Genomic DNA, 72,089 nt, shown 5'->3' with positions numbered 1-72,089 from the left:
GTTAGATTGTCAAACAGGTAAAGATTTGTATAACATGAAGAAGGAGATCTTAGAAAATTATAAAACCAATTGGGCTCGTAACAGCGTGTCCAGAATTTGTATAAGAAATCATGATAATGCCCGATCATCAGAGCCTCCATGTAGAGATAATGCCTTGCAAAATTGCAGTAAAGGTTTTAAATGGCCTGAAATTGGAACGGGAGCAGATGGTATTATCCTCCCTGAATTGCCACCAGTCAAGTGCCTGGAGGGATTAATTGGAAAATGTAGCAAGCCTTTTGAGAAGCAATTGACAAAAACTGACCTGAAGAAGAGTCAAAACAGACTAAAATTGTGCACAGATTATGTAAAATCTGCCTTGATTCCGATGCTGAATCCTGAAGACAATCTTCTTGAGGGGATATCTGTGACTGTATATGACTCGGATGGCAAAGAATACGCAATGAAGTTCAAGTGCTGGAAAAATGCTCATGTTCTAACTGAAAAGTGGAATGATTTTGTCAAGAATTATCCTATTGGTTTGCGTGAAAATACAGATTGGATAACCGTATGGATATTTAGGTATAGCGTAAAGGACAAACTTGGTTTTGCTATTACTTCACGAAGATTACCTACTGATGATTTACTCAGGAAAAGTAGGACAAAATCGAGACAGGGAAAAAGGGAAAAAAAAGTCCAGTAAATCGTCCAGAAATGAAGGAGATAATACTAAAGGAAGAAGAAAATGCAGGCTGAATTATATTTCTGATGGAAGTATTTAAGTTTTTGACTTGATTTACCTTTTTTTTTTTTAATAATGTTGGCTTGATTTACTTATATTGTTAGATTTTTCTTATGCAAAAGTTTTCTTGGTTTATACGTTTGAGAGCATCAGTAAATGTGACAAAGACAACTTACATGAAGAATTTAACACTGATATAATTTATAAAAGATTTATCCCAGGTTATATAAGAAGTTGATTAACATTACTTGCACCTTTGATTTTCCTTCATTTCGGCCGTATGTCTGAGTTGTCTGATTTCCTTTACTGGTTGATGTTTCTTTCACATAAAGGAGATAAAAAAGACTGCTAGTTAATTTTTCTCTCTCGTATTTCATCAAGAATACTTTTTTGTGTTATGTATATGCCTGTTCGGAAAGAATGACTACCATGATGAACATGAATGATATCCTTCAACAGCTGTTAACCAATCATTTATTTCAATTTTATCTCCAGAGAGTAGAGATTAGATATCCTGATCCAATCTTTTAATATTATCTCTCTCGCCTGAGTACTCTTCATTGATTTGTTGAAGTTGTATAATGTGGGAAACATTTAATTTATTTTGATCGTTGGTTTCTCTTTAGTACTTTAGATTTCTCTCATCTCATAATAAATCCATCATTACTCATCCCAATGATGTATCTATTTGGAAGAATTTGTTTAGAATAATATTATAGAATTTTTGTGTATACGAGATAAAAAGTAAGCCTTTTTTTATTTTTCATTTTTTTCAGCAGGAGAAGTGTGTGATTTAAGAAGTGAGAAGGAAAAGGGAGATTAAAAAAAAAATGACTGGCAAAAACGAATAAGATAATTGGGACACATGTTCATAATGCAACCAAAAAAATTATGCCCAAATAACTTGCTATTCAAACACTAGTTCTTTCTTCGTTTGTTGAAAAAAAAAAAAACACTAGTTCTTTCTTGACTTGGCCTAATAGTTGAAAAGAACTTATTAGATTCTAAAAAATTTCTTGAAATTGTGTTCCCTTTGAAGGACCAAAATATTTGTATGCCAGCAAAGAGGAGAGAAGTCATCCGATCCTTAATTTGCGGACTTTTCTTTCATCCATCCCCTACTCTGTCTCGGTAAAAGCTTTGACAAGGGGACGCGGTGGTTCCGAGTGGCCCCACACTGTCCGTACCATGCTTTTACGGACCTCTTTAAGGCATAAGGCTCCTTAATTCAAGAGAGATAAAAGATGGAACTTTTGGTCATTATTCAACACCAGGCTAATAACCCTTCAAAATAATTGTTCGAGGTATACAAATAATTAATCTCCTATAAAGCAAGAATATCCTCTGGAAAAATTTTTATATTTCTTTGTCAAGAACTTGCTCTGGAGTAAGTTGACTTGTCTTCTCAGCCATAACCAATTCGTACTATGATTGGCCTTGCAAACTGCAATCAAACCCATGAGCAAGGATTCTCAGCATACAATTGATTGGGAGTGGTTCCCTGTGGTCTTTCATCCTTTGCTGCAGTGTATGGTTTTTGTGTGGAATCTGAAGCCCAAGTCTCATTTTCCTTCCTTTGCTCCTTAGTCTTTCCCCATAGCACACAGTAAAGCCCAAGAACCAGCAATAATCCTCCAAGAACACTGGAAAAAATGTATATTTTACTTGCAAGTTAATAAAAATGATTAGCAAGAGGTCATCATTTTGCTGGAATATGCAAAAATACGATCCTGAAATATTTAGACATTCATCCCTCAGCCACAGGAATTTCATCAAATTCAGAGAAATGTGACCATTGAATTTCATAAGAAAAAAAAAACTAAGAAATTTAAATTCATATTAAAAACCAGAGCAGTTCAAGTAAAATACCTTCCTAAGCTGATAATCTCCCCCAGGAGGACTGCTGAGGAACAAATTGTAAATACCAGCACCAGTGGAGTTGTAACGGCCAGAAATACTGGCCCTTTCTTCTCAATCACCCAAGCTTGTAAGTAAAAGGTTACCCCAGTAACCACAATTCCCTGTTCACATGTTCTTGTTAATTAAACTTATAATCATCTAATATATTTTGTGTTAAATTTTTTTTATATTGACAGTATGAATATGTGCTTATTTGGGCACGTTTTAGATGTGTAACACATGTAACGAAAGAGAGTTTCAAGATTGAATAAAGATTATCTGTCGTGTATCTAAATCAACTCATATAAAGAACTTTTTATACTGATTGTGTAAAAAAAAAAAGATCCAAACATTTCTAATTGTTGAGGCTTACACAGTATGCAACGGATATCAGTCTGACATTCCATCCAAGCTTCCATTCATTTGGATCTCTTACCAAAGCGATAGCGATAATGAATGACTGAATGGTGCTGAGGAAGCATTGAAGGGCTGTGCAGAGAAGCTTTGAAGGGTAGCTTTTCAGAATTAGGCCCTGTTTCCAATCAAAGATATGACATGATATATACATCCATACCGGCTGCAATCTCGCAATAAATAAACAATGAATGTGCATATGACATTCTGCGAACTTTTCTGTCTATGAGTGCTGAATAATTGGACCATACTCCTGCTAATCTTGATGATGCTAAAGCATTTCCCCTTCTATATACATGGTCTTTCATGGAGTTAGATTTTCAAGGATTCATAACGATTTCCAAGGACCGGTGTTATGTGACGACCGTAATTGGTTATTTTAGAGTACAAAATGTCTAAAATTAACATTAATTATGCGAAGTAAGAATCATTGAAAACATTAAAGGGTGAATGATTTATGAGGGATATTACTTTTTACCTGAAATACAAGCCACATGCTCCAAAATACATTGGAAAGAACCATCAGAAATACGCCCTTTATCCAGGTGGTGCTAGAAGGGACTTGTTCCTGGTTTTCCTGGCTGTGGCTATTGAACAAGTGATGGTGGACCAATAATCTCAAGTAAGGGCCCTTAAAGAAGGCAATGGTTGCTGCTCCTCCTAAGCAAATTGCTATTCCAGCAACTTTAACAATTCCAGGAATAGTCTTCAGCTTTACGCTTTCCATTCTGCACGAGTTTAAAACTATGAACTGTAATCCATATTCTATTTGAAACCAAATTATTTCACATCAGAGATTTATCTAGTGTATTGAATTTAGGGCTAAGCACCAGGAATCTTAACTTTATGTTTGCGTTCATCCCACTATATGAACACCTATATGAATGGAGGGAATTGTTTCTATGGTGCGAACCTCTACACGTTAAATAGATAAGCATATGACATATGTTTTGAATAAGATTAGGACCCTCCCTCAATTTGATTAGCATGATTAAGTAGTTCTGAATTTGACAGTCCGCATGAATATCATGTCAAGGGCCTACTATAAATTATTGAACACAATTTCATTGATTCGTTAGTTACCGAAATCAATGTTAGGCGATAATTTCAAAAGGATGATATTTCTGGTATCTCTATCCAACTCGTGCCCTACTTTGATTTGATTGAGTGAAATACTTTTTGAACTGAATACCTATAATGAATTCCACTTCGCTTTTTCCATGTAAAAGGAGGTTGAGTAATTTATTTCACATCAGAGATGAAAGAAAATAAAGAAAGGTAGAGCGAAAAGAAAGTAGAAATATCTAGATGGATGTGCTTATGAAAATAGTGCCTTCTATTTCAAAATTTCAGTAATTTTTACTTGTATCTGATAGTTATTTGGTCACTCCAATTTTCAAAAAAAAAAAAAACACATGAGGGTAAATTTGTTATGTACTCAAACATAGTACCTCAGCATCTTGAGGGAAAAAAAGATTTAAAAATTGTCAAAAGGATCAAGGGTACCAACTGTTGAATTTGTGGGGTTTAATCATTAAATATAAACATGCAGGAATATGCTATATAACTTTCCACTTTTATTTTTTCAGGGGGCAATTAATGGAGAAGATAATGGAGATTGTCCATGCAGGAATATGCTATTTAACTTTTTGTACTTAATTTTTTGGTTATTTGGCGATTGTCCTCTCCAATTGAATTCGGTTTGGGAAGCATCTTTTTCATAAATTTCTCATGTCTTAAATCATGCTATATGTCTTATCTTTCTAAAGTAGGATTACATTTGTGGGCCTGAAGTGAAAAGAAGAAACCACAGTGAGAAGTTGAATTGTCAATAAAGAAAGTACTGTGATTTTTCTTTTTCCCAATGTTCAAGTTTCTATTTCACATGGCTGACCATGCTATGCATTTACAAAATTTAAGGCACAGGGTAAAACATTAGCATCCTTCAGAATCAAGATGTGGAAAGATTTTTCATAAAAAAAATTCTAATATTTACCTATCCCATTTATCAGTTCTGATAAGCCACAGACTAGCCTGAAAAGTTTTGTGATTGCAAAATCCTTAGCCTGTTCGCTGCCTTTAGGCAAAAGTTTGGCAAGAACACTAGAGGTAGCAGGGATCAGGGATGCTGTCGCCATCATTGATGACGATACGGTACAATGTAGACACTAATACAATCAGCGTAGATATTAACATAACGAATGTAGATATTAATACAAAACACAACAAATTTTTTGATACCTTAAAATTGGAGGTATCAAAAATTTATTGTGTTTTATATCAGTATCTAGATTTGCTATGTTAGCATCTATATCTGTTATACTATTCTCCACACTGTATTGCGCTGTCACCAGAAGCCTTGATCCGGGTAGCACAACAAATAACTAAAAGGCCTATTATTCAAAAGTCTTAAATTAAAATTTTTTTTTTTCAACGCAGCTGTATTAGAATTGTCAAGCACATAGTAGTATCTGTCAATAACTTTAAGCATGCATATTTTGAAAGACTTAAGGTGGGCTATATTTCTTACGCTTTCCGGCATTCACAATTCCATCCAAATAATAAAATGAAGCATTACGCATAATTCCATCATGGGATCACTTTTTAGTGCATAAAATACTAAGGGTATTTATTCTACCTTATTTTAGTTTATTTTCATAGATCAGGAATCAACCATTTAGTCAGACCTAATGATACTACTTATAATTCCTAGGATTAAGCCATGACCATGAATTTCCAATCATGCTTAATTGCTACATGAATCTTTCAAACAACAAACCCCTTTAAAGCAATGAGATCATCAAATACTTTTTTGTTCATGTTGTTGCAATCTTTTACCTGCATAGAAGTGCAAGGAAAAAAGTAATAACTGGAAGTGTATTCGTAGTTGCAGCAGCCAGTGATGCAGATGTGTACTTAAGAGCCAGAGTATTGACATCCAAGCTCATTGTGATCCTGAGTTATACAGCAGATCGACATGAATTTCATCAATTAATGTACGTTAAGAATCGAGGAAATCATTAAAAAAAAACGAAAAAAAAAAAGAGAAACTCAGGGTTCTTGACTAGTAAGAAGAATCAAATGGCCTTCACAAAATGGACTTACCCAAATAGGGAAAGCATAAAAATCTTGATAAATGTCCCAAAAGATAGTGGTGGTGCAGTTTTCCTACAGGTTCATCAAAGCAAAAAATGGACATGAAAGTTGCAATGGTTATTTCAAATTTCTTTAAACTTCGAAAGTAAAGAGGGCTAGTTTATAAAGATGGAGAATTTAGATCATACCATTCGAGGAAGAAAGCTATGGGAGCTAAGAAGATTGTTGCAGCAGCTTGTCTGTAGAAGACGAACACATATGTACTGATACCACCATCTAATGCAGCCTTGGAAAGCAAGAACATGCCAGTGTACAATATGTGTATGATCACAACAGCTAAATAAGGTTTCTTGCCTTCCATTATTTAAGGGCTTATAGTATGATGGTTTGAGAGTTGAAATCAATGATTGGTTTCTTCTTCTGTTGATTTTTCACTCAATTCTTTTGCTGTGATCTTTTGATGAATCATGTTCCATTTGCAGGTGAAATAAGAGGCTTATATAGAAGTGGAGAGGGGCTTGTGGCCTTACTATTGGTAGGCCTGTGGTGAGTAAGCAGCTTTGCTTGGACTCCGAGGGGCCACCCAAAAAGTCTAAAAAGTAGTAAAAATGCCTTTGCTAATGCTTCTATTTTAAATTACCTTAATCGACAATGATTTCCATAATTAGTAGTTACGAGGTAAACTTGACAGCCCTTTTCCAAGGGTCCCAAAAGAAGGATTCATGACCCTGTTTTTATAAGATCAATTATAATGTTTGCTTACTCGAACACAATGAACTTTTGCATATCTTTCACAATTGGTACATGACTAAAATTTGCTGGTTAACCTGAGTTTACCAGGAATGGGTCATCATACCTGCTTGATGTCTAGTCTTTTCTTTTTCAAATTTATTGGATAAGTTCTTCAAGTTCAGCACTAACATCACAATATTTTGCAACTCAAGAGCTGTTTTTGTGCGTGAATCATGTTTAAGCTGAAATGTACTATGAACAAACGAGAATTTTACAACTGCATTCCCATGCTAGACTTACATTTCCTGCTAAGAAATATATAATCTTTCATTGTTGCTTTAATTCACCTATTCCACACGCATACTCATATATAGATGCTTCTTGTTTGTTTAATTGGATTCCAAGGAACAAATATTCTATAATTCCAACATATTTTCAGGTGGTTCTCCTTTATCAAATATTTTATGCAATGAACATGATGCATGATCTACAAAAAGTAAAGGTTAAATTGCCTGAATCCTCTTTTTACACTGTGCATGTCCCATTTCTCCAAGCTACTGCCTCATTAAAGGACTCTTCCAACATGACATGATCAGTTTTTTAATCGACAGACATGTCAATCAAATTAAAGAAACAAATCTCATGTTAACATTAAGACACTGTTGCATATTATATATATTTCATACTGCTATTGTTGGACATGCTTCATTAGTAAGAAAAATCTTCTGCAGGATATATGGTGATGAAATTGATTCAAAACAAAATGGGGTGACCATGTATTGGGAACTTGACAAGATAGCCCCACTGGTCCCAAGCTTATATCATGATGATGCAAGTCGGAAAAGCAAAAATTATTTACTACTTGCTACGTGTTCACGTAAGCCCTCCTGCTGTAGTTACAATTGACTGGATTTGTTTTTTCTTGTTGATCACTTTTATTCCTAAATCTTTATCCTGATCTTTTGATTCGAAATAATTACACTTTTCTCAATACTCTTAGGTTTGAGTAGGGGATTGAGTTAGCGGGGGAAGAGAGAGGAAGTGAACTAAGTTTTTTTTGTAATTAAATTTTTTTCAATGGAAAAGAGATGAGACTAAAGAAGCGGGAAGGGGGGGGGGGGGTTTGAACCGATAATTAACCTCTAATTGTTGGGTCTCAAACTTAGTTATTAGATCAAAACTTCTTCGGCAAGGATGTGGACAAAGTTCTAAATTATGTTCAAATTTTATAGTAACTCATAATAACTTGAATATGGTTAGCTTGATTATTCATATGAAGTGCTATACACGTAGAGGGGGCAGTAACTATGATATTAAAGTTACAATCAGCTGAAAAGTGAATAAGCCTTTGATCTTATTCATGTTGCTGTTAATTAGCTTGTATAGGGGATATGAAGTTTTCTCCTTTTTTCTCTTATTTATTTATTCCTTTTTTGGAGTAAAGAATTTCCTCCAAGGAAAAGGACGCACTTATTGGATTTTGGATTTGGGCGTCTCCAGTTGAGTTCTGTCCAATTGTATAAACTGATACAATTTCAATGTATACTAATATATTTATTGAGTAATCATGAATTTTACACCAACTCAGTTATAACTCATATTTATACCAAAATTATATCAATTTATAGTGAAATTCGATCAGTTTACACAATTGAATAGAATTGGAACTAAAAAGGCCCCATTTTCCTGGATTTTCTACTCCATCTTTTTTTTGAAATTTAAATAAGATCCTTTTAATTACATAAATCAAGCAAGAGCACACTAGGGAGGGGCATAAAGCCTTAGCCTCTAATTTAAGTAAAGGCAGAGAAGATGTTGTACCTTAAATACTTAAAATTCTAAGTGGACGGTTTTCCACTAAAAAGTTTTGTTTTATAATACAATCTGAAAAATGTGGAGCAGAAATCATTGTCAAATGACTCTCTTTTTTCCCCTCTCTTGAAATCAATTTGCATTGCTAGATGCAGTCAAAGCTTCTTGCTGAATTTTTGCTTCTGCTGGTCGTAGATATTCCTCCATTTTGGAACGTAGTAGAGTAGTGTTTGAGACTAAAGTTATCTCCAATTGCGATTACTTACATCACAAAGATTTGGCACAATTACCTTTTAATCATATGCATTGACTAGATATATCAAATTCTGTCATTTAAAATCATTGATTCATGAAAAGTTCTATGGCACTGAATCTTAATCTCGAACGACGGTTCACCACTTTCAACCTGCTTTGTTAATGGAGGAGAATAATCCAATTAGTATTAATAGACCTCTAAATTAATCTCGTACTACTCTTTTATAGAAGCATAGGGTCGAATTTGATTTTTGCAGTAAATAAATTATAAGCATCGTACAAACTTAAACCCGATTATATATTAAGATTAAAATCCCAAGTACCAAGTAATTGGACTCTAATTAATCTTTTGTAAAAGAGTAAAACATGCAGTGATGGAATCTGACTAACTGGCAGCACTAGAAATTATCTTGCACGGATGCTTCATCTGCAAAAGTGTCCTTGGAAAAGATAAATTAAAAAGCCAAGGAAAGTTGGAGCAATGAGCCTTGCACACCCAATATTAATGGTGTGTGTGTGTGTATATATGTATGTATCGATAGTTCTCTCTCTCTCTCCTTTTGTTTTCTTCTTTTTTTTTTAACTTAATAGATTAAATGATGTGGAAATTTTTAAATATTAATAGGGTTGTCACTTTTTTTTTTTTTGACTCATGAACACGCTTTTTTTTTTTTTTTTTTTTTTTTTTTTTGATATAAGGTGTTAGGCATGTGATTAACATTAATGGAGATGGGCATAGGTGCATGGAGGACCTCAGCGGGCATCCTCCTTGGAGGCAAATGGGGCGGGGAATATGGGGCGGGGAGGGGGAAAAGGGAAACATATCTTCCCCCACACATCTATTCCTTTAGATAAAATGCTTTCTTTGATGATTGTTGTTGTTTTTCAGCTCCAAAATGAAGAAGTTTGTTGGATTTTGGTAAAGAAAACTTCGCTATTTCTTGAATTACAAAGTATTAAGGATGCTTAATTAGTACTTAGTGACATTGTAGGTAAGTATATGCAAGTGGGCCATTGCTACATATTTATATAACAATATGTTTTAAATTTAATGAGCTTTTTTGTGAAAAGAAAGAAGTTAATGAAAAGTAGGCACCTAAAGCCCTCTCAGAGAAGGAGGTGAGGCCTCACAAGTTCCATTTTTGGGGTGAAATGGTAGTTTAACATTATTTTACATCATGATTGAAAATATTTATGCCAAATGATGACAACATAGCTGTACCTGATTTACAATCGAATCCAATTTATTTATTCGCAAACCCAATTTATTTGCACCAAACTTTAACTTTCAAATATCTAAGTCCCTGTTTGGTTAGTGAGTTTTTTGGATATTTGTCTAAAATTTTACTGTAACTTATTGTAGAAGTTGTAGAGAAATTTTTTGAAGTGTGTAAATTTTTGGATATTTTGAAGTGTATAAATTTTTGGATATTTTGAAGTGTATAATTTAAAATTTTTGAGAAATTTTTTGAGATTATTGTAGTTAAAATTGTTTAAAAACTTGTAACAAACAAATTTGACAAAAAAACTTGCTTGCGAAACAAGGCCTAAAATATGATTTACACCGAAATTCTACTCATTTACATGAGGGACAAATTTGTGCGAAATTGTATGAGACACAACTTGTGAGACCTCGAGTTCCTCGCGAAATTAGTGTGGGCCGTAGTGCAACTTGAGAGGGGAAACGGGACTTTGCTCAGACTGCCCCATTTCTAGTCAACAAGACCTTAAAAATTCCATTTCTCACAAGTTTGTTCTTGGATGTAATTGAGTTGGATAATTAGGCAATAAAAGTTTAGATATTATATAACTAAGTTAGAATATGGTATAACAAAAGTTGAAATAATCATTTTACTCCGAAATCAAACAAAATGAAAATTGTGAGGTCCCAAATGCCCATCTCTATTCCTAATCAACGGGTTTATATTTAATCAAACAATAAGCTGACTATAATTTGGATTAAACCACTAACGCAGTGACAAAAACAACTCTTATCAATGGGACAATAATTAGGTTGGTTTATTGCCGTAGTAACAAAAATATGGAAGCTTATTCACATGTTATTGATATATAGCATCAAGCAGCTTGTTTGAAATATGAATTTTCTAGCTAAGGGCACTCGTTAATAAGCTTGCTCTAAATTTTCTTTCTTACCAAAGCCTTCTTGTATGATAAACAAGAAATAGTGACCTCAAACTCTCAGGAAGAGAAAATGAGAAAGAAATAAATACAAATTGACCCCTAAAACTCTCATTGAAAAAATTTAGAAAAAAGAATCTCTCACTAGAAAACTCTAGAAGACAATACATTCAGACAAAAAAAATAATAATAAAACTAGAAAGAGAGCTCCCTCCTATGAGAAAAGACCAAATTGTGTGGTCTTTCACCCATGGGAGAGTTGATTTAACAAAAAAAAAAGTTGATGAAGTTTTGGTTGGATGGGCTTTAGAGAGGAGGAGGAGAGAAACTTTTCCAGCAAATAAAATTGATATGGCATTCTCCAAAGAGTTTAAATGACAGAATATAACTGTTGATGAGAGAAAAACCATAAACTAAATATGGTATCATAGGTAATTTTGCGAAGTAGGTTGCGACCACGTCACGAAATGAGGGAGAGGGAGGTTGTAAGGAAGGGGTAGGGACCTGCGACTAGATCGAGAAAGTAGGGGGGAGGACTTGTGGGGAAAGGGGGACGGGAAAAAGAGGAAGAAGGAGAGGGAGGAGAGAGGAGGGTGTTGTGGCAGCGGAGGAGGGGAAGGGATGGTGCCAGTGGAGGAGGGAAAAGGGGAGGAGTGGTGCGTGGCAGGAAATTTTTTATAAACTTTAAAAAAAGGGATAACTTTTTAATATGCTATTAATGTATATATATATTTTTACACTAATAAATTTAGATCATATCACATAATATGAATTAAAATTTAAATTTTAAATCATGCGCATGTAACATACATCCCAAGCTATAAGTGTAAAATAAATAACTACACTGTCAGTACATAAAAAGTTAATTCTTAAAAAATACTCCACTAAAATTTTTAAATTTAAAAACACTCCAAAATACATCCCCAAGAACCATCTGCAGTAGAAAGTTTTTAATATACATCATTATAGTAAAATTTGTAAAAAAAATCTCCAAAAATATCTAATCCATACAGAGTCTTTGTTTTTATTGGGCAAAATTGAAAGCTTTATTGATCAATCAGTATGGCTTTACACAGGAGTTCAAAGCTGACTAAATTGGAACCGAAAGCAATCGAACTTCGAGATCAAATTAAACTGAAGCACGACAATTCCTCTTTATTGTTGATGGTGAAGCATCAATCTTTTGCATGGTCATTGAAAGCTATTAAACGCAGAACATTGCTACGAAAACAACCTTGCGTCCCAAAAGAAGATGGTGCCGTCCATCTGGAAATGAATATCAGCATATTAATGCGAACTTCATGATTTTTACGTACATTACAAAACGAAATTTCAGTTGAATGGAACTGCAATGGATTCGTTAAATTGCCTTAGTTCCTTCAGAATAAGCTTGGTCTTCCATCTTTCTTTATTACCAAAATATTCTCGCATGATAAAGAAGACATAGTGACCTAAAAAGAAGAAAAAATGAAAAAGGAACAAAGGAGATGGTTACATATCATAAATTGAATATGGTACGTATTAACTATCAACGTTTTTTTTTTTTTTTTTGGATAGGAACTATCAAATCTCTTTTGTATTAGGCGAAATTGAAAACTTATTGACCAATCAGTAAAGCGTTACACTTGGGTTCAAACATGGACTAATTATGCATCAAAAGTAATGAAAATTTGTGTTCAGCTTAAACTGAAACACAAGATCTTCTCTTGATTTTTGATGGAGACGGCATCAATAATTTGCATGATGATTCGTAAGCTGTTAAATGGAAACCAACACTGAGAAAACTACTCTTCATCCCAAAAGAAAATTGCGCGTCTGTTCTGACAATGAAATTCAGTATTTTCCAATGTGCATTTCATTTCTTTTATTTTTTATTTTTGCTTACATTACAAAATGAAATTCAATTGAATGCTTTTTCAAGAAACTTCCATGAGGCCTTAGCTGGATAGTTATGTTACAGCTTTAAAGGCAATAGATGTTGATAACTCTCATATACTTTCAAACATGTCCCCGTCAATTATTATCACTAGAAGGCCAGGCAGGTTTATTGATGTTCAATATAAAGCAAAGAAATATGCCATTCGCGGAAATTATGGCAAACTTTCACATGCTCTAATTAAATTGACATGAAGTACGATCTTCCCAGAAAGTGATTTGGGACAATCATGATAAATGTGTTTTGTGGCAACAAATTTATTTGGATCAGTTAGTGAAAGATACCATTTGAAGGGTAAAAAAAAAAAAAAAGTGAATTCAACCTTTTCCTAATGATATCAAAGGTTAGGGTCCTACTTTCAAGTACAAACTTGGCAGTCTCCGAATGTGTAAAAACAAACCTATTATGCCCTAAAATTGATGTCCCACAAATTTTATTGCTACGTGAGTGAAATAAGTGGAACCTTTTATGACATCAAACTATCACGAAATTTGCCAAACTGATAGAAGAAAGAAAGCTAAAAGCATATCTTAGTTGGATATGATTTTAACATCAGAATTGCCTGCGTCCACTTGAACAAAATAGTGGGCCTAAAAACATGCATGTGGCCATGCAGTATCATCAATCATTCATGAAGGATTGTTGCCGGCAACTGCAGTGGTCGGAAACGATAACCATATCTCCTACTTTATTGGATTCTCAATTTCCCAGCTGATTCCAAGGGTTCAGTTTTCAACATAACTTTTTTTTTTCGTAAAGATACAATTTATGTAATAATGCTACAATGCTTTTCTCTTGTCTTGACAAATACAAAGCAAGGAAGCTGCACGCTTTGTACCGACGAGGAAAAACCATATTTGTGACAAGTGTTACATCGTTTTTGTAGTCTTAAAGATTTCATAAGGCAGTGACAAGCCTCAAAGTTTAAGCTATATGGTCCTTCTAAGAAGCCAAATTGTGTTATGTACTAAGGGGAAAGGTAAGTAAGGCTTGCCCTCCGTAGAACCAAAAAAATAAAAAGACATTTCATGCTTCAAGTCTTAATATATATATATATGTGTGTGTATGTATGTGTGTGTGCACGCGCGGGTGTATATATATATATATATATATACTCTGTGTGTGTGTGTGTTAGGAAAGAAAGACTTGATGGTTGTTCTCTCAATGTTTCAGTCTCCATAAGCAAAATTTTTTATTTTGAAAAAAAATTGAAAATTAACATGAAACTTCATTAAGCCGATGGAATTAATATTTTGCAATTGAATAGTTTCTTCAATTTTCACTTTTCACCTCTCAAATTCCAACTTTCAGCAGCTTTATGAATCCTCTTAACTTGAAGTCACTTAGCCCCAAATGATGCATGCCCTAAAGTAAAACGAGCTGGATTTCTTAGCAAAAGATAGAATTGAAAGAAAGGTTAATTATCTAAACAGATACATTTAGTGAAGATTATAATGTGTAAAGTAAAATTATTTCTTCCACCTTTTTTAAAGTGGCATCTATAGTGGAATGATGTTGGTCTTAATAGACAGAAAACAAACAACAAATGAAGTCAAACCGTACTTTAAAACTATAGAAAGAGTTGTGGAAATTCTAAGTTTTACTTCTGATAAAGTTATAATATCATTGCAGAATCATATTTGGAATAAAGTTTTCAACTCTTTATCAGAAATGGAATTAAAAGGCAAGGAAAAAAAGGGGATCAGAAGAATAAGCAGAAAACAAAAAATGACCACTACAAGTGATGCCATCTTGGAATATTCTTTATTTTATTGTTGTCTAAACCAGAATATCTTGTGCATTTTTATTTTCACATAAAATATTAGTTCTTTTTAAATATAAGTTTTATAGACACCACCGCTTGTTTGATTCTATGGGCCTGAAAGGCCACGTAACCGGCTTGATAAATCTTAGTTTATCGTTCTGGGCTCGATAGTTTAGTTCTGGGCTCAAAAGTTGGTCGGGTAACGAGAAATTTTTAGGCCTCCTGGAGGAGTAGTCCTCGACATAAGTTTTGAGAATTGGCCCAGTCACAGGCTCAATGGTCCACTAGTCATCTTATTATTCCTGTGATATTAGAACTACAGCTTATATACTGTAGATTTGTTATGGGAAAATGAAGTACGTGGTCATTAAGGGGCTTTCCTGCCCTTAAAATGAGGAGAGGAGCAGCAACAATTGTCCTATTCCGACTAAATAAAGACGTTGTATTCGATTATCATTTATATGGCATTTACATATTTATTATGTCGAGATTACATGACATACTTTGATTCATATGATATTTTGTTTGTGACGGTCGTAATTGACAACTATCCTAACTTCATCTTTAAAATGGGGTGAACATTATCTCATTCTAAATCTTTATTTACCAAAGAAAAGATTTGTTGTGAAAAAAATGTAAAACCAAAGTGACATTAACATCATTTAAATTAAATTTTCAATCATGTGAATACATAATATTTTTGGACCCATCATTTTATTCTCGAAAACTATCTACACCCTTCAAGAACTTGAAAAACTAACCAAAGCGTCCTCAAAACCTATTTTATAACTATCTTTTTATTTCACATATCAAAAGCTATTACAATGTCATTTTCTCCAAAAACTCTAAAAAATGCAATCCAAACAGGATTGATAGTAGTTTCTATAAGTCTCTAGATAGCTAACATATTTCAGACAAAGTTAACAAACGCTTGCTTGAGCTTGATCACGCCTTGGATTCAAACAGAGGAGCAAGAATTCTCAGTTAATGATTGCTTTGTTGTTCTTCCCACTGGTATTTCATCCTGCCGTGCGGAGTCTGATTTTTGTGTGTGAATAGTAGTTGAAGAGCAATTCCCTTCTGCCTTGCTTTGCTCTTTACTCATGCCCGATAGTACACAGTAGAGGCCCATAATCAGCAATAGTGCTCCTAAAACACTGGTTTTAAACGGCAAAATTTTCTTCATGAGTAAATATTTATAACTTTAGAAATTGTTTATGGGAATTGGGTAGTTTCCTAAAAGTTATCAATTTGTGGACATTCGACCTTTTGACGTTGAAATCCACATTTTTCATTTTATATGTCTAATAGAAGGTTTTTTTTTTTCCAATTATCAATGTAATTTATGCTTTTTCATAATTGAAGTTATTGAAAAATATAATGAAAACTGAATTCTCCAAAACTAAAAAAAAAAATTAACTAGAGTATAACGGTCACAAAAAAATTAAAAGAAAAAAAAAAACAAGTGACTTACGTTCCTAGGCTGATTATCTCCCCAAAAAGGACAGCTGAAACACAGATTGTGAACACCAGAACAAGTGGAGTCCATATGGCTACAAACACTGGCCCTTTCTGCTCAATAACCCAAACTTGCAAGTAAAATGTAATACCACTAATTACAATTCCCTGTCAATTATTATCTTTGTTGTAAATGATCATATAAAGAAGCGTTAAATGTTGTGACAAAATTTACTGATTATTTAAACTTACACAGTATGCAACGGATAAGAGTCTAACATTCCATCCAAGCTTCCATTCATTAGGATCTCTTTCCAGAGAAATGGCAACAACAAATGAGTCAATTGTGCTCATGAAGTTTTGAAGAGTTGTGGAAATGAGTTTTGATGGATAGCTTTTCAATAGGTCGCCCTGTTTTCAATCCAGTGTCAGTACTTAGCTATTAATTCACTTTCTTCTAGTTAATTAGAAGGACAAGAAAGGTAAAACTGTCACTACAAGTAGTAAACAAATAGGTAAGCTTATCCCACAAATACTATGTCTGGATTCAGGTATTTCCACTGATAAATTCTCATTCTTGTGTAGGGTTGTAAATGAATCGAACAATTTATAAAACAATTCATGAAGAATGAAGTAATTTATATGTGTGGAAGTATAGGAAAATACACGCAAGAGTTGATCAAATCAATGCTGATTTATAGTCATTCATTTTCTTGTGCATTAAGCAGGAAACTAAAAGAACGAACAGAGGAAAATTGCTTTCATCAAAGTCATTAAGCTTTACCTGGAATACAATCCACGAACTCCACAATATGTAGGCAAGAAACATTAGAAATACACCCTTGATCCATGTGGTGCTAGCAGGAGCATGACCCGGATTTTCTAGGCTGTGACTGTTGAGCAAGTGATGGTGAACCAATAGTCTTAAATTGGGGCCATGGAAGAAGGCAATGGTTGCTGCTCCTCCTAAGCATAGTGCTATTCCTGCAACCTTTGAAATTCCAGGTATGGTCTTCAGGTTGAAACTTTCCATTCTGTAATGATTAAACAATGAGTGTATTTGGATAATTTTTTTTTAAAAAAATATTGTAGTGCTTTTTTGATGTGATGTATATAGGATCAAAAGGTGATAAGAAAATGTGTTTATGATATAAGCAGATAAATTCGTATCAATAATTTACTAGTATTGGGCATGTTAAATTCGACACCAGTTTATTCATATAATTTTATTTCCTTGATCATAAATTTAAATTGCTTATTCTTTTTTAGTTTTATTATTCTATTAAAGTGTGCCGACTGTCATTGAACTTTTCTAAAGTCTCATTTACTCAAATATAATATATTTTGTGTATGAAGTGTTGAAATGCCCCAACAAATGTATTTTGCACCCAGTTGCTATAAATTCTATCTATTTTAACCGAGTAAATAGACCCAAAAAAGATGAAAATTAGATATGAAAAAAATAGACGGAATGACCCAATTGATAACATTAAAAGAATAATTTGATTAATTGACACGAAAACAAATAGTGTAATCAACTAAATGAGATTTTAGACAAAATTGGAGATGGTGATGCACTTTATCCTTTTATTTATCTTGTGAAAAATGGGTTAAAAGTAAAAGGGATAATTTCAGAAACCTCCCTTGAGGTTTCTAACAATTTCACTTAGCTCCCCCCAATTTTAGAAAATTACACTGACCTCCCTTGCTTTTACTATTTAAATAACATTATAGACCCATTAGGCTACAATTATATAAGTATTCTAAAATACCGTTATGCAATATCACAACATCAAAGAAAGTGAAAAAAAGGTTTAGTGATCAATTTAACCAAAAAAAAAAGTAACAAACACTTTTATCCAAATTTGCTACGCTTTCACGGTAATTGTAAACCCAAAATCTCATCAACCGTTTAATCAAACTCCAATTTAACTCCCAAATTCTATCAATTTTGGTATCATCAAAATCCCAAACTCTACCTGAATCAGTTTACAAATAAATCATAACCACCACCACCAACTAAAATGCCCTCAAATGCTTCCTGTCCTAAATCAACACTATATTTTGTCTATTGGCTAATCTCACACCTCAAATTATAAACCCAGCATCTATCGCATATCACCTTCCTTGAACAGAAGACTTGACCAACCACTATTGATGTCTATGCCAAGAGCAACCCCATACTCCAATGGCGTTAGGAACAGAGAAACTAATCTTTATAACAAACCACCACCAATACTTATAAATCAAACAAAAATGAAACTAAATGAGGATATTAGATTCTAGTACGTAATAAACATAATAGCATAACCCAGAGTCATCCCTTTTTCTCTTCCAGTCATAGCCCATTAATTTCATTTTTTTCCTCTCTATCACAACCATCTTCATCATCTCCATCTAATTTGACCATGAAATTTTCATTTGCTCCCTCAATTTGTAATTTTGGAAAATTTGATTCTTTAATATATGCAAATTATAATACGAGAAGAAATGAACAAGAAGGCTGATTGTTAAGTACCATTAAAAGAGAGAAATAGACAAGAAATAAACACTTCGAGTTGGTTTGTATGGAGGTGTAGTTGATGGGTGGAAGAGACTGTGGGATTATAGGCAGGAAGGAGAGAATAATAAGAGATAGAAAAAAAAGGGAGGGAAAGAGAAAAGAAACTGTTGTTAATTAAAGTAGAATTGGGAATAATGACGAATTGTTGCAGATTTTTATATTTTCTTTTACTTTTGGTTTGGTTTTTGTATCCCACACATGTAGTAAATTATCTATTAAGTAGAGGGTATTGTAGTCATTTTATTGAACCGAGAAAGATTAGTGTAATTTTTTAAAATTGGCTCAAGGGAGGTTTCTGAAAGTATCCCAAAGTAAAAACCACATGAGAACGACACCTAGTAGCACTCAATTCTTTTTTCCCCGAGAACCATACCATGATTGTGCTAATGTATCTCAGTTATCCTTTGTTGTATGCTATGCCATGGCACTTGCGACCCCAAACTCTAAAGTTTAGACTAATTTCATTCAAACGTGAACTCAATTATTTCTTGTGGCTAGTCTAAACTGCATGAATCTTAGGCGGCTGGGGGCTGCTCTAAATGTTCGACCCCTCCCGGCCAATCGACATTGTGAAGACAGTATTGAGCTACGTTTAGAAAATGCATTTCACATCAATCTTTTGTTCATTAAAGTAGAAGACAAAAGAAAACTGTATCCAGAGGAACTGAGTCAATTATAGTCGTGTTAAAAACTAATTAAAATGCTGAATACCAGAAGTAAAAGTTTGAGATGCAAAATGGGATATTGTGGAAAATCTTAAAAGGTGCTAGTAGATATATAACACTGTTATTTGAACTTCTCACTTTGTCCTGCCGTGCTCGTATTCGACTCTTCATTTTATACTAAATTAGCTGCGTCGACAAAAACTTGATAACCGAGTCCGAGTAATATAGATGTAACAACCATTTAGTAATGTTCTAATCATTAAACCCTTTCGTTAGTGCGATTACTTTACAAAAAGAACTTTAGTCAGTGGATCCAACAAGCACTGATGTATAATGACTTTATCAAGAATTTGCATCAAGGAATCAGTTTTATTCATAACTATCATGGGTACTTGATTCTATTTGATTTGGTGTTAATAAATTAATGAACTAAAAGTAACCTGTAGTGCCTAGCGACTCAATTTAACTGGTCACTGTAATAATGCCTTTTTAATTACTCTATGGCTGGAAATTCTAAAGGAATTAGAAGCCCTTTTTAGGTAAGGAGCAAGGACAATATAAAGGGATAAAACACCTTTATTTTTTTAAGCTTCCATTCCTCCTCACATTCTCTTGAAAATTCGAATCTTTAATGTGACAGTGAGGACAAAACACTTCTAGATATAGACACAGATTGAACTATGAATCTTATTTTACCTCAATAGCACTGCGAGGAAGAAAGTAATCACTGGAATTGTATTACCAATGGCAGCAGCCAACGGTGCAGATGTGTATCCAAGAGCCAAATTGTTCAAATTCCAGCTCAATGTGATCCTGAAAATATAAGTACATCTGACCTCAAATTTAGAAAAACGTCAATAAAATTCAAGGATTTTAAAGGGGAAAAGATTAATTAGTTAAACAAAAGGAAGTCAATGAAAACACGTTCAAGGCAAGAAATACATAATATATGTCGCTAAGAGATTACTACTAACATCTTACCCAAAGAGTGAAAGCATAAAAATCTTGATGAATGCTGTTACGGTTAGAGGTGGCGCAGTTTTCCTGAAAATTCACCAAGATATACATATTTGAGTATTGAGAAAGAGATTGATTTCATGAAAAAAAAGGCAGAAAAAAGATTGATATTCTAAGATTCAGCAGATTAATACCACTCAAGAAAGATGGTTATAGGCGCTAAGAACACTGCTGCAATAGCTTGCCTGTAGAAGACAAGTATGTAAGTCTTCATACCATCATTTATTGCAGCCTTGGAAACCATATGCATGCCTGCATAGAATGCCGATATAAGCACTGCAACTAAGCAAGGTTTGTAGCCCTCCATTTTTTCACTTGGTTGTGTCATGTACTGAGCTGCACTGGCCTCTTGTTCTTGTTTGGGACTCAACTATTATTGCTCAATTTGGTTTTCTCGACAAGCCAGATTCCCATTTTACAGAAATCAGATCTTTATATAGAAGTTTATGAATTTAAAGCTCCAAATGTGCTTTCACACGTGATAGAAGAAAAGTATAAAGAAGTATGGATTGGAAAGGTTGTGCAAACTTGTCTACAGAAAACCAATGTTTTGAAATTCGGACTGACCATCGACTCGGTAGAGGTCAGGGGTCAAAGGACTCGATTGCGGTCGAACCCATCCAAAATCCGATGACATCATCATGATGTCATAAATATATATTTAATTTTAAAAATTAATATATAATGTAAAATTTCTAAAAACATATTAATATTAAGAAATGAGGTTCAATGCATGTTTGAAGTTTTTAAGATACATTACAAGAAAATACAAATAAGGTAGTATAATTAAGTAGCAATTTATGCAATTTACAATTTAATGCATATTCAACAAGTTAAGAACCAAATTAGAGGGCTTATTTGAAAAGTAATACAAGAATTTAAGGGTATAGCTATAAGTTCTAAAATGTTTCTAGGTGTAATAATAGTTTTCTAGTACTCTAGGGGTCAAATCATAAAATTGATAAAATATTTCTAGGTGAATTTTTTACTTTCTTTTTTTAATGTTTTATCCCTTTTTTTAACTTAGATCTTCCATTGGAGTTGTTTGAGAGAGATTTATGATAGGATATATGAAGAGATTTAAGAGTAGTTAAAAAAAACAATCGAAAAAGGAAAATAGAAAAGGCAAAAAAGGAAAAGATAGAAAAAAAAACCCGATTCAAAGTGGTTCTTCTAGTTTCCAATCACACCTGATTTTGACTTGATTTGTCTGAGTTTTTATTTCACGATTTTTTAAGACAACTCGGATCGAATGACTACCCAATTTCCGATTCAACCGGTTGAACCTGCCAGTCCGATTTGAGTTTCAAAACATAGCAGAAAACTTGCATATAATGTTGAGCCATGATATGATAGACACTGTTGGCTGCAACTATCGTTAAAAGGGACTTGGTGCAGGTGTGGTTGGGGTTTCCATACGATTGTATAGTGGTTGGATTTATTATTTTAATGAATTTATTGCTAATTCTTTACAATTGTATGGTTGTGCGATTGTTGTATGGTTGAGATTTCCTTATGATTGTATGGTTGTTGACGTTATTATTTTTCTTACAGTTATATAGTTTTTCCTTCCAGTCTTGTTATTTTATTAATTAATAATATAAAATAAAATAGGAGGAGGACATAAACCTTACCTCTTCCTGAACAAGTACGATGAATATACCAAACTAAAGTAGAAGTGCTATTCGTTTACAAGAATTTGCAAGATTTTGAACTCGAAGCCTACATCTATGCAAGGAAGAGAATCCATGATGATCCATATTGAGCTCTCCACGGGCTTGTCTTTGGAGACTAGCAAATGATGTATATGGTTAGTCAATGAATTCCTACAAGCACACGGGGTCGATCGCAGTAATAAATTATCCAGAGTATTTCAGGGTCAAATTCACAGAGATGAGTTAATTTTCTACTTTAATTATTCTAACAAAAATAACAAAATTTAACCTCAAAGAATGTTTTAATCACTACTTGAGAAATTAAATAAATACTCAAATCAAATAAGATATAGGTGAGAAACCGATTGGCGAAAGACTAGGGTTTTAGATTTTGATCCAGGGTTTGAGTTAATTATCTAGTTAATTTCTTAACATGCTAAGAACATATCACACACAAGGACCTTAAATTATCTCTCGAAACATCTAGGTTGTGCCTAAGTAAATCTCATGTCTCTTTCGAGATCATAAATATTTAATTAAACCTTTTATAATCTTAGGTGATATAATTACATCATACAAATCCTAATCTATTCTCGTGACTAGGTTAAGTATGTTTATTTATCTTGTATACGGTTGTATATCCATTCTCAGTTCAATACAAACCCTAAGAGTATGTCTATGGTGGCCAAACATAAACATGTAATTAAACCAAGATAAATAAATCAAGACAAAAGTTAACAACTTAATTATGATAAATAATCAAATCTCCTTCACAAAACCCTAACCCTAGAAACAATTTAGTTCAACATATTCATAATTAAAATCAAGAAGTCAAAGAAACAATACAAATAAGAAGATAAAAGTAAAGAAAACTTCTCAATTTCCTTTGCTTTGATCCCCATCTTGATCTTTCCCTTTGATTCTTCCACGCTTTCACCTTGATCTCTCAAGAAAGAAGATGTAAAAAGGATGAACTAATGTTTTTCCTAATATTTTCTCCTCCTAAAAATGTTCTAAATAACTCCTATTTACAGTTGTCTAAAGTTACAATAGAATCCTCCTTGAAATAGGTTTCTTGAAGTGGAAGAAAAGCACTTGGGATTCTCAGTGACATGTTTTCTATACCAATCTAATGTCACCAATAGTATTGCGTCAAGTGTCATGTTATTATTTAAATTTGTGTTAAACCAAGTCAAGTTGAATTATTAGAAAATTAAAGTGTAAATAATAACAAGACATTTGGCGCAACACTATTGGTGGCATTGGATTGGCATAGAAAACATGTCACCGAGGATCCCAAGCGGAAGAAAAGTGCATGCAAAACATATCCGACAATGACCGGCGTGGTCTAATGACCGGCACCAGTCATTGATTTGCAACTTCAAATTCAAGAATTTGGTGATGTCCGGCGCGATGACCGGTGCTAGTCATTGGTGCAATTTTTTGGAATGCTCCATTCGGCCCTCGAACTTTGAATTCTTTGCATCTTTTCCACCCAATTCCTTCAATTGCTCGTCTCACTACTTGCGACACCAATATAAAATCTCTATAATTTACATCCTATCAATGGTAGAATGACCTTGTAGAACTCCAACATTAACTAGCAAATCAGCTGGCATATTTGCTTCTTGAAAGCAATGAAAGAAGTGACCAAGTGATGGTGATCAAGCATGTGTCTCCTCCACTTCTCTTTGAATGGACCATCGGCAAGCATAAAAACCTTTTAAAATTCTGATTAGAACTTGAGAATCCGATTCGAGACTAGAGTGACAATGCCCGTGGGATATACATAGTTGCAATCCAAAAAGAATTGCCTTAGCGTCAGTTTGAAGGCCATTGAAGTTACCAAACAAGCAAGAGAATGTCGATAGTATTTTCCCCTGAGAATCTGGTAGGACGCCAACCCTCTCCACTTGGCTCAGGATTACCTTTGAACTTCCATCAATATTAAGCTTGAAAGTTTAATCTTCCATCAATAATAAGAGAATAGCTGCAAATTTCTTCTTACACACAATAATAATCGGCCAAATTATACTCTCATAGTGCGCCTTATTCCTTTCTATCCAATATTCCAATCTATGAAGAGAGACTTTACAATTATATTGTTGGTGCATTTATCATTTAAGAAAATTATATAATCCCTTTTGGTACTATCAATTGCATCATCAATTTTGGGTACTATCATTAATCAGTTGGATGAAAATAGTGAAACGCTTTCTGTTGTTCCATCTATTTTGAGGACCAACACCACAAATAATTGAACAACTTTGGTGATTGAAGTCATATTGCCATTTTCCATCTCACATTGCCACGTGCGATGGTGTAATCTTGGGGCCAATTTCACTTTTGCTATCTGACTATGTGCACAGAGATTATAATTAACCTTTTACCTTATTGGATTTTTGCTCCTCATTGGTCCTTGCGAGAAGTCAAAGAGAATCCACGAGACTTCAAAAATGGTTGCCCCTAGATAGGAAAATTTTATGACGGTCAAAATTAATTATTTGGCATGCCTAATTTTCACACTAAATACAATTTAAATAAGATTGTTGGGCTCTTATTTGTTCAATTAGCGGTAGTTTACTGGTGAAAATAGTGCAATTCAAATATCTTGAATCTCATCCACCGCATTTGATGTTTGTTTTGCCGGAAGAAATTTAGTTAGACCTGCTAAGTAACTGTTTCGAAATGACAAACAAATTTTCATCTTTCCGGTATTCTATGGTGCCTGTGATTGTGCAATTCAACTAACTTGGATTGAATACATTTTTTTAAATAAAAAAAAATGAAATTTTATTAAGATGAAAGGAGATCCGCTTGAAGTGCAGATGGTACAAAAGATCGAAATGATTGTCTCCATAAATTAGTCAAACCATGACAATACCAGCATCTTAGTAAAACTGTGAGCTGCACCATTCGAAGATTGTGGTATCCATGTAGCTTCCCACTTAGTGAAATTCTGCTCAAGTTGCATCATCAATCACTACTCCTCATCATTTTAATCATGTTTTGAGTGTCACCTTCGAGAACATAATACATGCCCAACTCAATTAGCAATTTGGCAAATTTTACTGCATAAGTTTCAATCACATTTGAAGCTAAAACACCAGGGATCTAGTTAGATAATCCAGCTATGAAATTGTCCGCATCGTGACGCACCACTACTACCTCAATACCAGATGAACCATCTGAAGCATCGAATACTATTTAGTTTGAAATTCCATAATTGCATTCCTATATAACCCTCAACCAGATAATGTCATTATTTTTTTTTTCTTTCGTGTATCGTCTGAAACTCAGACTGGAAGCTAAACGGTTCTAATCAAATTAAAATTATTATTTATTTTTAAAATTTTAAAGAGCTTGAGTCAAGCTCAAATAAATGATTTTTTTTTTTTTTGCATATGGATTTCAAATTGATGCTAATTGAGTCAAATTCAAACCTGATTTAAAACCATACAAAACACTAATGCTCTGATATTTAATTTAATCAGTTGATCACCCAACTTAAGTAAGTTCTTAATGAGTTAAGGTCAATCCAGTTGGATAGTTTACGTGGCCTTTCAAACCTAACTGTGACATTCTATGAAGGCAAACAAAACTTTATATTGAAAAAATGTTAATTATTTTACCAAACTTTAAGGAGGCAGCTTTAATTAACCATTCAAGACAATTATTATTCGATTTAGCGTGGAAGCTACCATATCCTGGCATGAATATTATTCAACTTTTCGTTTTATTTTTCCACACCGTCACCTCATTTCCGACCAACTTATATAACAAGCCCCCGCAATCAAGCTCAAGTGCAAGAATTCTCAACAAACTATTGCTTAGGAGTGCTTCCCTGTGGAATTTCGTCCTTTGAAGTTGTGTATATTTTTGTGCATGCGATGCTAAGCACATTTTTCTTTCTCCTTTCTTTCCACATTGACCACAATAAAGCTCCACAATCAGCAGTATTGCTTCTAAACACTGGAAAATTTTTATCTTCAGTAGTTATCACTGTTTGAGAAAATAAATATTAGGACAAGTGGAGTCACATGGCTTGAAAAACAGTCCCTTTAATTTCTTCTCAATAAACCAAACTTGCAAGTAAAAGGTAGTACCACTAACCGAAATTCCCTGTCCTTTTTCAATCGTACGAGAAGAATCTTTATTATTTTATACTATTTTTTTAGGAGGAAGTTTCTAATTAAGTTGGACTTACACAGAAAGAACAAGTAAGAAGTTTGATATCCCATCCCTGCTTCCATTCATGCAATAGTGGAGTTAGGACCTATGGTAAGTGTGGACAGTGTTGTATACTCAAAAGAATGTCATTATTATGCATGGATAAAGTTGATTTAAGATTGTGTATTTATCAATTTTTTGTTTTAAACTTTCTACATTTATTCAACTAGGTAGTAATCTTGCATTTTAATTACAAGAGAGACACCAAAAAGAAACTGGTTGTTTAGGGAGATAGTTTGGGGGAAGATGAAATTATTCAACAATTATTGGCGTTGGAGGGAAGGGGTGCAGGGAGGGCAATTACGGTAAAAACATGAAAATTTGTAAAACTTTCAATTTTAGCCTCTAAATTTTGTAAAGTTTGGGGGGAGGGGACAATTGGCCGTCCTCAATACAACCTATGTTTTGAAACTTGAACCAGGTAATGACTCGATCAAGTTTATGAGTTAGGGATCAATGGATTCAACCGATTAGATCAGGGTTCAAATTGGATGACATAATAAATACGTTATAAGTATATATTAATTATATATAATACATATAATGTATAAAAGTTCCTGTTAAATGTGTAGTTTGCAACCTTACATACATATTTGATGAGTTTGGATTTAATCCAAAAGAACTCCATTGGAAAAAATTTTAAAAGTTATATGTAAACAATATAATTTGAAAAATATAATGGGTTGATTTTATACTTTATTAGAAAAATAAAGGGTGAAAGTAAAATTATCTCAAAGTTTTAGGACATTTAAAGTTAATAAATGCCAAACCTAATGTGTCCTTCCTGTTTCTTCCTTACGCAACCCCCAGTTCCTTTTCCTCTTTCATTTTTCCCCTGTTTCTTTTACTTTGTTCTCTTCTTTTATCACACACACATTAAAACTCTTATCTTCATTATTTTCTTTTTCCCTCCTCTCTCTTCTCTTCCCTTCTTTGCTCTTTCTTTTTTTCTTCAATTTGATTTCAAATCTTTCAAGAACTTAGAGAATGGAATTTCTCTCTTGGGTTTGCAACTTCGATTCAGACTAGTTTTACTTCTTAGAGCTAGTCAAAGATCAAAGGAAGAGAAAAAGGCCTTTGCCTCCTGTTGTCCTGTTGGTTGTATGATGTTGCTTCGGACTTTTCATAGAAAGAAGAGTACCGCATTTGAAATTATACCTGAGATGTGGGAACAGATACGCGGATCAATGAAGGCAGGGCAAGTAAACGGGAAAAATCGGGATTCAATCAACTTTGTCAATTCTCGGTCAAACTAGATTTTTGATTGAATTTGATCAGGTTTTTAACAAATGGTTTTTTAGTGAGATTCGAACTAAATACTTGGCCGATTCCTAGTTTGACTGGTTGGACCGATTGATTCGATCAGAATTTGAAAACATTGTACACAACATGGCTGGCCCATGCCTTCTTGGGGATCTCTTTCAAAACCAATGGCCATAATTAATGACTGATTGGTCCAAGGAAGCTTAAAAGCTATGCTGTGCAAATGAGCTTTTAGAGGGTAGTTTTGGAAATCTATGCCTTGTCTAAATGAGAAGGTCCTTTTATTCCATATAAGAAGTCAATAAGGGAAAGATAGTATAACTAACCTTAATCCTAACGAAAGTGCAATTAGCCTAAGACTACAATTTACCAAGAGCGAAGTAGATGTGTGGTCTGAATTTGTTTATAAAACCAAGTATCATCTGCTCGATCAAACGAGATGGGCAACTGTCCGTCTTCAACCTTGAAGAATCTTTAAATTGACTTGAAAATTTTTAAAATTTTCCATATTGTCCTATAATTTCACCTCGTAAAATTTTTAAAAATTTCTATATTCCTTTATTTTGTTCTCCTAAGTAAAGTTCTTGAAGTCTACTATTATCATTAGTTTATAGAGATAATTTCATAAACCCCCCTTGAATCCCTTGAGGTTTCCAGCAATTGCAAAGAGCTCCCCTCAAGTTTTAAAAATTACACCTATTTCCCTTGCTTTTGAGGTTTATGTAACAATATAGGCCCAATAGCCTATACTTTTTCACAAATATCCTAAAATAACCTTCTTCTAGATAACAAGACAAAACAAAACAAACTTTTAATCTTTAACTTCTTATACATGACATACTCACTAAAATAAATAGAGTCCAGCGACTCCAACTCATCTCAAAATCCATTACTTGCTAATTCTTATCCAATGCAACTCTTTACCACCACTACCAATACTAAACCAAGAAATGCCCCTATGTCCCCAAGAATATAATTCATTATTGCTCTAGCACACCTAGAAATAGAGACAAAATTCTACCTTTATAGTAAAATCACAATCAATAGGCAGAAATAAAAGAGAGAACCAATGAGTTTTTTAATTGCTAGACTTTTTTACTTAACAAACATAATGGTCACTTCTTTATCTTCCAACTCTCAATTTCATTTTTTTTCCCTATATCACTGCCACATTTTTAATCTTCCCCTAGTTTAACAATAAAAGCCACAGTCTACACGTTATTAATTTGGTGACTTCAATTGGCTAACATTTGTAAAGAATAAAAACATTGAAATAAAAAACGAAAGGGTCTAAAATTTTTATAGTAAGAAAGAATCAGGAAGACAAAAAAATACTGATAAAATTTGGAAATGATAAAAAATTGATAATTGTGTGGTTGGTAACAATGAAACACAATATTTGGTGAGAGGGAGAAGCCATTATAGAAGGAAAAAAAGAGAAGAGTAAGAAAGAGGGAGGGAGCGAGAGAGGAAGAGATGAACATTAGGAAATGGATGGAGGTTGTTCTTTGAGATGAATAAATGACAAGTAAAACAATAAGAAGTATTTTACGGCTTTAAATGTCCCTTTATGAATTAACTATTAAGTGAAGGATATTTTAGTCATTTGATTGGACCAAGGGAAGTCTATATAATTATTGAAACCTCAGGGGAGTTGAATGAAATTGTCAAAAATCTCAAGGGAGGTTTCTAAAATTGTCCCTAGTTTACAAATGATGGCACGTTTAAAATGAAAATAAGTACTAGTTGAAAATTTAGGGAAAAAGGGAATTTCAAAAGTTTGGGCACATAAAAATAAACATAAAATTTTTTTTGTTGTCTACTATACAAAAAAATTTAGACAACAAAAAAATTATCATCTAGTTGTTATTGTTGCAAAATACTATATAATTTCAATAAAATTCACACAACTACCATACTGGTTATTAACATTTGTCAACAAAATATTTGCCTTAATCCTAGTAATTGCCTCCTAATCTTGGGTCCTAAATCCACCACTGATTACGCCATGATAATAGGAAAATATTTGGGTTTTGTTTCTGGTGCACTTTTTCTTTTATTTTGTTGTTTGTTTATCTTTTTCATATTACCTTGTACCTATCACATCAGTCGATTTGTTATTAGCCAGCCTGATTCTGCCGACGCTTGTTTATCTTTTTCATATTACCTTGTATCTATCGCATCAGTCGCCTTGTTGTTAGCCAGCCTAATTCTGCCGACACCTTGGCTTTTGATCCCCTTAGCTTGATAGCTTCACTTCTCAGTCTCGAGTTTTAAATAATGAATGCATGTCAGAATTGAGAGAATTATGAATCTGGGGACCAATCGATTCGACCAAAATGAACCCATTAATGAAAACGTATCGAAATTGAAAATGCATTTTGGCAGCGATGGAAACATTTTCCTTCAATCGCTATCATGAAAAACCCAATTAAGAGATTGAATCAACGGCCTTAGTATGAAAGTATGTCCTAAAAGAAAACTCAGAATGGACTAAATTCCTCTCAGCATTAGAACATCTGTTTTGAAGATAATAAGCTGCTTTGCTCAGGCTTCGAGGGAACACCAAATTAAGCCAAAAAATTGATCGTCTTTGGTGATTGAAATAGCTGATCTGATAAACTTTCGATAGATGTTAGTAGCAACCTCTAAATTTGCGCAACTATATCAGAAAATGATAAAAGTGCGAAACAGTTTTGATATAAACTGGGAATGAAGTAATTTTCTATGAACCATAGAGAACTGGCTAAGGTTCCGTTTGATAAAACTAAATCTGAATTCTGAAGTCTGAATTCTGAAATCTGAATACTGAAACAATTAATTTGCTGAATTTTAAGTACTGAAAAGAAATATATGAATGTCTGAATTTTAATGTTAAACCTATTTATACTGTTTGACAAACATTTATAACTGAATGCTTAATAAGTTAAATTTGACAAATTTGCCCTTATATATTTTCATCCAAAAAAGAAATAGAACCTATGATTTAATTAGCTAAAAATGTAACTTATTAAATCAAATTAATCAAATTAGGCATGAAAATGATAATATTTATTTTTAAATCAAATTAATATAAAAGATGAAATATATTATATGAGGAGTATGGAGAAGATGTGAAAATCATTCAAAAGGGAGAAAAAAGAAATAGAAAATCATTAGATAGAGAATATTAGATTGTTTAATTAGATAAGAATTTTTGCAGGAAAGCAGCCAGTTAAGCCAAGACAAATAAATAAAAATTATAAAACAAAATAAAATGAAATTGAGTTCACTTAAGTGGTTGATCTGGGATTCTGGGGCCTCTTCAATTAAAGTTTCGTCTAGTTATACCAACAATTTGTATTATTTTGGTTCCTTACATCAATTCTTGGTCGCTAGTTCTTTGGACTGTTTTGGTGCTCAAGCAGAAAATACTTGCAGGAAAGCAGCCGGTTGAACCAACTGTTTTGTTCAATTGAAGTTTCTTCTAGTTATATCCAGTTGTGTAATTCTTACGACGTTAGGTGTAAAATAGTACAATCTTAGTGTAATTCTTATGTTGTTAAGTAATTCGTTTCTCTGTTTTGAAGGAAATCACGCCTATCTGTTGTTTCTATTGCATGTTTTTCATTCACGTCTTTACCGCTATTTGTGCAGCTTTGTGTGAATCAATGAAATTATCTTCTTTATAAAAACAATTAAAGAAAATATGAAGGAGGAATTAATTTGAACTAATTGACAATAAATCTTTTTCAATAGATGACTCCTCAGTTATTCTCAAAAACGTCCATACTCTAACTATCACTATTTGAACATGATACAACTTCTTTAACAATTGCTAGCATTTCTGTTTTGTAATTTGAACTACGTCCTTTAGAACCCAATAGGAAATTGCAATGCAATTAACCACATGTTGCGGTATGAACCCAATAGGAAAAGAATTCAATTTGAAAACACACGCATGACAATATATGTCCATGTACGTAAACCAAAGATCAAAACAAATTGGATAAATTACTAATAACCCCCTGCAGTTTCATCTATTGTCATAGATCCCCTTAATGTTTTAAAATAATCACTTCACCTCCCATGGTTTCATATAAACTAGAAATTTAACAAAAAATAGTTTATATGATGCCATTAGTTGAAATAACAGTAATACCCTTGTGTAAATGTTAAATCAAACAACAATTTGGCCATCTTGTACAACATCATAGGGGAATCATATGGATAAATGCAAAGATCATAGGGATAAAGTGGACATTTCTGCAAACTATAAGGGATTAAATCGATATTATGATTTAATTACACCCACTTTTAGAGCACGTGTGGTCTAATCATCATAGCTGATTATGCAATCCGTCTATTTTTCACCTTACATAAAATCATGGGGGTTATGCGGCTATTTTGAAACCTTAGAGGCGTCATTTGGCATTATACAAAAGTATAGGAGATTATATATAATTTTCCCAAATAAATTTAGTAAGCACATCTAATAAGATTCTTTGAAGTCTCAAAATTAAGCATAATTAAACATTTTATCTGGAAATGTCTCCTAAGAATCTTATCCGTGAATGAAGTAATTAGGTAGAGCCGTAGAGAACAGGGAAAGAGGATGATAGGTATAGATGTCGTGTGGACCAAACAGAAACGCTAACAGAAGAGCATATGCCCTTTTCTGTGAAATTGCACAAGTATGGAAAGTCGCACCAATCCACTGGGATGGCTTAGAGGTGCACAGGAAGTAGGAACAACTTCTGGCCTTGGCGAGGGGAATTGATGGAAAAATGCTAAGAGGAAAGATGGCCGAGAGCACATTGCTTTGACTGTGAACCTGCTATTGCAAATTTAAATTAGCGTCAGAATGTTATGGGGAGTGCATGTTCACAGTTTCACACAATTGCGAACAAATTTGGACATCAATAGGCATGACAGTCTCAGTGATTACGCCTATGCCATGCACCTACTACAAGCTACAAGGGTTTGTAGCTTTGTGGCAATTGGCAAACACATGTAAGCGCAGCTACAAATTCTAAATTTTCAGGGCTGATTTATTTGAACAAAAGTTGATACTGGGAGATCAAACAGATACGTAGTGAATCATAGTGAATAAAGATTACAAGGAAGCCGAGGCTCAACAATGGCAACAAGTGGGATTTTTCTTGGTGTAGTAAGCCCAAATATTTCTTCCATGTCCAGGTCCTCAGGTTTCATGTCATTTGGCAACTTCCATCTGTATCCATGTAAAAGATTGGCCAAACTAGATTGGATAACCTTGAGGCCTAAACTATACCCTGGGCACATTCTTCTTCCAGCACCAAATGGCAGGAACTTACAGTCTTGCCCTTTGAAGTCAATGTCCTTTCCCATGAATCTGTCGGGCCAAAATACCTCTGGCTTCTCCCACAATTCGGGGTCCCTCACAATTGACCAAACGTTGACGATGACTCGAGTCCCCTTTTGAATATCGTACCCTGCAACTTTGCAATCTTCGCGAGCACATCTTGGCACTAGCAATGGGACCACGGGATGCATACGCATTGTTTCTTTAACAATAGCCTCTATGTAAGGAAGATTTGGCATGTCCTTCTCGTTCACCCATCGATTCTGACCGATAACACGGTCGAGTTCTTCGGCTGCCTTGTTCAATATTTCTGGGTTTTTCAGTAGCTCCGAAATGGCCCATTCTACTGTTGTCGCTGAGGTCTCGGTTCCACCAGCAAGCAGGTCCTAGAGTTCAATCATTACGCAAAGTGCAGCAAGAAACTTAGTCCAATCATTGAAGTTCTTAAACTTATTTATGTTTCAATGTTCCGAATGTGATATCTGAATGAAAACGTAATTAAAAAAATTAGTTAAAAACCGTGTTTAGAGAATAACCTAAAAAAAATTGCAAAAAAAGTGGTTATTTCTTGCAGAAACAGGGCACAAAATAAATTTCCTATAATAGGCTTGGAATTTCTTAAGAATTATTATTTGTGCTCCCCACCGGAACATGAAATAAATCTTACTATCATGGATATATTAATTTGGCAAAGAATAAACAAATGAATAGAACCAATGTACTTATCAGCAAAACTCAAGTTCTAATCAACTTCTTGTGTTGCAAATTGACTTGGCCCACAAACGTTTTTAAGTTGCAAATTGACTGTACTTGGCCAACAATATTCTTACTTACTTGAGTACCTTTATCAAAAGCAATTTCTTTTAGAAGGATTAAAAAGAATTTTCTTGTTAATTCTGCCTCCACTGAAAATTTTTCCTCAAACTCCAAAGATCCTGACTACTTTCTCTCAAGTTTTCAGTAGCAAAGAAAAATTTGGGGAGTATTCAAGTTCAAAAGATCACTGAATATTTCTCTCAAGTTTTCAGTCGTTTAAAACTTGACAGCATGCGGTATGCTGTTTGTAAGTAATATATACCAGAATCAATGCCTTGACTCCATGCCTCTCTAGCTTCACCTCCAAAGTGGGATCATCTGCAAGGCCCAGAAGGACGTCCACCATGTCCTTGCTGACACAATCAGTTTCGTCCTTCCTCTGGGCATTATGTTCATCGAGAATATGCTCCAGAAACCTATCAAATTTCTTGCTCAAGATTTTCATCCTCTTGATATACCCCTGCAAATCCAAGAAATCGATCCAAGGTATGAAATCACCAATGTTAAACACACCAGTCAGCAAAAACACCTCGTCCAGCATTTGCCTGAACTCTTCGGGCGTGACAATTGAGTTCTCAGACTCAACAATGTATCTTTTCCCCAGGACCATCCTACTAATCACGTTCAAATTCCCTGTTGAAAGATAATCTCTCAACACGATAGGCTTGCCCAATGACTTGAACAGCTGCAGCAGAAGCGAATTCATTTCTTCCACCCGAATATGTTCATATGATTCTAGTCTTTTTGCACTGAATAATTCCGTAAGGAAAATCTTACGTGCCTGGCGCAAGTATGGTCCGTAAGGGGACCAAGTCACGTTGGTGCAATCATAAGCGGTATATTTTCCGGCTGCAGTTTTAGGCCTCCCTGCAAATGTGAGGTCCATGGTTTTGAGGAAAACTTTGGCCATCTCCACAGAGGAGGCAGCGACAACTGGGAAGGAGCCGAATTGAAGGTGCATTAGGGGGCCATATGTGAGGGAGAGTTGATGGAGTGAACGATGAGGAAGGGTGCCAATGAGGTTTAAGTTTCCAATTATAGGCCATTGCCTTGGACCTGGTGGGAGGTTGAGTTTTTTCTGATGGAAATGCTTCGAGAGGTGTGCAATAACCACCGTTGCAACCCACACAAGTGCATATACAGCCCAGGTAGGAGAAAAGCTTTCCATTTTGTGGGAGCAGTGGGGGTGGTGGTGGCGGCAGAAGAAAGCAGAATACAGCACAAAGGAGGTGGTTGAGTATGTTTGGAATGTGGAGGGGGCCGGTATTTATAATGAGCAAAGGCGTGGAAGTCACACAATAACCACTAGCAAGAACTCACTATGCAAATTATTGTGATCAGTGTGGCACATGGGTTAAAAGCCTTAAATTGGTTTTGTTGTTGTTGTTTCCATGGAAGAATAGTTAGAATAAATAATTTATCTGTCTTCAAATTTTCTTCAATAGTTATAATGGAGATATTATGATGAATTTGCAGAATTACGATTTCCATATTTTATCTATGAATGAGAGATAATCAGTGAATGTCAGAATGTTTAGATGAGTCCTTTTGATTTGATATACTTATCATTATGTTGCCACAAGATGGCTATGAAATTGGAGAGCAATTCCACCGTCTTCACAAATTGCAGCCAAAAATGTTGTGAAATAAATGCACGTGGGCAAGGTAAATTGGTAACATTACGTTGATTGGGTTAGGTAGGGGCTTATTGATAAGTTGCAATTTTATTATTTATTTTATTATTAATTTTTCTTATTACTTGATCTGATGTGGATTAATTATTAGATTCTACTCACTTTTGGTATTTTACATTTATTTCAGGAAGTAGAATGAAAAATATGATAACAAATGCCAACTTGATAGTCATGAGGGGTCGAGGGGCATTTTTGAAATAACGAGACACAAGCCCTTTTTTGTAATTTGGCCAAAGACAGCAAGCCTGGGGAGTCTTCGTTTTTTTCCACACAGTAGCCGCCGCAAGTAGCATGACTTTAGATAGAAAAAAGTGTGCAGAGGACTAGCACTACTTTTAGCTTAGTTTTTAGTTTTGATTTTTCCTCTTTTCGTCTTATTATGCTGTTGCTTCCATCGGATGTGAAGGCAAAGAAAAGCAATTGGACATTCTTTGTAATCTTGACTTTTCCTTCATTGCCGAAGTGAATTGAATTTTCCCAATTTCGGAGTCGATGGCCGCTACTGCTGCTTCGATTTCCTATGGGTTTTTGGCACCAAATATGAACTAATTTCCTCACTCTAGTTAAGGAACAACGGAGATTTTGATTCGCCTAAAACTTGTGAGATCAATTTAATTTTATCTTTTTCTTTCATTTATTGGTATTCGCCTATTCCTTGATTGCAGTACTTATGATTGTTTAATTAATTGATTGTCTTGGATCCGGGTAATTAGTTAATTTAATAATCTATTGTCAATTGGGGTATTAAATCCGTAATTTTTTAATTGCCTCAAAATAGTGATAACTGGCATGATTAGATTTGTGTCAGGGGAATACACAGGCTAATCTAAAATAACCCTGGTAGTGCGTTATTTGGTTAGAATAGAACTCCTCTGATACGGGAGGCAATTGGGAAATTAAATCTTACGGGCGTACCTAGGATTATTTCCTAATTAGAGTAGTGATTAACGGGCGTACCTTAGTCACCGACACAGTAAGGAAGGGTTGACTGTCATCGCTTGTTTGACAGTTATAACCTATTTATTAGTAAATAATTGGAATTGACTTTGCATCGATGATCAATTAGGTGAACCATTGCTGAAGTTATTTCTTGGCTAGAGTTTAGCTATTGTTAATTTGGTTTTAGTAATTTGTCATTTAATCTTTTGTTGGCTATTTATTTTTATTCAAATCGTTTACTTATCGCCATTGCTATAAAAAAAAAACCCCCCCCCATTGTTAACTTAAACTTTAAGAGAGACAAATATCCTCAATCCCTGTGGATTCGACCCTGCTTATCACTATTTACAGAAATTAACTTTTGTTTGAGCAGGTTTTTATTATTGCACAGGCTTGACAACCTGTCACTTATTAAAGGGGGCTGAGTATCTCAAGTGCAGCGGCAGAACCAAAACCCCATAATTAAGCCAATAGCATAAGTTTTAAGTTTTAATTATTGATTTACAAAAGAAAATTAGTGGTTATAAGGGGCCATACAAAATTGTTAAGATATAAATTCATTAAATTTAAATATTCAATTAGGTTATCAAACAGGATCTGTGTAACTCTTACAACAAACCAAGCAAGAAAGATGTGGGCTTGAAGGAAAAATAATTGGTCCCCAAAAATTGCCATACAATACAACAAATCATTTTTAAAGGTTTTTTAACCAAATAATTAACAATTTGGAAAGGCATAAATCCCTATTAGATTGTTAGTCATAAATATGAAGAAATTGATATTGATGAAAAATAATTACAAATATGAAAGCCAAGTAAAGCAAACTATTGGAAATATGAAAAATAATTTCACAAAACGCAAGTGATCAAGAAAAAGAAAGAAGGAAAATGAAGAGACGGAAAAAAGAATAAACGAAAATAGTAGTTAAGAATATTAAATATCTGCAATAACGTGGAGTGAACATCTGTAACATGGTGCGTGTGTGTGTCAATTAAAATAAAAAATCAAGAACTCAGAATTACTTTCAAACCAATTGAGCACTCTCATAATTTTGTTTGTACCAAGACCATATTGAAATCTATTTGACTGAAGTGAATTCATATTAAATTTGATTAATTAAACTCGGTCGAACATCCGATTATCCAAATGCTTTGCAATAAATTGAAATAAATTGGAATGATGATAATGGGCTGTAGAATTGTTGGGAAGAAAGAATAAGTAATACAAGTAATTAAGAACTGCAAAAGTATGAGTAATGCAAACAAGTTTTAGTAGGATGGCAATGCGGGCACCCGCCCCGCGGGGGGCTCTCGGGGCGGGGGCGGGGGCGGGGGGAATTTTTTCCCCCCGCTTAGAAATGGGGCGGGGGGGCTGATAGGGTGTTAATTGTTGGTTTATTTTATTATTAATCTCCCTTTTTATCCTTGCCAAATATTGCTTAATTGTTAATATTTACTCATATTTGGTATCTGGACTTAATTTCAGGAATGAAGTAGAAAACTATCAAAAGAAGGGACTTTATGGAAAATATGGAGACTTTCAAGGGCTTCAATTCTTGGGCCCTTGAATTGGTGGGGACCACAAGCTAGTGAAAGGCATTTAGTCATTTGGGCTCTTCAAAAGAAGCTACGTAGAGAGACTTGGAGAAAGAAGTACTTTGGAGGCTTTGTCCACATGTGTGGGGACCACCTAGATAGCTTTTAGTCATCTTTCTTTTGTTGCTTTAAAAGGGGACAACGTACAGAAGCAAAAGACATCTAGGGCTTTAGTTTTAGTTTTTTAGTTTTAGTTCTAGTTTCCTTTCTTTGGACTGGCCTCTGACACACGCCAGGTGTTCGACAATATTTCCCAATGGGGAGATTTTCTCATGAGGCGTGGTTAAGCTTTTCTAGTCAAGGGGACAACTGACGATTTGGTTCGACAACTACTGTGAGATCGAATCTGTTTTAATTATTTTCTTCATTTATTGGTATTTGTATGTTCCTTGATTTTAATTGCTATGGCCTTGTGTATGATTGATTAGTGCGCAATAATTAATTATTCATATAGGCTATTTTTGCTAAATAGGGGTAATTGAATCCGTAATTGTTCGTTATCTCTACCTCAGTAGCAACTGGCGTAATTGGGTTTATGTCAGGGGAGCATATGATCTAATTTAAACAAACCCTCGTAGCGTGTTTGTTGGTTAGGATTGGGCCTTTCTAATTATTAATGCAATCTAGAAATTAAATCCTACGGTCGTACCTAGGGTTATTTTTTGGATTAGAGAAATAGCTAACGGTCGTACCTTAGCTATCGATAAATTAAGGAAGGGTTGGTTGTTTATCGCATGCATGACAACTGTAACTAATCTATTACTAAATGTTGGAATTATTTTTGCATCATTGATCAGTGCATGAACCATTTCTGAAGTATACCCTTGGCTAGAGTTTCTCTTAGTTATTTCTTTTACTTAATTATTTTCTGAAGTTAAATTATTTAGTCAGTATTTGATCCAAAAACCCCCCACACTTTGGACTTTAGAAGAAACGAATTATCCCCACTCCCTGTGGATTCGACCCTACTCACCGCTATATACAAAATCTGTATTTTTCTCGAGTAGGTATTTATTATTGTACAGGTTCGGCACCTGTCAGGGGCAGGGGTATACTCCCCCGCCCCATCCCCCGCCCCGCCACCCGCAAAACAAAAATATATATATAATTATATATAATATGTAAGTTAATTAGTTATAAACTTATGATAATGATATTATTAGTTAGATGTATTATATAATGTATATTAGTTTATATAATATAATTGATATTATCAATTATATGAATAATTATACATGTCTACTAATAGAATTTATTAATTAGTTATACTAAATTTACTAATACATTTATACTAAATTTCTAATTACACTTAATAGAATAACACTTTTTTCTAAAAAAAAAGCACAAACACAATAATGAATTAGTGATTGCATTTGTACTAAAAGTGAAAACTTGACTATTTTAGTTACATTTATTTCATCATATTGGATTGTATTCAAATAACTTCTGTTTGATTGTTTTTATGAGTTTCAATTGTAAAATTACAATGAATAATAATTTAGTGATGTGTTGATATTTTAGTACTTGATTATTTATTAAAATTTAATTATAGTGGTGTGGTTGGTAACAATGAAGCACGTTATTTGGTGAGAGGGAGAAGCCATTATAGGAGGAAAAGAAGAGAAGAGTAAGAAAGAGGGAAAGAGAGAAGGACTGAGAGAGGAAGAGATGAACATTAGGAAATGGATGGAGGTTGTTTTTTGAGATGAATAAATGACAAGTAAAATAATAAGAAGTATTTTACGGATTTAAATGTCCCTTTATGAATTAACTATTAAGTGAAGGATATTTTAGTCATTTGATTAGACCAAGGGAGGTCAATGTATTTATTGAAACCTCAGGAGAGTTGAGTGAAATTGTTAAAAACCTCAAGGGAGGTTTCTAAAATTATCCCCAGTTTATAAATGATGGCACGTTTAAAATGAAGACAAGTAGTAGTTGAAAATTTTGGGGAAAAAAGGGGATTTCAAAAGTTTGGGCACATAAAAATAAACATAAAATTTTTTTGTTGTCTACTATACAAAAAAAATTATCATCTAGTTGTTATTGTTGCAAAATACTATATAATTTCAATAAAATTCACACAACTACCATACTGGTTATTAACATTTGTCAACAAAATTTTTGCCTTAATCGTAGTAATTGCCTCCTAATCTTGGGTCCTAAATCCACCACTGATTACGCCATGACAATAGGAAAATATTTGGGTTTTGTTTCTGGTGCACTTTTTATTTTATTTTGTTGTTCGTTTATCTTTTTCATATTACCTTGTACGTATCACATCAGTCGATTTGTGATAAACCAGCCTAATTCTGCCGACACTTGTTTGTCTCTTTCATATTACCTTGTATCTATCGCATCAGTCGCCTTGTTGTTAGCCTGCCTAATTCTGCCGACACCTTGGCTTTTGATCCCCTTAGCTTGGTAGCTTCACTTCTCAGTCTCGAGTTTTAAATAATGAACGCATGTCAGAATTGAGAGAATTATGAATCTGGAGACCAATCGATTCGACCAAAATGAACCCATTAATGAAAACGTATCGAAATTGAAAATGCATTTTGGAAGTGATGGAAACATTTTCCTTCAATCACTATCATGAAAACCCAATTAAGAGATTGGATCAACGGCCTTAGGATGAAAATATGTCCTACAAGAAAACTCGGAATGGAATAAATTCCTCTCAGTATTGGAACATCTGTTTTGAAGATAATAAGCTGCTTTGCTCAGGCTTCGAGGGAACACCAAATTAAGCCAAAAAATTGATCGTCTTTGGTGATTGAAATAGCTGATCTGATAAACTTCGATAGATATTAGTAGCAAAACCTCAAAATTTCGCAATTATATCAGAAAATGATAAAAGTGCGAAACAGTTTTGATATAAACTGGGAATGAAGTAATTTTCTATAAACCATAGAGAACTTGCTAAGATGTTTCCCCTCCATCATTTTTATCATCAGTACAATTTTTATTATATATCATTCTGCTTGCACCTTATACCAACAATTTGTATTGTTTTGGTTCCTTACATCAATTCTTGCTCGCTAGTTCTTTGGACTGTTTTGGTGCTCAAGCAGAAAATACTTGCAGGAAAGAAGCAAAATGAAACAAAATAAAATTGAATAAAATGAAATTGAGTTCACTTAAGTGGTTGATCTGGGGCCTCTTCAATTGAAGTCTCTTCTAGTTGTATGCAGTTGTGTAATTCTTGCAACGTTAGGTATAAAACAGTACAATCTTAGTGTAATTCTTATGTTGTTAAGTAATCATGTCTATCTGTTGTTTCTATTACATGTTTTTCATGTCTTTACCGCCATTTGTACAGCTTTGTGTGAATGAATGAAAGAAGGTATGAAGGAGGAATTAAATTGATCTAATTAACAATATATCTTTGTCAATAGAGATGCCTCCTCAGTTATTCTCAAAAACGTCCATACGCTAACTATCATTATTTTAACATGATACTTCCTTTCCATCTTTGCAATGCAATTAACCTACGAAATTATTAAATTCAATAACTTTCAACCACGTGTGAAGTGGTTGATGCAATTAACCTAGGAAATTAGGTTTGTTCTCTTCTTGTGGGCCACATTGATGGAGCTTTTTAGCAGTTTCCCATGTGTGAAGTAATTTGCTCCAGAAAGTCTCTCCTTTTTTTGTAATTTTCTGCTCCATTCCCTGAAATTAGGTCCAGATACCAAATATAAGTAGATATTAACAATAAAAACAATATTTGGCAGGGACAAGGGGAAAATTAATAGTAAAATAACCGACAATTAACACCCTATCACGGGGGTTATGCGGCTATTTTGAAACCTTAGAGGCGTCATTTGACATTATACAAAACTATAGGGGATTATATGTAATTTGCCCAAATAAATTTAATAAGCATGTCTAATAAGATTCTTTGAAGTCTCAAACTTAAGCATAATTAAACATTTTATCTGGAAATGTCTCCTAAGAATATTATCCGGGAATGAAGTAATTAGGCAGATAACAGGGAAAGAGGATCATAAGTATAGATGCCGTGAGGACCAAACAGAAACGCTTGAGCATATGCCCTTTTTCTCTGACATTGCACAAGTATGGAAAGTAGCACCAATCCAGTGGGATGGCTTAGAGGTGCACAGGAAGTAGGAACAACTTCTGGCCTTGGCGAGGGGAATGATGGAAGATGCAAAGAGGAAAGATGGCAGAGAGCACATTGCTTTGACCGTAAGCCTGCTATTGCAGATTTAAATGAGCGTCAGAATGTTATAGATTGTATTTGGAACATCAGGGGTGTGCATATTCACAGTTTCACACAATTGCGCACAAATTTGGACTTCAATAGCTATAAAAATCTCAGTGATTTCGCTTATGCCATGCACCTACTGCAAGGGTTTGTAGCGTTGCGGCAATTGGCAAACACATATAAGTGCAGCTACAAATTCTAAACTTGCAGGGCTGATTTATTTGAACACAAGTTGATAATGATGATACTGGGAGATCAAACATATACGTAGTGAATCATAGTGAATAAAGATTACAAGGAAGCCGAGGCTCAACAATGGCAACAAGTGGGATTTTTCTTGGTGTAGTAATGCCGAATATTTCTTCCATGTCCAGGTCCTCAGGTTTCATGTCATTTGGCAACTTCCATCTGTATCCATGTAAAAGATTGGCCAAACTAGATTGGACAACCTTGAGGCCTAAACTGTACGCTGGGCACATTCTTCTTCCAGCACCAAATGGTAGGAACTTACAGTCTTGCCCTTTGAAGTCAATGTCCTTTCCCATGAATCTGTCGGGCCAAAATTCCTCTGGCTTCTCCCACAATTCGGGGTCCCTCCCAATTGACCAAACATTGACGGCGACTCGGGTTCCCTTTTGAATATCGTACCCTGCAACTTTGCAATCTTCGCGAGCACATCTTGGCGCTAGCAATGCGACGGGGTGCATACGCATTGTTTCTTTAACAATAGCCTCTATGTAAGGAAGATTTGGCATGTCCTTCTCTTTCACCCACCGATTCTGACCAATAACACGGTCGAGTTCTTCGCCTGCCTTGTCGAATATTTCTGGGCTTTTCAGTAGCTCCGAAATGGCCCATTCTATTGTAATCGCCGAGGTCTCGGTTCCAGCAACAAGTAGGTCCTACAGTTCAATCATTACGCAAAGTGCAGCCAGAAACTTAGTCCAATTATTTAAGTTCTTAAACTTATTATGTCTCAATGTTGTGGATGTGATATCTGGATGACAACGTAATAAAAAAAAATAAAAATTAGTTAAAAAGCGTGTTTAGAGAATAACCTAAAAAAATTGCAAAAAAAGTGGCTATTTCTCGCAGAAGCATGGCACCAAAAAAATTGTTTACAATAGGCTTGGAATTTCTTAAGAATTATTATTTGTGCTTCCCTCTGGAATGTGAAATAAATCTCACTATCATGGATATTATAATAATTTGGCAAAAACTAAACAAATGAATAGAACCAACTTATCGGCAAAACTCAAGTTCTAATCAACTTCTTGACATGCAAACTGACTTTACCCACAAACTTTTTAAGTTGCAAATTGACTGTACATGGTCAACAATGTCTTTCTTGTTTGAGTACCTTTATCAAAAGCAACTTCTTTCAGAAGGATTAAAAAGAATTTTCTTGTGAATTCTAACTCCACTGAAAAATTTTCATCAAACTCCAAAGATCCTGACTACTTTCTCTCAAGTTTCCAGTCATGGTTCGAAGTCTCGGTCGAGTCGTCACCGTCTCGCCCCCTACCGATACGATACCGTGACGAAACGATACCGAGATACTTGACTCGCCGAGAAATCGGCCGAGACGTCACCACGACAGATTGACTCGGCCGAGTCACTCCGAGTTATCCCGAGTCAAGACAAGAAATCGGCCGAATTACACTGCGACAGATTGACTCGGTTATTTCTTTTGCTATTTTTTATTATTTTTGTTTAGCATACTTTTTTATATTATTAACAATTTTTAGAATATTAAATACTTTAAAATTTGCGTCTCACCGAGACCGCGACCGATATGCCGAAACCGATGTGAAACGTTTCGGGCCGCGACCGCGACCGCAACCGCGACTTTGAACCATGTTTCCAGTAGCAAAGAAAATTTTGGGGAGTATTGAAGTTCAAAAGATCACTGACTATATTTTGTCAAGTTTTCAGTCGTTAAAACTTGACAGCATGCGTTGTGCAGTTTGTAAGTAACATATACCAGAGTCAATGCCTTGACTCCATGCCTCTCCAGCTTCACGTCCAAAGTGGGATCATCTGCAAGGCCCAGAAGGACGTCCACCAAGTCCTTGCTGACGCAATTAGTTTCGTCCTTCCTTTGGGCATTATGCTCGTCGAGAACATGCTCCAGAAACCTATCAAATTTCTTGCTCAAGATTTTCATCCTCTTGATATACCCTTGCAAATCCAAGAAATCGATCCAAGGTATGAAATCACCAATGTTAAACACACCAGTCAGCAAAAAGAGCTCGTCCATCATTTGCCTGAACTCTTCGGGCGTGACAATTGAGTTCTCAGACTCATCAATGTATGTTTTCCCAGGACCATCCTGCTAATCACGTTCAAACTCCCTGTCGAAAGATAATCTTTCAAAACGACAGGCTTGCCCGATGATTTGAATAGCTGCAGCAGAAGTGCATTCATTTCTTCCACCCGAATATGTTCGTATGATTCGAGTCTTTTTGCACTAAATAATTCCGTTAGGAAAATCTTACGTGCCTGGCAGCAGTATGGTCCGTAAGGGGACCAAAGCGGGTCGGAGTAATTATAAGTGGTATATTTTCCAGCTGCAGTTTTAGGCCTCCCTGCAAATGTGAGGTCCATGGTTTTGAGGAAAACTTTGGCCATCTCCACAGAGGAGCCAACGACAACAGGGAAGGAGCCGAACTGAAGGTGCATTAGGGGGCCATATGTTAGGGAGAGTTGATGGAGTGAGCGATGAGGAAGGGTGCCAATGAGGTTTAAGTTTCCAATTATTGGCCATTGCCTTGGACCTGGTGGGAGGTTGAGTTTTTTCCGATGGAAATGCTTTGAGAGGTGGGCGATAATAACCACCGTTGCAACCCACACGAGTGCACACGCAGCCCAGTTGGGAGAAAAGCTTTCCATTTTGTGGGAGCAGTGGGGGTGGTGGAGGTGGCAGAAGATGGCAGATTGTAGCACAAGGAGGAAGATGGTTGAGTGTGTTCGAAATGTGGAGGGGGCCGGTATTTATAATGAGCAAAGGCGTGGAAGTCACTCAATAACTACTAGCAAGAACTCACTGTGCAAATTATTGTGATCATTGGCATCTTGGTTATTTAGCTGGTCCATTCTACTTTTCAAATACGTTAGCTGTTTTAAGGGGCAATGTTAGAGCAAAAGAAAATTTTTACAAAATTTGTCAGTGCAAATGTGAGCTAAATTGAAAAATTACGAAATTTTGTAAGCCTCTGATTATTGATCTCTAACATGGCTCCGCCCTTGACTTAACATGGCTCTGTCAGTACTGAATGGTCCAACCGTCCAAGTGGTGTCATGGCCACTGAATTGACACTTGCACAACCTCCTTTCTTTGCAAATCTGCGCAAGTTTACAGTTCAAAGCAATGCGTTTTCTTCCATCAACTCCCCTCATCAATGGCAGAGGTTGCTTCTATTTCCTAGGCCATCCCACTGGGTTGGTGCTACTTACCATATTTGTTGTGCAATTTCACAGAAAAAGAGCATATGCTCAAGTCTTTCCGTTTCCCAGTTCCCTGCCTAATTATTTCATTCACGTATAAGATTATTAGGAGACATTTCCAGATAAAATGTTTAACTTATGCTTAATTTTAAGACTCCAGGGAATATTATTAAATGTGCTTACTGAGTTGATATAATTTTGGTCTTTGGTTTATGTACATGGACCTATATATATTGTCTTACGTGTGTTTTCAAATTGAATTCTTTTCTTATTAGGTTTATTAGGGGTGGGTGAAAAAACCTGCCTACTCGAAAATCTGATAAGCCCGATCCGATCCGATTTTTCTTAGCAAGGTAGATGAGGGTCGGGTACCCATAAAAAATGGATACGGATACGGATCAGAAAAATAAAAACCAACATATATCCGACCCGCAGGGTATATTATATAAATATTAAAAAATTAGAGATCATTTTATAATTTTATAATTTTTAATCCACTGATTTAAGTGTATCAAAGATGGAAAGGAAGTAGTTCAAATTAGAAAAAGAATTGCTAGTAATTGTTAAAGAAGTAGTATTATGTTAAAATAAAGATATATAGTTAGAGTATGGAAGTTTTTGAGAATATCTGAGGAGGCATCTAGTGATAAAGACATATTGTCAATTTGAATTCTTTTTCTTATTAGGTTTATATCATGTCAAACAAACATCTCTCACCATAACATATAGTTGATATAAATGAACTAAAACAATAAATTTAATGAATGTATAAAACATACTTTGAAAGATATTAAGAATAATTAACTCATATGCTATTTAATGATTACTTTCCAATAATCCTTGACATGTCAAGAATTATGGTAATATTTCATACTATTTTGGAGGAGTGTAAAGAAAAGATTGTAATAAGTAAAGTTTCTTTAACAGAAAACGGACAAACGAATATCCATCGACACATCATGTGAACTAAAAATTCAATTTGAACTTTGTATCTAGAAGATATCTTTTCCTTTCTTGCAAGTTAGATAATGGATGGAATTGATTACAACTTTACCAATTTATAATTGATTAATCATAAAGAAAAAATATACATAGCTTTTTTTTCCTTTTTTACGAAATAATGATTAGACATCCTTTTTTGTATCTAGATGGAGTATAAAAACTGAAAAAGAGAAAAATGAATATAGAATGTGTACATGCAGTTACGCTTTAAAATATTTTAAAAGAATTAATGGTTGTAAAAGCTTTCATTTACTCACATAACTGAAATTTGGAAAAAGAAAACTAATTGAAGAGGGAATATTTTATTTAGTTAAAAAAAAACCTTTAAAAAGATTTGTTGTTGTATGGCAATTTTTGGGGACCATCTAATTTTGCTTCAGGACCTACAGCTTCCTTAGCCTTCCAGCCGCAAATCTGACATGTGATTTCCTTCGTCCGACACAGCCTGCCAATGGTCCAATACTAATAAGTCGGAAATGTGAATGATCCGTGTAAGACGGCTGTCACGGCTCCTGATTCTCGCATGAGTTGCACATTGTAAAATGTCCATTTTAAGAGAATACTTTCTTTCGCAATAATATAACGCTGCATGACAAAGATCTTGAAAATGACTACAGAGAAAGATGGAAACCATAGTACTCAACTTGTTCATCAATTTTTTGGCCTATGGATTTATCATTGTTCGGCCAAATATCATCGTATACCAAATAACGATCTATGAAAGTACTTTTACTGTATGTACGTTCAATAAATAACTATTAATTTTTCAATATGTTATTAAACTTTTTACAGTATTGCATTTTATATAAATTCTAAAATGTCCATTGCATACTATCTTGACATTTAATTAACTGTCCTGCTTTTCCTGTTTAATTATTTTAAAGTTTAATAACGTTACATATTTTCAAAATACAAAAGTACACATTGTTTGATGAAATTCTACAATTGGATAAAAAGGATCCATTAATTTATTAAACGTAGAGGTACAAGTCAATTTATGACCACTTTAACTGGTTTAATCATTTAGTACAAGTATCAAGTATCATCGTATACCAAATAACGACTTGTAAGAGTACTTTCACTATGTGTGCATTCTATAAAAAACTATTAATTTTTTAATATATTATTAATTTTTTTACACTATTGCATTCTATACAAATTCTAAAATACAAAAACTGTGATTCATGTTGTCACACCCCGAGCCCGTACGTGCCCGTCACGTGACACCCGCCGTACTCCCAAGTCCCACTCAGGAATACAAGGCTACATTAGCTGATATAACTTTGACAGTGCTAAATAATTCAACTAAATAAGGTGCGGTACGAATTACATATAAAAGGAAGTGTGCGAATAATCATATATTTATTCTCTAATTAAAACAGCGGAAACAAAGGTAAATAAGACCAACAACTGGACGTAGCCAGCCTGCCAACTTCTATCCATCTAAAACTAATAAATGTCATCCCAGGGTCTTCTACGTAAACCAATTCATACTCTTCAGAATCTGCAAAAATGGTAAGAAGTGGGTTGAGCGATACATCGCTCAGTAGGTAATATTTATCCCTCTGTTGGACCATGCACTCTTAATTTTATAGATACATATATAAATATAAGTACAACTCAAATCGTTTGCATATCATTCACATCCGTAATTTTGAAAGTAACGTCATTTATAAAGCAATCAGCAGTAAAAAAAAATGTCACAAATCTCTTCATATCCATCCATAAATCAACTCATATCAGTTCATAAGTCTCATTTCAAATCAGTTCATAAATCATTCCATCAGATCAGCTCATAACAAGTACATGCAATGACCGGCTACTGAGTACTCAGCCTAGAAATTAGACCCTTTCTAGGTGGGCGACCAATAGATTTCATGACTATTGATTGATCTCATTTCATTCTTGGGTCAATCGACTGGACTTTATACCAGGCTACCATGACTTTGTCCACGGTCAATCGGCTGGCCTTTATACCAGGCTACCATGGCGGTTAGATAGGACTATAGCCCCTACCGTCTATTCTATGACTGCTCTGAACTTTACTTGTCAAAACTCATTTCATACATCATATACATAAATCTTTTCTTCCATAAAAGATTCAGCCCATTTTGTATATAAGAACATATCAAAACATTTCAAATAAGTCACATGGTCCATTTTGTATAGTAAAATATAGCTTTCATAAATATCCAAGTAAAGCATTTAATCAAACACCTTTCGAGTCAGCACAACAAACTAATATTGAAAACAAGAATTTCATTTTACACATTTGAAATCTCAGAAGGGTAAGTACCACCTACCTCTGTTTGGCTGCTCGAGTGGAACTACCTTAGATCCTTGTATCGTACCTATCAAATGCATAGGTTCCTTAATTAGTTGTTACTTCCTATAGATACATAAATATACAACCTCTAAGTAAGTACAGGATTCATATCTAAACCATTATATGGACCCTAATAGCATTTCCCTCAAATTGGACGATTTTCATTTTTGGAAAATTTCTATTTTTAGAAAGTTTCTTAATTTGGAAAGTGTTCATTTTGTAAACTTTCCCAATTTGACAGAAAATAATTATTCACAATCCTATTTATTATCCTCACTACTATCTTACTATATTTATTTATTATTTATGATTATTCATTATTATTAATATCATCCTCATTGTCGCTAATTTATTCTATTACCACTTATATATATTAGATAGTTACTATTACTTTTCCCTTTATTTCCACTCTTATGCGTGTATAGGTGTTATTATTATTTACGTATACATTTATATATATATATATATATCTATATATATATATTGACTTATTATAATTATTATTGTCTTAGTTTATTCCACTCGTATTATATTTTTATCTTCGTTTATATCCTAAATTTATTTTCTCCATGTCCATATTGTTATTATCCTTACTATTATTTTTTATTAATTATTATTTACTATTATTATTATTATTATTATTATTATTTTAAATGTTTCGTTTAACCATTTAGAATTTATCTCACCTCGTCTACATTAACCTCATAAGACTAAATTAAGATATCCTAGATTTTTCTTTAAATATCTTAGACGTAATTAATTAAATATAAGTTTTACATGACCAATACTTCAATTTTAACAATTACTTTAAATTGGGGTCCTGAATTTTAATACCCATGATAAATTATAAAAATAAAATGAACTAGTTATATTTAAAATTTATTTATTAAACATTTACTAAATTTTATACTATAGTTGGTCCAAATTTAAATTCGCAGTTTTTCGTCCTTGGGTTGGACCCATGGCTGGCCAAAAGCCAACCATGTCTGACCATGGTCGCCAGACCCAAATCTTCAATTTAGGCCAACCATAATCTTATTCTATTGTCGCCAGCACTTGCTAGCGACATCATAATTTTTTTTTCGGGTCTTGGGTTTGCCCGAAAAGCCAACCTTTCCTCTGTACCAAGGTTGCCCCACTTGCGAGCGACCTTTGTCTTCTTTTTTTTTTTTTCTTTTTTTTTTCATCGCTGAAGCTTGGCTTCAACAACGGCAGAGAACAGCAACGGTGAGTTCTTTTCTTCTCCTTTTTTTTTTCCTCTTAATAACTTTCCAATCGATTTGGGTAAACCCTATTCATCCCATAATAAAATTTAGTACCTTAATCCTACTAATCCAGATACGAATCCTCTTAAATCTCATATACCAGCATATGTATCTATATAAATATAACATAAAACGTGTCCGTAAAATCTTTAGAATAATTAATCCGACTACTAGAATTTAAAAGAGAAGTTTCACGTGAATTTGAGACTTACAGGTTTAGGGGTCTAGTCATCTTATCGATTGACTGTGTCGCCTGTTTCTCCTTCTCTACTCTCTGACGGCTTTTGCTCTTGTTGGGTTTTAGGGATACTACGCAGCGGAATTTGAGGATGGTCAGCCCTTGAGCAGTCCAATCGTCCTGCCTCTACTGATATCCACGCTAGAGCAACCCTGGATCGTCTCACGAACTATGTATTGAAGAGAAAAAGGTGCTAGCCTTTTTACTCTTTTCAAACGTATATTTTTCTCTCTTTTGTGTGTGACAATCACAAAACTTCGGTTTTTAGTATCTGTATATCAGCCCCCAAAAAATCAATTGGAAAAACCCGAGAGCTCTATGATGAGAGAGATATATGATGATATAGAATGATAAGTCTTCTTGTCTGATTCAAAATCAAAACCATAAGACTTCTCATCACCCAAGACTCTATCTATCATTATCTGATAAATAAGAGATAACCATTTACTCTTATCTACTCAAATAGGCCTGGGATTAATTTTCTTTTAAAATTAAACCCGATAATTCACATAGTTTCAATCCAGGATTAAATCTCTATTGCGTGTGACCCAATAGGTCCCGAATGCATTGGTAATAATTAGATAAAATAAACGACTTTATTTTATCATAACTTATAATAAATAATTAATCCATAATTATAAATCACGAGCGGTGTCTAGCAACACATCGTGATTGCCCAATTATTCGGAATTAGTCAAGGGAACTTGACCTAACCTTTCCGTGAAAAATTACCGTGTAATTATTATCCTTTTACCAAAGATATCCAATTAGTCAGGAATAAGGAATAAGTGCCAATTCCCTGATGACTAATTAAATTTTCTAGTTCCCGAAATTTACCCTTAATTAGGTTAAATTGAAGACATTCTTCAATTTACCTAACAGTCGACTTTAGGGTTAATTTCTCATTAGTGGCCATCCGGATATCAACTCCTTCTATCAGAGTGGTAAATCCTATCTTGATCACCCATTTTCTTTACGTGCTTCACACTACATCCAACTTCTACACTTTAAGGCACTCTCAAAGAGTAACAAGTAATTAGAGTCAAAATGTAGTGATTCCCACTCAAGATTCTATGGTGATCTCAAGTCGTAGGATCACTTACACAATTTTTCACTAGAGATACACCATTGGCACTAGATAGATATCCTAACGGGATCTCTAAACGGATCACTCCAATGCATTTATACTTTTCAAATCATCTACACATTAGCCTAAGTATCTTCATACCATAGTTGATGAGAACAACCACTAATTACATTAATTAGAGGCTAACTGTGTACCAGTTTTACCGTATTAAAGATGTCCTATTTCATTAGTACAAAAACTAGGAAATTTTAATAATATTACTATAAATGCGATTGATATCTCATAGTCACTAACTCTTGTGGCTATCATCACATTAGTAATATTATAAGGACTTTATCGGTTGTATCTAATATTTAACAGATAAATAAGAAGTTATTAAAATACAAAACATATAATAAGGAATGTATAAAATAAAAATAAATACATTGTTTTAGGGCATACATTCCAACAATCTCCCACTTGCACTAAAACACATTATCCATGTTTTTCATCCCGTAGGATAATACATGACTATCATGCTTCTTTTGAGGAAGAACTTTAGTAAGAGGATCAGCTATGTTATCCTCTGTGGAGACTCTCTCTATCTTTACATCATTCCTAGCAATGATTTCTCTAATCAAGTGAAATCTCCTAAGCACATGTTTGGATCGCTGATGAGACCTAGGTTCCTTGGCTTGAGCTATAGCTCCATTGTTATCACAGTACAAAGTGACCGGATTAACAATGGTTGGAACCACACCAAGTTCAGTTACGAACTTCTTGATCCAAACTGCTTCCTTAGCTGCTTCCGCGGCCGCAATGTACTCAGCCTCTGTTGTAGAATCTGCTGTGGTGTCTTGTTTAGAACTCTTCCAACAGATAGCATCTCCATTAAGAGTAAAAATGAAACCTGACTGTGATTTACAATCATCCTTATCTGATTGAAAACTCGCATCAATATAGCCTTTGAGCTCTAACTCACCCTTTCCATATATTAAGAACAAATCTTTGGTCCTTCTTAAGTACTTAAGAATGTTCTTAACGGCTATCCAATGACCCTCGCCTGGATTAGCTTGAAATCTGCTTGTGACACTCAGAGCATAGGAGACATCAGGTCTTGTACATAACATAGCATACATAATTGATCCAATTGCTGAAGCATATGGAACATTGTGCATCTTTTCAGTCTCAACTTGTGTCTTTGGACACATGTTTTTAGAAAGGCTTATACCATGAGTCATAGGTAAATTACCCCTCTTAGACTGATCCATGCTAAACCTTTTTAGCACTTTCTCTATGTATGTAGATTGTGAAAGACCCAGTAGCCTTTTAGATCTATCCCTATAGATCTTAATGCCTAATATATAGGCCGCTTCTCCTAAATCTTTCATGGAAAAGTTCTTCGACAACCAACCCTTTACCGATTGTAACATCGGTATATTGTTTCCCATTATTAATATGTCATCTACATATAAAATAAGGAAAACAATCGAACTCCCACTAACTTTCTTATACACACAAGGTTCATCCGGATTCTTGAGAAATCCAAACTCTTTGATCGTCTCATCAAATCGGATGTTCTAACTCCTAGATGCTTGCTTAAGTCCATAAATAGACTTTTGTAACTTACATATTTGACTAGGATTTGTAGATGTAAAACCTTCAGGTTGTGTCATATACGCATTCTCATGCAATGTCCCGTTAAGGAACGCGGTCTTTACATCCATCTGCCAAATCTCATAGTCATGATATGCTGCTATGGCAAGCAATATCCGAATGGATTTAAGCATAGCTACTGGTGAGAAAGTTTCATCGTAATCGATTCCCTCTTTCTGCTTGTAGCTTTTGGCTACCAGTCTAGCTTTATAGGTAACCACATTACCATCCATGTTAGTCTTCTTCTTGAAGATCCATTTACACCCTACAGGTTTTATCCCTTCAGGTGGATCAACTAAGGTCCACACCTTATTGTCATACATGGAATTTATTTCGGAATTCATGGCTTCTAACCATTTAGAGGAGTCTGGATTACTTATTGCCTCTTGGTAGGTAGTAGGTTCGTCATCTTGAATGACTAGAACATCATTGCTATGACTCACAAGAAATTGGTATTTCTTGGGAGTTGAGCGTGTTCTTACTGACCTACGAAGCCCTTGTGTATTAACAGCTTCAGTATCTACCCCATCATTATGTGGTTGAAGCTGTTCTTCATTAGATCGTTCAATGTTTGTTGGATGATCCTGAATTTCTTCAAGATCTATTCTACTCCCACTGTTTCTTTCTAGAATGTATTCTTTCTCTAGAAAAATAGCATGTTTTGAGACAAACACTTTTTGTTCAATTGGATTGTAGAAATAGTATCCTATAGACTCTCTTGGATACCCTACAAACAAACATTTGTCAGATCTAGGTTCAAGCTTGTCTGACTCTGCCCTCTTCACATAAGCTGGGCAGCCCCAAACCTTCATATAAGACAGATTTGGTTTCTTTCCTTTTCATATCTCATATGGTGTGGAGTCGACAACTTTAGTGGGTACTCTATTAAGAGTATAAGAGGCTGCATCTAATGCAAATCCCCAAAACGATTTTGGGGCACTTGAGTGGCTCATCATAGAACGAACCATATCCAATAAGGTTCGGTTTCTCCTTTCAGATACACCATTTAACTGTGGTGTACCTGGAGGAGTCCATTGTGGAACTATTCCATTATCCTTTAAATAAACTCCAAACTCGTCATTTAAGTATTTTCCACCACGATCAGATCGTAGTATCTTAATACTTTTATTGGTTTGTTTTTCTACTTCATTCTTGAATTCCTTAAACTTTTCAAAGGATTCAGATTTGTATTTCATTAAATACACGTAACCATATATCGAATGGTCATCTGTGAAGGTGATGAAATATGAAAAACCTCCTCTAGCAGTGATCGACATTGGGCTGCATACATCAGTATGTACTAGTCCAAGTAAATCACTAGCTCGTTCCCCTTTTCCAGTGAAGGGCATTTTGGTCATTTTGCCAAGTAAACAGGCTTCGCACGTGTCATATGATTCATAATCAAATGAATCCAAGTATCCATGTTGGTATAACTTGGAGATGCGTTTTTCATCTACATGTCCAAGCCTACAGTGCTAGAGGTAGGTTTTATTTAGTTTATCTGTTCTCATTCTTTTTTCACTCACATTGAGAATTTGATGATCAAGATCTAGAATATATAAACCGTTATTCCAACTTCCAGAACCATAAAACACACCATTTTTAGAAAAAGAACAACATTTATTCTCCTGGGTTATCCGAAACCCATTTAAATCCAAACAAGAAATAGAAATGATGTTTGTAGTAAGTGCTGGAACACAATAACAATTTAATAATTCTAAAATCAATCCATTGGGTAAAATGATATAATAAGTCCCTACAGCTAAAGCAACAACTTTTGCTCCATTGCCCACACGTAGGGTGACTTCTCCTTTTCCCAACTTTCTACTGTCCCTTAGACCCTGCATAGATGTGCAAATGTGAGAACCACATCCGGTATCTAATACCCAAGAGTCTGATTTAGAAGTAGACACATTAATCTCAATCATATATGTACCTGATGATGAAGCTTCAGGAAGCTTCTTTTGCTTCAGGCTCTCCAAGTATGACTTGCAGTTCCTTTTCCAATGCCCAGTTTGATTACAATGGAAGCAGGTTGCTTTGGACTGGTCCGCCTTTGCCTTTTTGGGCTTTTGGGTGGGCTTGTTTTTGGATTTCTTAAATCCCTTTTCTTGTCTCTTCCTCTTCTTAGAGGAAGTAACGACAAGCACACCAGTAGAGCCTTTTCCCTTTTTGATTTCTTTCTCAGCAGTTTTCAGCACATTCAACAATTGAGGCAAAGTGTGCTGCAGATTATTCATCTGATAGTTCATAACAAACTGTGAGAAAGAATCTGGTAGAGATTGGAGCACTAAATCAACATTCAGCTCCTGATCCATCTTAAAGTCTAATTCGGCCAATTTTTCAATTAGCCCAATTATTTTTAAGACATGCGGAGCAACAGGTGCTCCCTCGCCATCTTGCACCTGAACAATTCTTTAGAGGTATCATATCTAACCGTCCTTGATTGTTGTTCAAACAACTCTCTCAGGTGTTGTACAATGTCATACGCCCCCATGTTCATGTGCTGCTGCTGAAGCTGAGGAGTCATGGAAGCTATCATGATACATGAAGCTTCCCTATTGTCATCCTTATGTTTCTTATAAGCATTTCTAACAGCAGCAGTTGCAGTAGGTTCAGGCTCTTGAGGCATTGGACCATCAAGTACATACTCAATTTTCTCATGAGTGAGAACGATAAAGACATTACGATGCCAATCAAGAAAGTTCGTGTCATTGAGTTTGCAATCAGTAAGAATAGTACGAAGGCTCAAATTGTTACTCATTCTACAACAAAATGAAAGATAGAATTTGTTAGAAAAATGTTTTGTTTAATAAAATCATAAAAACTTCAAAATTATGATTTTATTTCCACTATTTTTTCAAATCAATTACCCTCTAAAATTGAATCGGGAATTTCTAAAATTCCATATTGGCTAGGATCCTATCTTAATTTATTTCGACCTTGAGTGTGTCCCAACAAATCGAAAATAATTATGAAAGGTAGGTACTTTTACCAATTACAACTTATTGTAATTCCTAGATCAGTTGGGTGTCAACTCTTGACTTTAAATCTCTATGAATCAACCCAACACTTGCCTCTAAAATTAATGATTTTGAGTGAATCCCAACAAATCATAATTTTAGCTAAATCAAACCCATCATTCTTGAGAACATTTCTCATAGAAAAAACACGTAGTAAGTAAGGCAGCCTTGGGTGAATCCCAACAAGCTAGCACTTAATAACTACTCTAGTTTTATACTATAATGATGGAAGGCATTTTATTGATTTAATATTATAGTTGAGGGATTTGTCTCTTTTTCCAAAAATATTTTAAAAATTTTTGAAAAAATTGCTCATTTGGTCTCATCAATAAACATGCATATAACCATATCAAACTTATAAACATGAATTTAAATCGTGGATGGTTGTGGATATTCCTAAACTAATTTCCCCGGCCATTAGGAAAATTAGCATGAGACTAAAATCTTTAATACCGAGACGAACTCCTTCGTTGTAGTATGCCTCCTTTCTTCTTTTCAAAGTTACAATTTCTGTATAAATTATATAAATTCCTATCATCTATTCCTATCTATTGTACATTACAAATAGTATAGAAGAAACCCCGAGTTACATTCGGGGGGAATTTAGATGAGAAAAGAAATTACAATTATAAAATAAGAAAGGCAGGACACGCAGGCCCTATTTTAAAATTAATTACAACCATTCAAACCTAGAATGATTGTAACCATCCAAAATACCACAATTATATTGCGTACTATATCCACAACCATCCACCATGCATTTTCACGATTTAAACAACTTTAAATAAAAGAAAAGCATGTAAAATAAGCAATCTCAATTCATGGATTAATTGGATTTAATTCCTAAGGTCCCAAACAAATTTTGGGTCCATGCATACGCAAGAAATATTGGTAAAATTAAATTTTATTAGGTCAACTTTATCCTCAACTAATTTGAGGAAAAAATGGGAAAATAATTCAAATTAATCAAATTAGTGCTAAATTAATTCCCAACCTAATAATATAGGAAACAAATGATTCCATAACTCATTTTAACAATTAAAATGGGATTTAATTCAGAAGATTGCCAAAAGTTCAAAACTTCAAGTTTTAGGAAAAAAAATTTTAGTTTCTTAAACCACTCTTGCAATCGTTTTCTAGCATCACTGGCTACCACCACTGGCCACCATTTCTACTGTCACCATTACTGGGTTCTGCACTTATCACCAGTGGCAACGGCTCCCAGCAGTAGCTCCCAGGTGGTCGCAACAATGGAGCTCAGCTACAGCAGCAGCCTGCTGCAACTTTTCCTTGCATAGGTTGCTGCTGCAATTTGCAGCAGTTTTGATGCATTCTCTTGCCTTAAAAACTCTTGGTTTGTGTGGCGACCCCACTTCCCCCTGAGGCGAACCAAAGGGTTGGCGGGCCGTCTGCCCAACTCTCGCCAGGACTCACGCAAGCATTCTAACCCAAATCCTTTCGAAAAATATCCTAATCTATTACAAAACAATTTTTCCCGAATAAGATCTTCCTTAAAGCCACATTAACTTCAGAGATAGCAGTGATAAAAATAACCAGTCGAGACCCTTAAACGTCCTACGTGCTACGTACCAAAGTATAAAGTCATACCAAACCAGGTAGATAAATACATAAATCCATAATACAAACTTACAAGCCAAGTAATCGAATTAGGGTTTACACATTTTCCAGTTTCAAGTGGCAATCCAAAAAGGAAAATACATTATCCCAGATAACACATTACAGCCCACAGAATAAGTCATAGTATTCAAATACAATCCAAAAAGAAAAACATAAGTAAGTGTCCAGCTTTCAGTTTCCAGAACCTGTTAAGGAAAACAATAAACGTGGGGTGAGCTAAAACTCAGTGGTGCCCCAAAACATGCAATCACATAATACCAAACAGCGATTAATAACTTGGCAAATTTAAACAGTTAGGAAAGCGTATAACAGCACAAGGTAGGATACATGGGCTCTCAGGAGCCATTTTTCCTCGCTTGATCACCATTTATCGTAGTTGACCCTCCGTCAACTCTCACTACTTATAATCCATGTAGAGCGTCTTATTTTGATACCTAACCCGTCACCATTCATACCCCTGTCCCGGGCCCGCTCACCGACTAAGGACGCAGTATACTCGAGATATACCCGTAGTTGATTGGTCGAGGGATTCACCCAACGACGTTATTGTAGTTAGATTCACGCGTCGAGAGATTCACCCAACGACGTAACTACATTTAGATTCATGGTAGTTGGATTCACGCGTCGAGGGATTCACCCAACGACGTAACTACATTTTGCGGGTAATTTCAGCTGATATGCTACATTCCCAACTCGTTTCAAAATTTCGAAGGGTCCGATATACCTTGGCTTTAGCTTCTTACCTTTCTTAGGCACTATTCCGCCCTTCAAGGGTTTAATTCTTAGGAAGACTTTGTCTCCTACTTCGAATTCCAAATCTTTCCTCCTTGTGTCGGCGTAGTTCTTTTGTCTACTCTGAGCGGTTTGAAGCCTTTCCCTAATTAGTTTCACTTTTTCCTGGGTCTCTTCTATCCAAGGTATCGCTGTTGGATCTACAAATCCCCCCACACCTAGACAATGCTTGCCCTCAAGCATTTCAAAACTCAGAAGTACAACCAAGAGAGCGGAGGTCATGCAGTAGTCTATACTAGCACAAGCATCTAGTGTCCCTGACAATATCACCAAAAATAGAGCACACCGGACCTGTTGTAATTCAAAGAATATATATGAATACTAGGAACGCTCAAATCAACATCACGGAATGCCATTACCATAGGCTTGCACATTCATCACATCTCCACCACTTAAAAGTGAACTAAACACATAAATCAAAGGGACTTTAATAAGGTTGTAATGGGGCTCAGGTGAAAGGCGGGTTAAGAAGGTATAGATAGGGGGTAAAGTGTCAAGAGAATGTCCGAAACCCACCAATAACCACAGTGCTTCACCGGAGGAGTTTCACAAACAAGGCAGTTTTCATTTGCTGTACCCTTTGTACAAGTGTCCCCAATTTTTTCTCTTTCTCTCTCTCTTTTTTTTTTTTTGATTGAATACTGCTCGCAAGGCGTGGGCACGCCTTGTACCCCATAGTCCTCTGGTCACGAGGTCTCTTCAGGATTTTTTTTTTTTTTTAAGGAGAAAGTCCTGTAAGGCGTAGGCACGCCCTGTAAGCCAAAGTCCTCTGGTCAGTGGCCTTTTTCCAATTTTCCCTTCTTTATACAAGGATAGCATCATATAGCTCCTAATCTAACAGCACTTGCAACCCCAATTTTGTTTGCTTTGCACAAATGATGGAATTCAGGCATCTCTTGACAACACATGGGTAAACAAGAAAGTTTAAAGAGGGCTTGGGTTAACAAACACGGATAACAACCAGAAACGAAGGATAAAAGCTCAAATTGGTTCACTATTGGGAGATAAGATGAGGGCTTGATTTTTTTAGATAGCTAAAGAAGGTTAAATCCTAAATGCCCTTATCATTTCAAATGCATCCAATTCAACAAAAATGTGGCCTTGACATGTATAAACTAGCAAGTTCTAAAATGCCAATACCATGTGTGATACCCACTCAATCAAATAAAATAGAGCAAACATGAATAATATGCTCAAGCAAGACTCAAAAGCTCCCCAAAAGTTACAAGATTGGATCAATTCCAGCATATTCAACATTCTACGACATTGCCAAGGGAAATAAAATGCATAGCTAGCATACTTGACCACATAACCACTCACTTTGATTGTGTCATTCATCACAGCAACATGCCCCAACACTAACAAGCATAGAAATAATCAAAGAGCCGACTAACTACAATGTTTTTCATTTTTCATTTTTTTTTATTCAACCCATGTTTTTTTTTCTTTTTTTTTTCGAGTAACTAATGAAAAAGAACCAAGTAACCAATGAAAAAGAACCAAGTAACCAATGGAAGCCACTCCCCCCACACTTAAGACCTACATTGTCCTCAATGTAGAAGAGACAAAATAAAGTAATAGGAGGAAAGAAGAGAAACTTCCCTGGCTCTGGGGAAGGAAAATGAGATACTAAGGCGGAGGGGGGTGAGGCGGCTGCGTGCACAAGGTGGTGGGCACGCCCTAGAAGTTATAGTCGTCTGACCGTCAATTCCAAAACTCCATTCCTTAGGTGTGATAACCTAGCATGGGCATGTTTAACTGCCAACTTTCTGTCACAAAATAACAACCCACTAAATGACACTAACACTTAACAAAAACTTCAAAAATATAAGAAAACTAAAACAAAAGAAGCCTTGGGTTGCCTCCCAAGCAGCGCCTTTCTTTAATGTCTTTGGCTAGACACAGCACCACTCTTTAGTCTGGATGTAATTGAATTTTTCTTGTAATTGGTGGCCCTCCTCCAGGATCCACATGGCCATTGAGTGCAACTTTTTTCCTAAATTTTCTCTCCATTTTTACCTCATGAATTGCTTTCATCCTATAGGACTTGTTCGCAGCAACCTTGAATTTACCCCTACAAGCAAACTTAGAGAATTCTTGCACAGAGGGATCAGTGGTATATATAGCAAGCACAGAATGAGAGTTAACAGGATGTTTCATTGTATCAAAAATATTAAAATGGACTATTTCTCCATCAAATTCCATCGTGAGAGTACCCTTACTAACATCAATTTTAGTCTGGGCAGTACTCAAAAATGGTCTTCCTAATATAATGGGTGATGGATTTGGGGCACTTCTATCATCCATGTAAAGCACATAAAAATCAACAGGAAAAATTAATCCATCTACTTGCACTAAAACATTCTCAACTATCCCATCCGGATAAGCACATGTACGATCAGCCAATTGAATTATTATCCCCGTTTCTTTTAAAAATCCTAAATTTAGGGAATCATAGATTGATTTAGGCATCACATTAATAGAATCTCCTAAATCTATCATGGCATTTTTGATACTAGAATGACCAATCTTACAGGGGATAGCAAATATACCTGGATCTCCGCATTTGGGTGGGAGTTTCCTTTGAAGTACAGCTGATACATTCTCTCCTACCATCACTCTTTCATCACCCCTTAACTTTCTTTTGTTAACGCACAAGTCTTTCAAGAACTTTGCGTACTTGGGTACCTGCTTGATCGCGTCCAATAGGGGGATGTTTACTTGAACTTTGCGAAACACATCCAGGATTTCTTTTTCCTTTTCTGCCCTCTTTGTCTTTTCCAACCTGCAAGGAAAAGGAGCTAGATTAGATTTAATAGGGATCGAAGGAATAGATGTTACCTTAGACTCTTTCCGAATACGCCCTTCCTCTTCAATTCCCTTTTCTATCTTCTCATCACTTTTGCTTTTTGAAATCGTCAACTTAGATCCCTCCACCTCCTTGCCACTCCTTAATGTCATGGCACTTACATTTCTGGGGTTTACCTCAGGTTGCGATGGCAATTTTCCATAGACGTGAGACTCCAGACGATTAATGGCAGTTGCCATTTGACTCATGCGAGTCTCCATGTCTTTCATGCCTGCTTTGGTGTCATGTTGGAACTGAGTGGTGGTCGTGACAAGTTGAGTGGTAGTGTTGGCCAAACTCTTGACAATTTCTTCCAAAGAACTCCCTGAACTTGAGAACGAGAGTTGAGACTTATGTTGCCACGGTTGCTGAAATCCTGGAGGCCGATTGGAGAATGCATTTTGTGGCCTACTACCATAACTGAGATTGGGGTGATCTCTCCAACCTGGATTGTACGTGTTGGAATACGGATCGTATTGCCTACGAGATGCGGGCACGCCTCCAGCCATGTTCACTTGCTCAGCCCCATCCTCTTGCAATATAGGGCATGAGTCAGTATGGTGGCCCATGTTTGTGCAGATTTCACAGACCTTTACTTGGGGCACATTTCCCATCACTAATTGTCTAACAACGGATGTTAGCTCCGATATCTGCTGCTGGAGGGATGACGTCTCCACCTCGTTGACTCTACGGGGAGGGTTGCTCTCACGTAAGCCAAATTGCTGGGAGTTCTCTGCCATGGCTTCGATGAGCTCCCACGCTTCCCTCGGTGTCTTGTTTGCAAGTGCTCCCCCACTCGCAGCATCAATGATACTCCTATCTGTTGGTTGGAGCCCTTCATAGAAGTATTGGATTAACAGTTGCTCACTAATTTGAAGCTGCGGGCATCTAGTGCACAACTTGTTAAACCTTTCCCAGTATTCATACAAGAACTCACCGGGATATTGCTTAATGCCGCAGATCTCCTTCCTCAAACTCGCAGCTCGGAATGCAGGGAAGAATTTTTCCAAGAATTTCTTTTTCAGCTGCGCCCATGTGGTAATACTACATGCTGGTAGGTAGTACAACCAATCTTTGGCTGCATCCTTGAGAGAGAACGGAAAGGCTCTCAGTCTAATTTGCTCTTCAGTGACCCCAAGAGGTTTCATACTAGAGCAAACCACCTCGAACTCCTTTACGTGCTTGTGGGGTTCTTCGTCAGAGAGACCATGGAAAGAAGGTAGGAGGTGAATCAACCCCGACTTCAGTTCGAAAGCAGTATTATCAGCCAAAGTGGGGAATGTGATGCATAACGGCTGGTGAGTCAGCTCCGGGGCAGCCAGCTCCCTCAATGTTTGGGTGTTGGCCATGCTTACTTCGTCTTCCGCTGACTCGTTTGCAGTAAATAAGTGCCCTCTTTTTTGCCTCTTGGTCTCTTGCCTCCGCCTACGCGCTGCCTTCTCAACCTCAGGGTCGTATACTAATTCACCTGTGCGAGAAGAACGGGGCATAAATTAGCAAAAATACCAAGAAGAACAGAATAAAATAAAAATAAAAATAAAAATTGAATTGGAAAAGAAACAAATAATCCAAACGCCAACTCCCCGGCAACGGCGCCAAAAATTGACAGGTGCCGAACCTGTGCAATAATAATTACTAAAAAGTCCTAATTACCACGTTAATTAAATAATTATAGAACAAATCCAAGTACTGGAGCAGGGACCCTAGGTGTGCAATGGGTTACTTGATTCACCCTGTTCCCGAAGAGTTTGCTTGATCCGATATACCGGATTTGTCTATAAAAATACTAATTTTGCGTACAATGGCAAGTAGGGTCGATTCCACAGGGAGCAGGTAGGAAATTATTTCTTTCCAAATTAGTAGAACGAAATTGGGGGATTTTCAATGGGAGGCAAATAAAAAATAAAATAAAATAAAACAAACAAAATTCAAAACTAACTCACAAAGCACAATTCACTAAAAATAGCAATTAACAAAGTTCCACCCAAAGGATCAACTGCTCAGGCACGGTCCAATTAAATGATCATCGATGCAAAGATATTTCACCCATTTATCACTAGGTTGGTTATAGTTATCAATAAACTCTGACAACCAATTCTTCCTTACCTTTTCGATAGTCAAGGTACGACCATTGACTGCTTCCCTAACCAGATAACAACCCTAAGTACGACCGTAGGAATTTAATTACCCAATTGTATTAAAGTTAGAAGAACCCAACCCTAACCAATAAACACGCTAAGAGGGTTTATTTAAGCTAGATCTTGCGTTTCCCCATCATAAAACCAATTATGGTGGTTGCCACGAGGTGTCAATTAAATGAACAATTACGGATTCTATTTAATTAACGTGGCAGTAGGCTATTAAATTAAATCAAATACCCGGCCGTTGATATTCAATTAATCAAATACCCATGAACAATTAATTCAGAAAATGCACGAATAGCAATAAATTGGAAGAAATAATGAAGATTCGATTAGATCTCACAGATTTTATGGACCGCGCCCTCGCGTCAACCTTTGGGTAGAGGAGAAAATTAGCCGCTCCTCATCGTATCAATCCCGCGTGACTTAATTGAATTCATTCAATTAATTGCCGAAGAATTGAAAAAGATGAATTAACGTAGGAACTGCTGAAAAAGCTTCGCTTCCCTTTGTTGGGTTTCGTGTTCGTACCCCTGGAGCGAAAGTAGAAGCAAAAGTCGAATAGGAAAAATTGTACAGAAGCCAAAAGCAAAAGCTACAGCAACGGAGAAAGTCTCCAATGTCTGACCCAGAGCCGCAGAAGGAACAAAAGAAAAACCAAAAGAAAACCGTCTGACCAATCTTCCCCAAAAAATAGAAAGAGAGAACCTAAGGCTAAAAAGTAGATGATGCCCAATCTTGCTTTGTCCTTTTCTTTTTATAGCCGCCGTCCAAGAAGAGTCAAAGAAGGAAACGTCTGGTGCAATTGATTCTACAAAAGCCAATTCCCTTTTGGAGTTTTGATCCCATGTGCCTGGTCCACATGGACCACGGTCCGTCTTTCGGTTTCGTCCACCTTCCAAGGCGTGGTCACGCCCTGGGACGACAAGTCTTCTGGAAATCTACCCCACGAGATCATTTTTAATGCCGATCACCTATAATTCATACGAATGTGAGATATGAGTTAAATCTCAATACTTAGCACCGTAAATAGCCAAAATTAGGCCAAAATAACACTGCAAAATATGCCCAATAACTGCACTATCACTTCTTTTCTTCTATTTCATCTCAATGAATCGGAGATCAACACCTTCTCCCATACAAAGCTTCATAAGGTGCCATTTGAATCGAGGCTTGATAACTGTTGTTATATGCAAATTCTACTAGGGTCATATAATTACTCCATTTACCTCCAAAATCCAATATACACGACCTCAGCAGATCCTCCAAAGTTTGAATTGTTCTTTCCGACTGCCCGTCGGTTTGGGGATGGTAAGCCGTACTAAATTTCAACTTGGTCCCCAAAAACTCCTTGGGTCTCAATCAGACACGGTACTTACAGGAATACCATGTAATCTTAGGATCTCTTCTGTGTATAACTTGACCAGTTTTTCCAAAGAAAAGCTCATGCTTACGGATAGGAAATGTGCAGACTTAGTGAGTCGGTCAACTATTACCCAAATTGCATCAAATCCTTTTTGGCTTCTAGGCAATCCCGTTACAAAATCCATTGTGATATGTTCCCATTTCCATTCAGGGATTTCCAACGGTTGCAATAAACCAGAGGGTTTCTGATACTCAGCTTTTACTTGTTGACAGATCAAGCACCTCTGAACAAACTCTGCCACTTCCTTTTTCAAACCTTCCCACCAATACAATCCCTTCACATCATGATACATCTTGGTCACACCTGGATGTATGGTATACTTCGATCGATGTGATTCTTCCAAAATTTCTTTTCTTATCTCTTCATTTGCCGGAATCACAATTCGATCTCGGAACCTCAATACACCTTCAGACCCTAATTTAAAATCTAGGGTTTTCCCTTTTTGCATTTTCTCCAAATTCTTTTGAATCATAGGGTCCGTTTTCTGGGCCTTCTTAATACGCTTTAGTAATGGTGATTTTAACGATAAGTTCCCAAGTAATATCTTCAATTTCTCCAAGCGAGGGTTCCAACCACTTATTTCTTCCAGCATGTCCCACTCTTTAATCATTAACCCTGCGACTTGGGCCTTTCTACTTAGAGCGTCAGCTACCACATTAGCTTTTCCTGGGTGGTAGTTAATTGAACAGTCATAATCTTCCAGAAATGCTACCCATCGCCTTTATCTCAAATTTAATTCCTTCTGGGAGAACAAATACTTAAGACTCTTATGGTCCGTATAAACCTCAAAAGTCACGCCATACAAGTAGTGTCTCCATTTCTTTAAGGCGAAAATCACTGCTGCTAACTCTAGGTCATGAGTTGGGTAGTTTTGTTCGTGAGGCTTCAGTCTCCTGGAAGCGTAGGCAATCACTTTACCATTTTGCATTAAAACACATCCTAGACCTTCTCCCGAAGCATCGGAGTACACGGCATAACCTTCACCTCCATCAGGTAACACCAAAACAGGAGTGGATGTTAAACGCTTCTTTAATTCCTGAAAACCTAACTCGCACTTCGGAGTCCAAGTGAACCTATTCCCTTTCTTGGTTAGCTCGGTCATGGGTCCAGTAATCTTCGAAAAATCCTTGATAAATCGCCTATAGTACCCTGCTAATCCCAAGAAACTTCTAACTTCAGTTGGGCTTTCTGGCTGCTTCCAATTCATTACGGCCTCAACTTTTGCCGGATCCACGGTAATTCCCTCCTTGGAAACTTTATGCCCTAGAAAAGATATTTCATCCAGCCAGAACTCACACTTGCTGAATTTGGCATACAGCTTCTGCTCCCTTAATATTTGCAAGACTATCTCCAAGTGCTTAACATGTTCCTCTCGAGTCTTTGAGTATATCAAGATATCATCGATGAAAACCACTACAAACTGATCCAGATACTTCTTAAAGACTCTCTGCATTAAATCCATGAATGCCGCTGGTGCATTAGTTAAACCAAAAGGCATGACTGAGAACTCAAAATGTCCATATTTCGTACTAAAAGCAGTCTTGGGTATATCCTCCTTCTTAATCTTTAACTAATAATACCCTTGCCTCAAATCCAGCTTAGAGAAAACTACTGACCCTTGCAATTGGTCGAACAAACTATCTATCAACGGTAGAGGGTATTTATTCTTAATTGTAACCTCATTTAACCCTCGGTAATCGATACATAAGCTCAAACTTCCATCCTTTTTCTTAACAAATAGAACGGGTGCTCCCCACGGTGAATCACTCTCCTTGACAAAATCTTTCTCCAAGAGGTCTTGCAACTGAATTTTCAACTCCTTCATCTCAGCAGGAGCCATCCGGTACGGATTTAGAAATCGGAGCCGTTCCAGGCACCAAGTCAATCTTAAATTCCACTTCTCTTTCCGGCGGTAGAGTCTTAAGCTCTTCCGGAAAAACATCCGAAAATTCTTGTACCACTGGTACATCTTCAAACTTCACTTGATCACTGGGAGCATTAATCATGAAAGCTAAGAAACCTTGAGCTCCTTTTGACAACATTTTCCTTGCCCGTATACCTGAGATCATAGCGGATGATGCTAACCTACCCTTAACATCTAACCTCAGAGTTGCTTCTCCAGGTATACAGAATTCTACCACTTTTGCTCGACAATCCAACTTAGCATGATATTGGCCTAGAAAATCCATTCCTATGATAACATCGTACTCTTTTATGTCCAGATTGATTAGATCCACAAGCATTTTACGCTCTCCAATCCAGAATTCACAATTCTTAAAGGCTAAGCTAGCGATTATCTTCTTATCACTCATTGGTGTCCTAACTTCAAGATCGAAGGGTAATTTAACAGGTCTCACATCTATTCCAGACATAAATGATGGATTTACGAATGAATGAGTTGCACCAGGGTCAATTAACACTTTAGCTAATCGATGGAAAATGGGGAGAGTACCTTCCACGACTTCCGAGAAATCAGGTACAGGTTGGTCATCTATAGCATACACCCTGGCAGGAACTGTTGGCCGACTCCCTCCAGAAGTGTTTGGTCTAGCGTTTGGATTACCCCCTTCCTGCATTTTTGGACATCCAGCAATTTGGTGCTCGCTACTTCCGCATTTCAAGCACCTCCCTTGCTTCTTCCAGCAGCCATCCATAGCATGACCAGATTTCTTACAATATGCACAATTCACTTGGGGAACTATTGCTCGGCCTCCTTGCGAGGTATTTCTAGGTTGTCCCCTTCCAATCGGTCCCACTCTGTTTCCATTATTTATTCCCCCTGCATTCCTGGCCCCGTTTCCTCTTGCTTGGGCGCCTCGTGGTGCTCCAGGACTATTCACTCCAATGGTTTCTCGGCCCACTTTGGCCGGTGGAGCATTTCCATACGTCGGCTCCCGACTACTGTTAGGAGCAAATCTTTTCTTGGCCTGAAAAGATTTCACTTGAGCCCTTGCTACTTCAACTCTCTGGGCTTTCTCGACGGCATCTGCAAAGGTATCTATCCTCACGGAAGCTAACCCTTCCTGTATTTCTACATTCAGACCCTGCACAAACCTTCTGACTCGCCTTTGCTCCGTGGTTACCAATTCAGGAGCAAAACGGGATAGGTTTGTGAACTGGACTTCATATTCGGCGACACTCATCGCCCCTTACTTACATTTTATGAAGTCGTCCTCCCTCTTTTCTTGGATGAGAGGTGGAAGAAATTTGGCATTGAACTCCCTTGTGAAGTTTGCCCAAGTCCTTGGAGTATGATTCCTGTCCCAGTTAGTCCTAATCAGATTCCATCAGGAGCGAGCAGCTCCCTCAAACTGGAATGCAGCAAAAGTCACCTGCCGCTCTTCCACGTAGTTTAAAGCTGCGAAGATGTCGGAGATTCTCTCCCACCATCCCTCAGCTATCTCAGGTTCGGGTCCTCCGTAGAACTTAGGAGGTCCAAACTTCAGAAACCTCTCCAGTGCCCGATCCTCGGAATCGACTGGGCCTCCTTGGCGGTGCACTGGCCCCGAGGCTTGATGTTCAGTCAAGCGCTCCAAAACATCAGTGATACGGTTAATTGCGGTGGCCACTCGATCTCCGGCCACTCCCTCTTGCCCTTGGTCTTGATTGACCTCGGGTTCCCTATCACCACCTGCTTCCGAGTGTTGTCTAGTGAGTCTCCCACGGCTCCTTCATACCATTTGGCGATCCATGACCTAATTATGCCTATTACTGAAGGGTAAGACAATTAGGCAAAATTTTATTTATATTTAATTGTTATGATTCGATATGTGATTAAAAACAACATGGAAATAGAGGAAAAGAAATTGAAACACTTAACATATATTTCCGTGGAACAGTCATACAATTAACAAGTTGGAACATTTCCAAAAGTAAGGCACATAAGTTAGCAAAAATACATACAGATAATCCCTTAAACAAAAAGTAGGGATATGGTGCCTCGGAAGCAAGTCATTCACCTAGACAAAATTTGATGACTTGACTAATGTCCCTGTTCTGATCCTACCTATCTAATACTATCAAGTCAATCTCAATCTAACCCTCAGCAGGGCTATCAGGAGCAATGTCCTCAGCCGGATCCTCCTCCGGATCCTCCTCGGCGCCTGCCTGTTCATTATCCTGAAGGTAACTAGTGGCCTCATCCATAAGCATAGAAGCATCAGCCCTGATGCCAGCACTCCTATCTCTGATCCCCTCAGCTAGTCGGGTCACTCTAGACCTCTGTCGCTCTATCTCCAAACGAGCAACCTCTAGCATGTTATGCTCAGCAGTTAGCCTAATCAACAAATCGGCTATGCGGTCGAACTGGGTATCCACCATGATACTCAGCTCCTCCACATCCTGGGTCAAGGTGTGGTTAGCGTCCCACAAGTGGCGGCGCTCATCATCAAGAGATAACACCAACGCGTTGGGATACGCGTACGTGGCCCTACACTGGCATCTAGGGTGCCTATCAGTTGGGGAGTATCGAACTCGGTCTCCTCCTCCTCGAGGTCTATAGGAAATGGATCTTAGCGGCTCTACGTGTCCATTAGCCTCGCTACTACCATTAGCATGCCCATTACCATTCTCCATACCTGCAAAATAATCAACACTTAAAGGTTAGAACTTAAATAGCTAACCAGATCGTATATTACTTAACGTATTTCTAATGGTCTCAATTCTAAATCCTAGAGAGCATTAGGGTTTCTAGCACACCTAATATGTCTTTCAAATAACTTTTCTAACCTAGGTTTTGATACCATCTGTGGCGACCCCACTTCCCCCGGAGGCGAACCAAAGGGTTGGCGCGTCTGCCCAACTTTCGCCAGGACTCACGCAAGCATTCTAACCCAAATCCTTTCGAAAAATATCCTAATCTATTACAAAATAATTTTTCCCGAATAAGATCTTCCTTAAAGCCACATTAACTTCAGAGATAGCAGTGATAAAAATAAACCAGTCGAGGCCCTTAAACGTCCTACGTGCTACGTACCAAAGTATAAAGTCGTACCAAATCAGGTAGATAAATACATAAATCCATAATACAAACTTACAAGCCAAGTAATCGAATTAGGGTTTACACATTTTTCAGTTTCAAGTGGCAATCCAAAAAGGAAAATACATTATCCCAGATAACACATTACAGCCCACAGAATAAGTCATAGTATTCAAATACAATCCAAAAAGAAAAACATAAGTAAGTGTCCAGCTTTCAGTTTCCAGAACCTGTTAAGGAAAACAATAAACGTGGGGTGAGCTAAAACTCAGTGGTGCCCCAAAACATGCAATCACATAATACCAAACAGTGATTAATAACTTGGCAAATTTAAACAGTTAGGAAAGCGTATAACAGCACAAGGTAGGATACATGGGCTGTCAGGAGCCATTTTTCCTCGCTTGATCACCATTTATCGTAGTTGACCCTCCGTCAACTTTCACTACTTATAATCCATGTAGAGCGTCTTATTTTGATACCTAACCCGTCACCATTCATACCCCTGTCCCGGGCCCGCTCACCGACTAAGGACGCAGTATACTCGAGATATACCCGTAGTTGATTGGTCGAGGGATTCACCCAACGACGTTATTGTAGTTAGATTCACGCGTCGAGGGATTCACCCAACGACGTAACTACATTTAGATTCATGGATTCACGAGAAAATGATTCACGCAAGTCACCACTCGAACGGCTAGTGCGATAAAGTACACACTGCTCATTTCGATGGATCAAAAACTAGTTTTGCACGTATCACATTTCAAGTCAAGAAAGCACCTTAATCAAGTAGGAATAGAACAAGCAGGGACACTCACCAAAAGTGGAGTTCAGATATCAAGTTGGAAATCGAATTCCGCGTCCTCGAAATATCCTAAAAACCAAAATTTGAAACTATGAGTTTCTACTCAGTTTTTAAGCTTATAGACATTGAAGTATATCTAATATACTATTAATTTACTTTCCCTTAGAAAAATCAAGAATCTCTTTAGATTGAAACTTGACAAAAGTAGAAGAGATGTTTCTTATAGTTTTTCTTGAGTTACTTCTCTTATAAAAGGGTAACTAGTATTATTTTCTTGAAATAATTCGACAAACCTCTTAATATCAATGTTAGAAAGTTACTTTGAACATTTCTTTAAAGTTACGGCCTTTGCAAAAATTATCCCTAAAAACTATTTTTCCTAAAATAGGGTTTCTTGCCGAACAAGTTTCCCAGGCTTTTCACTAAAATTAGTAAAACTCGTATTTTGGAACTTTTCCTATAGTTAACTAGCTAAGAACAATACTTAATGAAAAGAAAAGGAATAAGACTTAGGGTTTTCAAAAGCTATAGGATTTATTTACTATAGCTATCAAGGCTAGTTTGAGCTAAAGGAAATTATCGGTTTGGAAAGTTTTAGGCGAAACACTAGATATTGAGTTTATAATCTAATACTAGCTGGAAAATATTTTTTGATTAATTTGATCACAGTTACTCGAGTTCGCAAGGTCGATACAATTTCCACAGCTCCGATCCCGTTTCGAAATCATATTATGGATCAAAATATGGCAAAAATCACATAGCAAATTACTAGGGTTTCGTCAATCATTAGCCCTAGATTTCAACAAATGCATTTCTGATAAAAATAAAATGAATGACCAAGGCTTCATCAATCATTAGCACTTGGTTTCAGCAAGCTCATCATGAACAAATAAAAATAAAAGTAAGGCCTCCAAGACATTCCAGCAATTGAATTCCATCATCCAGTAATACTTATAAAATCATTCCAATGGCCAAGGGTTTCATCAATCATTAGCCCTTGACAACATCAATCACTTCCAACCACAATTTAATCAAGAATTTAAACCACGAGTAAGCTACAAGTTCAATCCAAATCAAAATTTAGTTTCACGAAGAAAACAGGACATTCATACCAAAACAGTCTACTTCAAGGATTCCCAGACAGCAGTACACATGGAGGAAAAATACGACATTTCTACAAGACAAAGGCCTATGATTCTAGTTTCAAATGCCACTGACGGCGC

At 35.9% G+C, this 72,089-nt stretch overlaps 4 protein-coding genes and 1 pseudogene across 5 annotated transcripts; all 5 read right to left on the bottom strand.

Moving 5' to 3' along the window:
• Positions 1-1,959: 1,959 nt before the first annotated feature.
• LOC113698576 (WAT1-related protein At5g64700) lies at positions 1,960-6,678 on the bottom strand. Its single transcript, XM_027218442.2, has 7 exons — positions 6,319-6,678; positions 6,140-6,202; positions 5,873-5,989; positions 3,513-3,762; positions 2,994-3,152; positions 2,591-2,742; positions 1,960-2,364 (listed from the first exon to the last, which is right to left on the bottom strand). Exons 1-7 carry the CDS (start codon positions 6,489-6,491, stop codon positions 2,172-2,174), a joined length of 1,107 nt encoding a protein of 368 aa, XP_027074243.2. The 5' UTR covers positions 6,492-6,678; the 3' UTR covers positions 1,960-2,171.
• Positions 6,679-15,537: 8,859 nt separating this feature from the next.
• LOC113697971 (WAT1-related protein At5g64700-like) lies at positions 15,538-20,911 on the bottom strand. 2 transcript variants are annotated; one of them, XM_072056736.1, is made up of 7 exons: positions 20,607-20,911; positions 20,437-20,499; positions 20,152-20,268; positions 17,012-17,261; positions 16,480-16,638; positions 16,244-16,341; positions 15,538-15,926 (listed from the first exon to the last, which is right to left on the bottom strand). In XM_072056736.1, exons 1-7 carry the CDS (start codon positions 20,798-20,800, stop codon positions 15,728-15,730), a joined length of 1,080 nt encoding a protein of 359 aa, XP_071912837.1. In that variant the 5' UTR covers positions 20,801-20,911; the 3' UTR covers positions 15,538-15,727. The 2 variants fall into 2 exon arrangements, with proteins under 2 accessions (XP_071912837.1, XP_027073410.2); XM_027217609.2 differs by having other exon boundaries at positions 16,244-16,395; positions 20,607-20,908.
• An 11,716-nt stretch (positions 20,912-32,627) lies between these two features.
• LOC113699028 (trimethyltridecatetraene synthase-like) lies at positions 32,628-34,993 on the bottom strand. The gene is made up of 2 exons (XM_027219066.2): positions 34,022-34,993; positions 32,628-33,329 (listed from the first exon to the last, which is right to left on the bottom strand). The coding sequence occupies exons 1-2, from the start codon at positions 34,925-34,927 to the stop codon at positions 32,700-32,702; spliced, it is 1,536 nt and encodes a 511-aa protein (XP_027074867.2). The 5' UTR covers positions 34,928-34,993; the 3' UTR covers positions 32,628-32,699.
• A 7,441-nt stretch (positions 34,994-42,434) lies between these two features.
• Positions 42,435-45,155, bottom strand: LOC113699029 (trimethyltridecatetraene synthase-like; annotated as a pseudogene).
• A 21,757-nt stretch (positions 45,156-66,912) lies between these two features.
• LOC140010557 (uncharacterized) lies at positions 66,913-68,229 on the bottom strand. Its single transcript, XM_072057846.1, has one exon. It carries the CDS (start codon positions 68,227-68,229, stop codon positions 66,913-66,915), a length of 1,317 nt encoding a protein of 438 aa, XP_071913947.1.
• Between the last annotated feature and the right edge of the window lie 3,860 nt (positions 68,230-72,089).

Source organism: Coffea arabica, chromosome 7c (genome assembly GCF_036785885.1).
Source record: "Coffea arabica cultivar ET-39 chromosome 7c, Coffea Arabica ET-39 HiFi, whole genome shotgun sequence".
Classification (NCBI taxonomy): Eukaryota; Viridiplantae; Streptophyta; class Magnoliopsida; order Gentianales; family Rubiaceae; genus Coffea; species Coffea arabica.
This window is presented reverse-complemented; position numbering and strand designations above follow the sequence as displayed.

Excerpts from the sequence above, each read along its gene's own strand:
- LOC113698576 (XM_027218442.2), bottom strand. The coding sequence starts at position 6,491 with ATGGAAGGCAAGAAACCTTATTTAGCTGTTGTGATCATACACATATTG. Across the intron at positions 3,763-5,872 it reads TTCCTTGCACTTCTATGCAG|AATGGAAAGCGTAAAGCTGA; the intron begins GTAAAAGATTGC and ends AAACTCGTGCAG. Across the intron at positions 3,153-3,512 it reads GCATGTGGCTTGTATTTCAG|GGCCTAATTCTGAAAAGCTA; the intron begins GTAAAAAGTAAT and ends GATTGGAAACAG.
- LOC140010557 (XM_072057846.1), bottom strand. The coding sequence starts at position 68,229 with ATGAGTGTCGCCGAATATGAAGTCCAGTTCACAAACCTATCCCGTTTT.
- LOC113699028 (XM_027219066.2), bottom strand. The coding sequence starts at position 34,927 with ATGGAAAGCTTTTCTCCTACCTGGGCTGTATATGCACTTGTGTGGGTT. Across the intron at positions 33,330-34,021 it reads GAGTCAAGGCATTGATTCTG|GACCTGCTTGCTGGTGGAAC; the intron begins GTATATATTACT and ends ATTGAACTCTAG.
- LOC113697971 (XM_027217609.2), bottom strand. The coding sequence starts at position 20,800 with ATGACACAACCAAGTGAAAAAATGGAGGGCTACAAACCTTGCTTAGTT. Across the intron at positions 16,639-17,011 it reads GTTCGTGGATTGTATTCCAG|GGCGACCTATTGAAAAGCTA; the intron begins GTAAAGCTTAAT and ends GATTGAAAACAG. Across the intron at positions 15,927-16,243 it reads GAGATAATCAGCCTAGGAAC|TGTTTTAGGAGCACTATTGC; the intron begins GTAAGTCACTTG and ends GTTTAAAACCAG.